Source organism: Myxocyprinus asiaticus, chromosome 21, assembly GCF_019703515.2.
Source record: "Myxocyprinus asiaticus isolate MX2 ecotype Aquarium Trade chromosome 21, UBuf_Myxa_2, whole genome shotgun sequence".
In the NCBI taxonomy this organism is placed as follows: Eukaryota; Metazoa; Chordata; class Actinopteri; order Cypriniformes; family Catostomidae; genus Myxocyprinus; species Myxocyprinus asiaticus.
In genome coordinates, this window is record NC_059364.1 from 37,275,448 (window position 1) to 37,347,536 (window position 72,089).

General features: G+C 38.8%; 2 protein-coding genes across 2 annotated transcripts; both read left to right on the forward strand.

Moving 5' to 3' along the window:
• The first annotated feature begins 15,413 nt into the window (after window positions 1-15,413).
• On the forward strand, window positions 15,414-23,679 carry LOC127412177 (potassium voltage-gated channel subfamily G member 3-like). The gene is made up of 2 exons (XM_051648330.1): window positions 15,414-16,270; window positions 20,069-23,679. Exons 1-2 carry the CDS (start codon window positions 15,621-15,623, stop codon window positions 20,712-20,714), a joined length of 1,296 nt encoding a protein of 431 aa, XP_051504290.1. The 5' UTR covers window positions 15,414-15,620; the 3' UTR covers window positions 20,715-23,679.
• A 6,508-nt stretch (window positions 23,680-30,187) lies between these two features.
• On the forward strand, window positions 30,188-40,029 carry LOC127412185 (cytochrome c oxidase subunit 7A-related protein, mitochondrial-like). The gene is made up of 3 exons (XM_051648343.1): window positions 30,188-30,355; window positions 33,376-33,510; window positions 38,857-40,029. The coding sequence occupies exons 1-3, from the start codon at window positions 30,284-30,286 to the stop codon at window positions 38,998-39,000; spliced, it is 351 nt and encodes a 116-aa protein (XP_051504303.1). The 5' UTR covers window positions 30,188-30,283; the 3' UTR covers window positions 39,001-40,029.
• The last annotated feature ends 32,060 nt before the right edge of the window (window positions 40,030-72,089 follow it).

Consider the following 72,089-nt stretch of genomic DNA (forward strand, 5'->3'; position numbering starts at 1 on the left):
GTCTACCGCCGCAAACCAATCTTGATGCCGGACGCTCGCCAGAATGTGTTTTTTGTGTCCACATCTTGAACAGGAGTCTGTGTAAAGCCGGTTCAGTACTCGCAGGTCCAAGATTGGCCGCAACCCACCACCTTTTTTCAGTACAATGAAGGGCTGTAAAACCCCTTCTTCATCTCGGCCAGAGGGACAGGTTCTATTGCGCCCTTCCGTAGGAAGGTAGCGATCTCCGTGCAAGGTAGCAGCGTTTTCGTCCTTCACCAAGGTGAAGTGGACACCGCTGAACCTGGGTGGACGCCTGGCGAACTGAATCGCGTAGCCGAGTCGGACAGGCCGGACCAGCCATCGCGACGGATTGGAAAGCGCAAGCCATGCATCAAAGTTCCGCGCAAGGGGGACCAAAGGGAGAACGTCGTCAAACGTACCGGCAGGTGGGGCCTCGTGGCGGGGCAGAGCTCGAGGTGCCACACCATGTTGTGGCCGTGCTGAGTCTAGGGACATCGAAGCACTTACCTGGCTCCTTGTGACCACCCCCGGAACAGCCTGGGACGGGGGAGGAAGAGGCCTGTCCTCGTGACCCGTGGAGACTGTCACATCGGGGGCAGATTTGTGCCACAGCTGGGTGCTCAGGGGCGGGAGACCGCCGCTGGAGTGCCAAACCTGCCAAATAGAGTGGTGGACGGTGGTCGTGATGACAGCCGTGCACACCGGATACATGACCCAGGGAATGAGGAAACTGCTCTTGCTGAACTCTTGAGTACTGCAGCCACTTGGGTGTGCAGCGCAATTAAATGCAAATGTAACAAAAAGATGGAGAGGTCTGCTTACCATCTCCAGAGCAGTGGGTTTCATCATTCCTGGGTCGCCCGTCTCAAGGGTGCTTTGAAGCCTTTCACGGTTTCTGGGCGTCTGCGAGACAGGTGGAGTCTGCTTCCTGCGGTGGGCTCCATGCCGGGGCCAGGCTGAAGTGGTGGGCTGCGGCGGAACTGGTGCAGTCACCACAGGGGGACACCCTTGGCGACGAGCAGATGGGGTGCGGGATCTAGAGACGTGCCGGGGCAGGATATGCTGGATAGCCTCCGTCTACTGTTCCACCGTAGAGTACTGCTGGGCAAAGTCCTTGACGTGTCGCCGAATAGGCCAGCCTGGGAGATGGGGGCAACAAGAAATCGTGTCCTGTCGGCCTCACCCATCTCGATCAGGTTGAGCCAAAGGTGGCACTCCTGGACCACTAATATGGACATCGTCTGTCGCCGAGCGCAGCTCCTGCATCAATACCGGGGCAGAAGTACCCTCGTGCAGTTCCTTTAGCACCTTGGCGGACTTGCAGGAGAGCCATGGCATGCAGGCACCATCCAGCGGCACCGTAGGCCTTGGCTGTCAGAGACGATGTAAACCTACAGGCCTTGGAAGGGGGCTTTGGGCACCCGCGCCAGGTGGCGGCGCTCTGCGGGCATAGGTGCACCGCGAGCACCTTTATCCACCGGGGGATTGCCGAATAGCCCTTGGCTGCCCCACCATCGAGGGTAGTGAGGGCGGGGAAGCTGAAAAGATCGGGACCAGGTAGTAAAAAATGCCTCCCACGACCTTGTCAGCTCTTCATGCACTTCTGGGAAGAAAGGAACGGGGGCAGGGCGTGGCTTTGAACCAATCATCGAGCCACGAGGGTTAAGGGAAGAGCGGAGGGTTCCACTCTAGCCGACGCTCGCAGCTGCCCGGGAAAGCATGTCCTCATCTCCGCGTCAGCCTGTGACTGGGCAATCGTCCCCGAAGGGAGGAGCCCAGCTGAGGCTTCCGGGTCCGACTGGATGAGCCCGCTCTCCGATGCTGTGCTCAAGAGCTCATCACTTTCGTGGGCTCCGAATAAGAGGTCGAACTCACCGTGAGACGAGCCGGTAGGCTCATCCAGAAGCCCGATCGGGACAGACGAGCGTGCTGGGGAATGGGAGGTCCGCGGGGGGATACCCGGCGGAGGCGGTCCCATTGGGGTCCCCAAATCGCCCCCAGTGCTAGCCGCGCTGGCCTCATACCCGTGGGTAAAAGGACCGAGGCGGGGAGCCTCTGGGGTGGCTTGCTTTCTTACGAAGTCGAGCCACGACCGCATTGTTGCCATGGACATGTCCTTGCAATGAGTACATGACCATCCACGAATGCTATCTCCGCGTGAGCAGTGCCCAGACATGAAAGACAGTGATCGTGACCGCCAGAAGGCGAGAGATAATGAGCGCAACCAGGCATAACACACAATCGGAAAGGCATCTTTAAAAAGACGTTCCGTGTGTGCCGCTCTTTTAGAGAAATATACTCTTTTAGAGAAATATACTCTTTTATTTCTGCCGAAGCACCCTGGGGCTTTCTCTGCAGTGCACCAGTGCAGAAGGGGGAGAAGCCGCTGAAATGCGCCGTCAGATGCAGCAGAGGTGAATGAACAGTCGTGGGAATTCAGCTCAATGAGCATGACCATTCGGCTCCGAAGAGAAAATCTGAATGAGTGGTTGCATACCAGCTCCTTTTATACCCATATGTCCAGGGGAGTGGCATGCAAATACCACTCGCCAATTTTCATTGGCCTTTTATCAAAGACCAGAGGTGTCTCAGGCTCAGAGTGACCCCTAGTGTCACTACATTAACACAACGTCGCGTGAGTGACAGATAGGGAATCGCTCATTTCCTCTCAGCCCTGATATATAGTAATTGCTCATTTGTATGAAAGTACAGCCAGTCACTTGGCCAAACACTCTAGGCTAATTCATTATTGAATATACTCATTGTATCTTAAATCTAACTTTGCATGCAAATCCCTGTCTTGTTCTTATTTTTGAATTGCCCCATGCAACTTATTGTCGGTTTTTTGAAACAAAGTAGCACACTGATGACCCATTATTTTCTATTCATGCCTGATTCTCCATAGAAAGCAATTTTATGGTACCGGCCTGCTCCATTGACACCGAGTGCCCAATGCAATGATGTCAGTGCAAAACCCATTGTTATTTAGCAACATCCATATCTATGGTTTTCAAAAATGAACACTTGCCAACTCCCAAATGTGAGTAAAAATTGGCTTTGTCAAATATATATTACAGTTACTGGACACACAAACTGTCTACTAAAGAAAACATCTGTCGCAACTCACACTTCTCAACTCACTAATAACTTTTACCATTAGAAATGTATCTAGGATGCCCAAAGTATTTATTCTCTCGAAATACATGTGGTGACATGTTTATGGAATATTTCTCACATTAATCCACCAAACCAGAAATATGATAAACAAAATAATAATGTGTCTTGATGTTTTTGTGACAGGTACAGTTTCATTGGAGACTGGTTCTTCTCATGCTGTGAGTAATAGTGTGAGGGATACACCTGCACTATTTGTAAGAAATATGCAAGGAAAAACAGATAAGTATTTCAATAACACTTAACAATAAGGTTCTTTGTTAACATTAGTTAATACATCAGTGTTCATGAATTAACAATGGTCAATGATTTTAACAGCATTTATGAATTTTGTTTTATGCTAATTTATCAAAATAATTGTGTTAATTGGATGTGCATGTTAGTTCATATTGCATTAATGTTAACATATACAACTTTTAAAATGTTTTACCATTTGTAGAAATTAACAAATAAGATTAATAAAGGCTTTAAAAGTTTTGTTCATTGTTAGTTCTTGTTAACTTTTGTGTTATAGGAATAGTTCACCAAATATAACAGTTATTTCATAATTTACTCATATGCCATCTCAAATTCATATGACTTTCTTCTGAGGAAAGCAAATAAAGATATTTTGAATGACTGGTGAGTTTCACATTTCACACATCATTGGCAGTTGTGAAAAAAACAAAATAATAATAATAATCATTTTGGACCATGTCCATATCCCTGTAAAATGCACTTTTCATCCCCTTGTTTCTGCCTTAATTATTATAGAAATGAACAAAAGCTCTGCACACTCAGCAGAGTATTGTCAAAATGTCAGGAAGGACCAAAACTGTCCTTTGGGGTGGCACATTTAAGCTGTGCTCAAACAGACTATGAACAAGGAAATAACTCACATGTTGAGCTAAATGTCATGTGCTGCTCAGTTCTGTGGTTGGAGATTTACAGTACTAGTCCAACACATAATTGAAGAATGGGAAATATCAGTTATCAAGAATCCATTGTTCATAACTTATTTTAGAAGAAGATATTGATAGTTATTTTGGTTATACATGGCCTCTATGGGATTTGCTACATTAAAGCAAGTTCTGCTATCCAAATGTTCAGAGCAAAGAGATGTAAAAAGTACAGAAAATTGAAATTGCAAAACTTTACTTGAAAGAATAGCCGAAACATACTTTAGTAAAAATAAATAAAATAAAAATAAAATAAAATAAAAAAATTCTGAGACTCTCAGCCTAAGAAATTGCTGGAAAATCACAAAAACTTGATTCAAAATTATTATTATTATTAATATTTTTTAACATTATATATCTCAGGGTGTAAATAATGTAGCTCCAAACGACGGCTTTTGTTTTGTTCCCAATCATGTCACTTGTAAATGAGTAAAATTGTGTGTTGATACAACAAAGAAATCAAAAGTTATAGCATTACAAAAACATCTCCAAGTACTGCCCAAACAAATTAAACATAGTAATTGTACATCAGAACTAATTACACATGCAAACACAATAATGACTAAAAGTTTACATTACATGCAGACATGATTTTAGTAATGAGATTTCACAGAATGAGTTTCATTCTGTGCCTTTTGAGTCATTATTGAGTCTATGCCATGTACTTGGCCCCATCTCCTGGTGGCCATATGTAAATATGGAGGACTATCACAACTGGTTGGAGCAATCTGAACCCAATCCGATTGGTTCCATGACGCTACAACAAGTAAAACAAAAAGGCTGGATGTATTCTACTCTTTCCAACAACATATGACACATGGCTATTTGATGAGTCTGATGTTTTTACCGATTACATTAATATGTACAGTGCAACATTTTTCATATATTATAAAAACAGAACACTTCTGATTTGTCTGCAAATTTCACAGCACTTGTTCAGTTTTGGTCATGATGCCTACATGCATTGTAAAGTAGACCTTCTAAGCTTTAAAACAAAACCTATTTTTTGTTGTTCAAGAATGTAGTTAATAGCATTTTGATCTGAGCTTAAGGAGTTTACTAATGAAATCAAGAGACCGTGTATTTTCCCATTAAAGTACATCGATGCCCAAAGTCCCACCTATGTAAAGCTCTATACGCGACACCAGATGTTAAACTGAAACTAACATCAAACCAACAAAATCAACAAGTGAATTCATGGAAGCACAATTTGATTAGTGTGTTTATTATGGAGTTAAAGCTATACGAGTAAAGTCATACAGGTTTAGATAATTGCAATAATCCATTATTAGAGAAAAAGTTGTTTGATCACATCTGATGCAAAGAGGTACTGACATAGTGTAACTCTCAACACAGCTATTCAAAGGAAAAGGGAAATTATCCTCTTTGAATGCCTACAGGGAGAACAGACTATTTAAAAAGTACATCCAAAAATCCACACACCAAGAAAGATACCAGTTACATTAAATGAAAAACTCAATGCACAACAAAAATGAATGAAAGATGAAAGTGGTCTTAAATACTGAAAAGCCTAGACCCAGTGAACCGAGCCCTTTGTGATAGTTTAAAAATCAAACATGAATTTATCATGACCTCTGTGATCTGAACAAAGCAGTGAGGAGAGAACATGAACAACTTCACATTTGCGGGAAAAAAATAACATGACCCTACTGAAAACAAAGTCTATTTTGCTAGTGAGCAGCATGCAAGATCAGTATGATCAAACTAGCACTAACCAACATAAACTATGCTGGACCAACATGGAAATTCAGGCTGGTCTGAGATGGATTTTCCATAAGGGACATCAAAGGAAAATGTTTATTTATTTATTTATTTATTTTTATTTTACTTTAAAATTCTTCTAGCATTGATGAAGCCAGTTTCAGTCTTTGTACATATCACTGTCCCTTTGGACAATACAGATTTCAAAATGAGTATCAAAATAATTTCTAATCACCACCAGAAGTATTCAATAATGGTGAAGCAGCTATTCAATGCATTGAGGTTGTCTGGGTTATGCCTAAAGAGCAGCATGACCTGAGATGGGCATTTCAGAGAGCTAGTGCAAATAATTTTGGAGCGAATCTAAAGAAATGCAAAATAGTCCTTGAGGAAATAAAATACCCAGGCCAAATGGCTTGAAACCTGACAAGAGCAAAATTGAGGCAATAAAAAAATAGCCACAATTACCTGCAAAAAAAGATGTAGAGAGATTGGTAAGATTTCTAGAGATGGTCTTAGTCCTCGCAAGGTTAATTCCAAACTTGTCACAACCAGTTCTTAAAGTGATTCTTTGAAATGAACACTTTGGAAGACCAAACTGGCTAAAATGAGTTGCATTTTCCAACACTAATTTAAGACAGCAGGTGGACAAGTTTTAAAAAGCCTTAAAGGTTTATTGAGGAGTAGCTTCATAAACTGTTTCACATCTGAAACTCCTCTCTAATGACTGTGTAATAGTTCAGTGCATAACAGAAAGGATAATTCAAATCGACGAGTGTCTTAAGTGACCATATGCTATGAAATTAATGTATTTGACTATAGATTTAAAGTCTGCAACCACTCAAAATAAGCTTCTGTGTCATTATATTTAATACCACCACTGAAACAACACACTCTTATAAGGTGGAACGTGGTTGAGTTACTGGAAAAGATTTGCCTGTGTATTGTGCTAATCTGCTGGCTTTCCAAAAGAATATCCCATAGTCAGCACTCTTTTAGTTGAGCCAGCACCTGGCTTTCTTACTTTTGGCTTGTGGGCCAAAATGATGGAAGAGGCATTTAAACTAAAGTACAATAGATAGGAGGATAGGAAGAGTACACCAAAGTACTAGGAAAGAAATAAAGAGCCTTAGAGGACAAAACTGCAAAGCACATTTTCAATCAAGAGAAATCATGATGGCAGGCCAAAATGAGCAAAACACATCAAGATGAGAGTGAGAACATAGCTTTGAGGTTGAGTGATGTTATAGGAGAGTCTGGTTTTGGGTTGGTTACTCAGAGCATCCCAGTAACCTTTTTTCAGTTATGAAAACTCTTGGAAAGATTTAGCATGTTAATGTGGGTATGAGATATTGATAGGATATTGGTCTTGGTGGACTAGATCTGCTACGCTGCTGCTGTTGCAGAGCAAATACGGAGACTGGCTTCTGCTTGAAATTAAACAGATATACTGAGTTAAACATGTGGACATGCTGCTGCTGCACAATTTGAATGCTGCAACAAGCATGTATGATATGCTGCTGCACAATTAGACATAGAGTAAATACAATCCCCAAATACAGAAGGGAAGCTGCACAAATGCATAACATAAAACACAAAAACCAACCACAAAAGACTTGTGTACTGCTGCTGCTCCGAAGAGCCATGTGCACTGGATATATGCTAGCTAGGTGTGGCTTGGCCTGCTTGGCCAAACGGCATTACCCCAGTGAAATAAATCTCTATGTGTGCCAGGGCCTGCTTGGCCGAATGGCTTAAATGGCTAGTGACCTGACTCATAATGTGTACCTAGACCTATAACACCCAGAGCTTATTTAACTAGTGATTTAGGCAAAGAGAGAGTATGCAAGTTGATTGGCTACCCGATTACACGTCAAAGGACCTATCATCTGACACCATGTGAGCCGGTTGACTTGACAAATCACATGTTAGCGAGCTGATTGGTAAACAGATAACAAGTTCATAGAATCTATAAGCTTGTGCCAGTCAGAGTTTCATGCCTGATCCTCCATGTCATATTTTTTTGTTTTCTCTCTTTTAACCATCCATTTGTCATCTACGACCAGATTCCAGTTTGAACAAGGGTTGTTTATCATCCTAATGCCCCTTTAAACCTACAAGGGGCCAATGCCAGGAACCAGGCCATCATGATTTAACTTATATAATCATATTCCTCAGTTGACATTTTGGCAGTTCAGAGGAGAATTTCAGAATTTACATTTCACTGGTTAAAGAGCTGATTAAAGTCCCTAGTAAAATAATGTAAAAAAAAAAAAAGTGAGGTAACTTGAAAAAAGGTATTTGTGTAATCTAAATTACCTTCTTTTATTCCATTCAACAATTGTTATTTAATCTGACTAAATGTACCTGAAAAATTTGATTACACCAACGAAATACTTTTTTATAGACAAAAAGACTTTAAACAGATCCTGGTACATTAAGCCCTATATTTAATTGACTATCAAGTAGAAACACATCCTTGAGGTAACAATTGCAGGTTAGTACTTTTTCAGTGATATTCTATGGAAAAGTGGGATGCCTTTACAAAGAAGCAAATTCTGATTTCTACATACAACATGAAATACTTCACTACAATGAACAACTGAATATTGCTGATTTGTAAGTACTGGCATGTGTGAGTAGACATTTAAAAAAAAAAAAAAAAAAAAAAAAGGCAGAGGCTATGTGCACTAAGTGCAAATAGTGATAGATGCTATGTGTAAATAGCACCTGCCACACAGCGCGGCTATTTGCACTCCAATAGTCTGGTGGAAAAAAAGAAGACAAACTTTGCACCTAGTGTTACTGTAGTGCTGTGGGGTGTAACAATGGTGTGAATGAGCTTTTTCATGTGGACGACCCAGTTTCGATTCTGCTTTATGTCCAACTTTTTCCCCATCCTGTTTCTTGTCTCAACTCTTAGTATTTCCTTTAATACTACTTATAATAAATCTCAAATAAATATAAAGGTTGATTTTCATGCAGTAACAGTAACATGGTGTTAATGTAACCATGTTTAATTTTGTGGTTACTATGATTTTACTACAAAATACCATGGGGATACTTAGGGAAGGTTAGGGTTGGTGCAGGGTCTCTGTGGGACATGCTGCAGTGTTGCTCTATATCATATGTTAGTTTTAAATTAGGGGTGTAAATAGTATCTGCCACTATTTCCACTGGGGTGCAAATACCAACTAACACTATTTGCACTTTGCACTACTGCAAAGAAGATGCTTTTGGTTGCTATTTACACCTAGTGAAAATAGTCACTGCGTTGAAAAAAAAAAAAAAAACGACATTTGACAGATCCTGTTACATTAAACCCTCTATTTAATTGACTGCATTTGAGCATAGCAATAGTCTTAGGAGTATTACAAGATGATTTACTACAAATAATTGTGCAAGGTACAGTATCACATTTGCAAATATGTTGGACACACCTTCCAAAAGGAGGATTTTGCATGTTGTAATTGACCATATATAACCATGCAGCTCACTTACAGCATCTATGACTCACTTGTCATTTACAGTAGACTTTGTATGATCATACCATCTCATTATCAATCATATGATTTCAATTTATACAATCATATATTATCACCATACATAAAATCCCTGCTATTCAGCAAAGTCAGAATCAGAATGCCCATGTAAGACTCTATTGAAACATTTAAGAACAATTGTGGACTGGAAGGCGATATCAGGTGAATTAATACATTTACAAAGAAAAAATACATAACTATTTAAAAAAAAAAAAGCAATCACATCACGAATGTATACTACAATAAAATGTCAATTGCATACTGCAAATGCATGGTTCAACACCAAAGCAAAATGCAGCGAGCTCTGAGGGAGAGTTGTGCACGAGAGAGACGTGGAAGAGAACTGCCAGTTAAAAACACTGTTTAAAACATTGTATTAAATTGTTAGTATTTATATTATGTTTATTTTGTATGAATATGACGACAATATATTACATTAAGTTATGATTTTGTGTCCTCAATATAATTTTGAATTCATGATAAATTATTTAATCACATTTGCCTTTCAGTCGTATTTATTTTATGACTTTTAGGCATGATAAATCACTTTATCATCCATTTGCATTGACTCAATTAAGTGCAAGTAATGATGGAAATAAAGATGTAGAGTGATGTGGAGAGCAATATATAGATCAAAACAGATTAAAATAAGTAGAATTTTCACAGCAAAAGGGCATGAGTTATTTTTTTTTTAGCAAAATCACCCAAACTGAAGTCAGCCAGGTCAGTTTGACTCTTGACCACCTCTCCGCCAGCATAGAGATGAGTTGACCCAGCTTTGTATAACATTATCTTATTATCTATCGGAGACGTAGCGCACGTGGAGACTTCATGCTATTCTCCGTGGCATCCATGCACAACTCACCATGTGCCCCACCGAGAGTGAGAACCACATTATAGCGACCACAAGGAGATTAACCCAACGTGACACTACCACCCTAGCAACCGTGCCAATTGGTTGCTTAGGAAGCCTGACTGGAGTCACTCAGCATGCCCTGGATTTGAACTTGTGACTCCAGGTGTGGTAGTCAGCGTCTTTACTTGCTGAGCTACCCAGGCCCCCACACTGTCTTTCTCTTAATTATTTCCGGAACATGCTTGTGTTGAGACGTAGCTCATTAATGTGAGACAGCACCGAGATGCGGACCCACCAGGCACGATGAGGAGGTAATTAGAGGCATGACGAATCCTCATGGATTTCCATTATGAGCCTAATTATCGTTCAGGGCACCAGTCTGACTGACCACACGCCACCACTCCAGCACCACATCTGCCTCTGTGGAGATCGACGCTGAGCTATCTTGCAAGAGACTACCTTTTAACCCCACAATAATATGAATGTTCAATCCGTCTAGGATATTCAAAGATGTGATCATGCATCAAAGTTGAGAACTAACATGCACTAAACACAAAGTATCAGAGTCAACTTTTAACTGTTTGTTGAGATGCATTGGTAGGGTTCCCACATAAGCGGACTGTGTTGTCAAGGTCATTATGCACATTTTATACATCAGCATCAAGTATTCAAGAGAGCTGTGTAATAAAGTTTCATAGTACATTGAATCCATTATTTTTGCAAAGCTGGATTCTCATAGCTAAAAGTCTTAAGATTATGTGGAGTTGTGAGCATTTTTTACACAGCATAAAACTATCAGGTCGTTCACCACTGCAGGATATGTCATTGCAATCTGTGCTTTTTTCTCAATTACAAAAGATACTTTTGTGAATGTGTTAAATTTCAAAACACAGTATGAATAGTTATGAAGTACTTTTATCATGAAAAGTAGTAATGTATATGAGAATGAATGAGGCTAGAATATTAATTATGAATAGTTTAATACATGCCGAGATTGGTATTGATAAGGTCATACATTGATATAATGTTTGCACTTCCTGTGTCATGGGTGTTATCTGCGTAGGCACTGATAAGGGTGTAATTTTAAAAGACTTTGCCAATGTATTGAGTTGTGGGTTTTTCTTCTTTCTTCTTCTTCTTCTTCTTTTTCTTCTTCTTGCTTGCTTTTGAAATTTTTGCAGACTAGAAAATTTCCTCATTGGGAAAATATGCCTTGTACAATGCTTAGTGAATACAGCCAGCATTATGTGTTATATGCAACAATTCCCTGTGCATTTGCCCCTCTTTGCCCTGTGGTGGCAGTGTGTGGCAGTTTTGGTTGATAAAAATGATAATTGGTTATCAGCTTGTTTTGCAGTTGGATAAAAGTCACCTCTGGGTTCACACAGCAGCAGAATATGGCTGTCAGTCCTGTTTGGAGTGCTACATATGGTTTTGTTCATACACAGTTCAGTTAATTTTAAGAGAGACAACCAACAATATACTATATTTGAGGTGACTCCCTTAAAATGTAATTGATAGTGAGTTTGGTTGATTTGTTCATTATGAATGGTAATAATTTTTTTGCGTCATTGTTATACAGGTATGGCATGAAGCGTGCACTTTGCAAGTTATTTTTTGCTGTCAGTCACTAATGGTCTGTCTCCATCTCTCAGGTTATGAGGAAATAGTGGTTTTGTGAGGCTGGATGGCAAGACAAAACCCAACCTAGTCTCATAGAATGAACATTACTTTAACAAATGTTTTGCAAACTGAGTTCTACGTGCCGCTTTCTACATTTTGCTGCAGTTTCCTGTTGAAATTAACAACTGTGTGTTTTATTCACTTTCACACAAAACACTGGTACTCTGGCTGTTTATGACTTTATAAACACTTATTTTTGCTCTCACACCCTGCTATGTTATTATTTCAAAACACTTTTACTCTAATGCATCATTTGAAAAACTAACAATTTTAATGCTTGTATTACAGACCCAACTACATTTACACACTAATTCCAACATGATTAGCTTCTGCTGTACAACTCATAGAGTTTTTGATTGTGGACTCACAGACCGAGCCTCAATCCCAGCCAAGCATGGTCGAAGGTGAAAGTGAAGCGAAACTGCCATAGAAGCACCATGAAATGACATGATTGCTTCAGTAAATGTTCTTTTCATATCGAATTTGCTTTTAAAACACTAACGGTTAGGTTTAGATGTTGGTTACTGGTAAGGGTGTCTGTTTTGTTCACCTCTCATTTATCTTTTTTTAACACTATCGGTTTGGTTCAGGTTCAAGTTTTAGGTTAGGGAAGTGTGTTTTACTCATTGAAACATACATCTAATATTAACCCTAAAAATCTTGTCTGATTAAAACATAATTTCATTCACTTTTGATGCCCTCTGCTGGACATTTCACTCGGACATTGCAGCCAAACGTGTAATGAAGCACATACTTTTGGTTTGCAAAAATGTTGCCATTGTCTCATAAATTTCAAGAGATCAGGTTGACAAAACCCCTGTTAAGTGTTTGGGTGGAGGAGGAAAAAAACTAGGCAGAACCAAGTTTCTGGCTGTATATCTAAAAGGATGAAAGCAGCAAGAGATTCCTGAAATAGTTTTGAATAAATGTGAAATCTTAAAGAAGCAATAAAAAGTCTCAGTATTTACAATTCTTACTGTATCTGTCACTATGGTTACAAGTATTACTCAAGGCTATTGCGAATTAAGGTGTTGCTTTTTGACTCTCCTTCTGACTTGCATATTTTGCTCCAATGAGCTGCTTGGAACATAAACATATGGTGTTATGATAAAAATAAAACAATGTTATGGCATTGTTGTTGTTTTTCCTTCACCCAAGAGCAGGCATTGTTTTTATAATGTTTAATTCTGAGGTCCTTTTTAAGCACAAGAGAAAAGTTTAAAAGCCCTACTGCATACCTGTTTTTTAGAGCTCTCTGGCACTATATCACATTTTAATTAAAGTAGATTTATGATCAGGACTTTCTATTTGCCATGGGTAATTAAAGCCCATGGCAGAAGCTGTAATTATCAGTCTTTAATCATCACTTTACAATTTAATCTAGTGCTCTGCACATAGTTCATAATCTTATGTCTGTATCAACATAATGAACTGACTGAGCTGAAATATACCCTATTTTCTGTTCATACACTGGCCTGAAACCTGCTGGAATGAATATCACTCACACTTTGAGCAGGACCAAATCAAAGACTAAAGAGAGGGGCGCCCTCTAGCTGTAATGCTTATTTATTTTTCACTCTACCCCTTACTTATTGTGTAGAATTAATCAATCAATCAATCAATCAGTCAATCAATCAATCATCTGTCTGTCTGTCTGTCACTCCTTTTCTATCTATCTATCTATCTATCTATCTATCTATCTATCTATCTATTTGCCTGTCTTTCTGTCTGTCTGTCCATCTGTCTGTCCATCTGTGTCTGTTTGTCTGTCTATCTATGTCTGTCCATCCATCTACAGGCATGTCTGTCTGTCTATCTATTTATCTCTCTATCTGTCTGCCTGTCCTTCTGTCTATCTATCTGTCTGTCTGTCCATCCATCTACAAGTATGTCTGTCCATCTATGTCTGTCTGTCTTTCTGTCCATCTACAGGCATGTCTGTCTGTCTGTCTGTCTATCTATCTGTCTGTCTATCTGTTTGTCTGTCTGCCTGTCCTTCTGTCCATCTATGTCTGTCTGTCTGTCTGTCCATCTACAGGCATGTCTGTCTGTCTATCTATCTATCTCTCTGTCTGTCTGTCTGTCTGCCTGTCTTTCTGTCCATCTATGTCTGTCTGTCTGTCCATCTACAGGCATGTCTGTCTGTCTGTCTGTCCATCTACAGGCATGTCTGGCTGTCTCTCTGTCTGTCTGTCTGTCCATCTACAGGTATGTCTGTCTGTATCTCTGTCTGTCTGTTTATCTATCTATCTCTCTTTCTGTCTGTTTATCTGTCTATCTCTCTGTCTGTCTGTCTGTCCTTCTGTCCATCCATCTACAGGTCTGTCTGTCTGTCTGTCTGTCTATATATCTGTCTGTCTGTCTGTCTGTCCATCTACAGGCATGTCTATATCTATCTATCTATCTGTCTATCTGTCTGTCTGTCTGTCTGTATGTATGTCTGTCTGTCTATACACTGTAAAAATTAAATATACTTGAGGCACTGTTTAGGGTTCCTCAGATTGCCACTTTAGCAAAACCCTAGAGAGCCTTTGTGTACCCTTTGAAAAGGTTCCAGCAAGAATTTAAAAATTTTCAATGATTTCTCCAGTAACCTTATCATAAAGGAAAGGTTTTGAGGCACTTGAAATATATAAGTTATTAGAGTATACAATAAAATAATAAGTCACATTTAAAACGGCGCCTAGCAATTTTCAAAAGGGTTCCATCATATATAAAACCTATATGACATCAAAAGCAATTGTCGATTGTACTGTAGATTTCACATGGCCCCATTCACTCCCATTGTAAGTGTGTCACTGTAACCCAGATTTTTTTTTTGTTTGTTTGTTTTTTTTTTTTTTAAAGGAGGGACAAGGCAAAAATAAATTTTTGTGTTAAACAACATTATACCACAAATACTTTTGATTGAGTTTAACTTGAATTAAACACAGAATATACATTTAAGGCAAGGGTCAACTATATTATGAAGATAGATTTGAATTTAGAGGTTTAACTGTGTTCGCAGGACATTTCATAAATGTCAGGTTAGGACAAGTTGTATTTTAATGGCATAAATGTAAAAAAAAAATTTGTAATTACAATATATATATATATATATATATATATTTCATTATATATATATTTCATTGTTTGGGGGTTCTAAGACTATGGAGGTGTATCGTTCAACATGAAGCTAAGTTGTGCGGGAGATATGTGATACATTGATAATGCATTTACAGTGGTTAAAAAGCAGACTTTCAAAAACAAGTGCCCCCTGAAATCTGTGGTTAGACAAGAGAACATGATGATAAGAGACTTTAGAGCACCTCTGAAGCAGTGTGTACGCGGGTGGGTGGTTGCGTGCGGGTGCGTGTGCGCGCACGCGTAACATCACTGTTCGCGCCCGGTGGCTTACTTGAAGCTTGGGAGTCTCGCGGAAACCGAAGTACCCTCGTGATCCACTGCTATGCCTCGTGAGTGGAGCGGAACGCGCAGCGTTGCAGCCGCTGCACAGGTACAAGTGCACCGCGCAAGTTTCATCCAAACAGATGATGCCCAGAGAGACGGCATTATCTCCTTCTGCTTTAAACGAAGCGTGGTGGACACTTGAAGGGGCCTGAAACGTGAACTTTGAATCTAATTCCATGCTTGGGAGTGAATTTAAAGCGACCCACTGAAAATGACTTTCTTCTGTACTCTGTGTTTAAAAAGTTGGCAAAAATGAAGTTTGGCAAAAGCGTTTGTATCATTAACGTGGGTGGCACCAAGTATGCTTTTCCAAAGGACGTAATCAAGAATTTCCCTCTGAGGAGAGTAAGTCGTCTCCACAGTTGCGCCTCGGAGAGTGAAGTGCTGGAAGTGTGCGATGATTACGATCGAGAGAGTAACGAGTTCTTCTTTGACAGACATTCGGAAGCGTTCGGTTTCATTATGCTCTATGTGAAGTACGGCAAACTGCGCTTCGTCCCGCATATGTGCGAGCTGTCATTTTATAACGAGATGATTTACTGGGGTTTGGAAAGCTCTCATTTGGAGTTCTGCTGCCAGCGGAGACTCGACGACCGCATGTCCGACACGTACACTCACTTTCCCGAGGAGGACCATAAAACGGACGATGAATTTAGGGCGACGGATGATGCGTCAACCCCGGCGGACACGAAGCGGGACTCCAAGTGGCTGGAACGGATGCGTATGACATTCGAGGAGCCCACCTCCTCTTTAGCCGCACAGATTTTGGCATCCGTGTCGGTCATTTTTGTCATTGTGTCCATGGTAATGCTTTGCGCGAGCACTCTTCCTGACTGGAAAACTGCCGAGAGCAACATAGTGGAAGAGCACAGGTACACAGACTCTTTAGAGCATCCATCCGGGTATTTATGTCTTCTTTCTTGTCTCAACTTACCTTTCATAAACTAACTATTTGATGTGAAATTTCCTCAATAACTTAATACCCTAATAGGGGCCGTTCACACAAGATGCGTTATCGCGCTCTAAAACAGCTGGAAAGAGCACAAGGGCATGGAATAGAACAGTCACCACGTTTTTCAAAGATCAACTATGGGAAAGTAAACCAAAAATGAAATTTTGTCACCATTTTAGCACCTTCATATCGTTCCAAACCTATATTACTTTCATTCTTCCGTTGAACACGAAAAAGGAGAAGTTTAGCAGAATGTCTGAGCTGCTCTATTGCATGCAATGACAGTGGATGGGGACTAGGGGCTGTCTAGCTTCAAAAAAAGACAAAAAGCACCATAAAATTAGTCTGTATGGCTGATGCGGTACATTCCAAGATTTCTGAAGCGATATTAAAGCTTAAAATTAAAGGTATTATTAGTAAAACCTCTTGATGTGTTCACCATTCACTTTTATTGTATGGAAAAGAGTATCTTAGACATTCTGCTTTAAATAACTTGTTTTGTTTTCCACTGAATAAATAAAGTCATAGGCGTTAGAACCATGAGGGTGAGTAAAGGACAGAATTAAAAATTTTGGGCTGAACTATTCCAACATTTTAAAAACGCAACAGAACGCAACATTCCTCTGTGAACAGCACCTTTAGGGGACATTTACACTTTCTTCTGTATGTGATATTTTAAATTTGTGTATTCAAAGTGTAGGGCAGTAATGGACTACATACGATTTGGATTACGTAATCAGATTACAAAAATGATAACTAATCTTTACTAAAGTGAAATGAAAGAAGTGCAGACTGGTTCTTAATAGATTTAAAATTAGATTTTCATCAAAACATGCTAAATGTAATCCAAAACGTAATCTAAAAGATTATGTTACAGATTACAATTTTACTGTAGTTGTGTAATTTGTAATCAGTTCCGGGTTACATTTCAGAAGTAACTTACCCAACACTGCGCGCCATACGGGCTTCTTTGGCTGCTGTGTTTTTCAGCGTTTGCACCGTGAGTAGTGCGTTTTAAGATGCAGGGCCAAGTAACAATGTTTTTATTTTTTATTTTATTTTAATATATTCAATGGATTAAAGGCAAATTCAACTGTTTTAATGTAAGAAAGCATCCTGTGTGAAGCCCCCCCCCCCCCCCCCAAATCAGATATGAAAAGCAATGCATTCACCGAAGTATGAAATACATGCCTGCAGCCACACTTGTCTACGGTCTACTGTATCATGTGTACAGTGTCATGTAATGTCACATTTCTTAAATGTTTGTCTTTTATCTTTCAGCATGAAAACAAGTCATAAAATTTAATAAGAATAGTCAACAAATAGCCTACTCGAGCATGTCGAAGTTAAGGGCTCCTCAGTTTTCCCTGATTGTGAGAATATGTAATACACATCACATATATGAAAATGATCTGAGTGTGCATCACTAAAAGCTGAACTCAATTTGGAAAGTGCACAATTCAGAGTAATCAGGTAGAGCTGCCTCTGTCCAAGGTGCTGAATGATTGTTGAGAGCCAGCTGTTTACGTCTGTTGATTGTACATTGGAACGGATCGTCTTACGATAAATGTATCGAAATTAAACAAAAATAAAAACATTTACATTACATTTTTTTTTTTTTTTTTTTTTTTTTTTTACAAGTTCTAAACAACAAAACTGTTCTGCTTGATGAAAATAATTACTTTTTTGCTAAAGAAAGATTTTTCCATTTGGACTCCAGTAAGGCTAATTTGAACAGTCTTCCAAAGTGAACAAATTAAAGAAGAAATACAAATAATTTTTTTTTTTTCATTAAAATAATAAGGAAAAATAGAAAGTGGGTCTAAGACTTGTGCCAGCAGTCATTTTCACACCTCATGAACTACAATAAACTATGTTAGCAGATACCACTGACCACTGAAATTCTATTTTATTAGTACAATTTTCTTGTATTTAATGTCCCTTTTTAACCTGTTTGTCTGTTCTGTTATCATAACTGCCACATGGACTGTTCTGAAGGTACTGGTACCTGAGGAGCAAACTCCCATAGTGTGTTTGTGTGTAATGATATAACATGCTATGTCTATGTTGCCGAAAGATCAGGTTTGTTTTTCATGCAAAACCACTGCCATCATTATGAGTGATTATGTCTTTGGAGAGAAATTTAAAACAAAAACAGTCTCCATTCTTCCTCTGCTATACCCTTATTCCAGCTCAGAGTTTATTTCTGTCAGAAAAGCAATGTCTGAGTCAAAAGCGCAGAAAATATTGTCGCATATAAACTAGATTTCCACTTCAGTTGATGTTAATACATTGTACGCATCTATTTGGGGATTTGAAACAGAGGAACAGAAGTAGGCGACACCAGTCATTTTGGTGTAACAGATGTTGACAGCATCTGAATTTGTTTAAAATGAAAACAAACAAACAAACAAAAAACATCAGTGTTATAGATTTATATGCAATTTGTCAAGTGTTGTGAAACAAATTTCTCTCAGAGAAACAAAAAGGAATAAAGAAACATTATTATCTGTTATCAGATCTTTGCTTCAACAGTCCTTTTTGGTTTACTCAGCTCACCAATTCACTGGAAAAAAATGGTCAGATAACCTAAAACAATATGCTTGATATAATAACATATAAACAACATCTGGTTTTATTAAAATCAAAATCAAATATCATTTAACATGAGTAAATCAACTTGACTATATTAGGTTACACAAGCTAAATTTATTTTTAAGGGTTAAATCAAGTAAAAATCTGATCTGTAAGGTAACAATTGCACGTTACCACTTTCTACAGTATAATCCCATATCAATCCTATCATATTTGGAATTATATTGATGCCGTTAAAAAAAGAAAAGAAAAAGGAAGACAAAGTGACTGGACTCTAAACTGGAATGAATTGCTTATGTCTTTTTTTATTTAATTTTTTTGCCAACCCTCTAAGACCCAGCAACCCTTTAAACACAATTTCAAAACAGAAAGACAGTAATCATTGACAAATCTCTTCAGTTTACCACAGTTCTGAAACCAAATGTTATTAATATTAGCTCTTTTTCATTTGACTAATGATTACTGGCATTCAGCCAATGTGCTTCAGTCCATTTTCCTGACTGTCCTACGTCTTCATTAGACTCTAACTGGAGTACAGACGTTAACAAACGTCGCCATTAAGAAAGTGTTGCCAGGCCTTACAGGATTTCAAGTGGTTGCATGGTTTAAGTACATCACAAATGCTTCAACATTTCACATGGAAAAATATAACTTCCCTGTGCAATAACATCAAGTGAATATTTAGTAAATGGTTATTTACACTATAAAACAGTTGAAAAAGCTGAACATAATTTTGCTAGTGCAATTTCATGAATTCATCTTTAATTCTAAGCCATTGTTAATGTTCCTCTTTGATCATAGTCCCACGTTCTGTATTCAGCTCATTCCTACTGTGAGTGTTAGCTTTTGATTGACCTTACTATTTGTTGCCTCAGCTATTCAAAGGGTCTTTGTGTGTGAGTATCTAACACATGAAAGCACTCAGCATCTTAGCAAACTACACAATAAATCTCAGTAAAAGCTTTAAAATGGCTTTGAATTATCACAAAGTGATGGAAACACTTAAGCACCTTGAAATAGACTAGTTAAATGCTTATTTGGGTAATGAGACCACTCTCTTTGATATGGATCAACATGTTGCTTTTCAAATTAGTCTTCTTTCTCTCTCAGACTCTCTTTGTTTTCTTTCCCCCATCGATGTGCACCTGTCCAGGATCATTGAGGCGGTGTGCATCGGCTGGTTCACGGCAGAGTGCATCGTGCGCTTCATTGTTTCCAGAGACAAGTGCGAGTTTGTTCGACGTCCACTAAACATCATAGACCTTCTGGCCATTACACCCTATTACATCTCAGTGACCATGACAGTTCTCACGGGAGAAAACTCTCAGCTGCAAAGGGCTGGCGTGACGTTACGTGTGTTGCGCATGATGCGAATATTTTGGGTCATCAAGCTAGCACGGCATTTCCTGGGCCTCCAGACTTTGGGGCTGACGTTGAGGCGCTGTTACCGTGAAATGGTCATGCTTTTGGTCTTCATTTGTGTGGCCATGGCCATATTTGGGGCATTGGCGCAACTTCTGGAGCATGGTCTGGATCTGCAGTCTGGGAACGATGGATATGCTAGCATTCCTGCCGCCTGCTGGTGGGTTATTATCTCCATGACGACTGTCGGCTATGGAGACATGTACCCCATCACTGTGCCGGGACGTGTGCTTGGTGGCCTGTGCGTTGTTAGTGGTATAGTGCTGCTGGCTCTTCCAATCACATTCATTTACCACAGCTTTGTGCAGTGCTACCATGAACTCAAGTTCCGTTCTGCTCGCTGCACCAGAAGCCTCTCCGCTGAGTTCCTCAACTGACTCCCTCCCAAGGTTTGGCTTACACCAATAATGTGACTCAGTCGAATCTCTACTTTCTGGTAGAGAAACCAAACCCAACATTTTTGTATGGTGACATCTCCTGGGGCAGTTCCATCTGACACTTTTATCTTCAGAACAGGCTCCCTCGACAATGCTGAGTTTCAGTGGTGTATCTGTTACTCAAGGGGCTGGATGGTGGCCAGATGTACTTGACAGGTACACACTGCTGGAGGACAGCTTACTAATGTCAATCAGAGGCCTTGAAAAGACTCCACTCCGTGGCTCAGCAACCTCGCACTTTCAGATATTCGCATTACCCTGTACATTTGGCATCCTGCCTGAAGGATTTAGCTTCTGAATGCTGCTTAGACAGCCTACAGGGTTGGCAAGCACATAGGAGAGAAATAATTAAATCGTCTTGTCACCCAGGAACCTCTCTTTGATGATGCTTTCATTTATAAAAGGCAATGAAGTTTTAAAGCTGTACCAATTTTTTCCCCCTGCATTTAAAATATCGAAGGCAACAGAGCCTCACTTTTTAGACAGCTATAATCAATCAGATCAAAAAGAAAGATGACTGACAATAGATTAATAAAACATGGATTTCAATCCATCTTTTCCAGTTACGAGTACACTTTCCAGGCTAAATTGTCACGTAGAGCTCAATTTGGTGTGACAGCAAGCTTCCAGAGATAGTAGGAGAGAACAAGCCAAATACAGTGAGGTAAAGGAAAAGAGAGAATTGTAGGGATGGAGTGAGAGGTGTGTGGGCAGCGTACTTAGAGTGGAACATAACGGGCCACGGAGAGAGAGTGCTGTCATGGAGAGTTGGGTGTTTTGGATGGCACCACGCAGAGCATGTAGAGTTTTTCCAGAATCTGCTACCTGTGAATGTTCTCTACTGCCTTGCCTTTTTAGATTGGGGAAAGAGAAGCCTTGAGGCTTGTGCATATCATCTGGGTTTCACATAAAACTTTCTGGAAGTCCATGAAAAGCTCTGGAGATCCTTAGGGACACAACCACCTCAAGGCCTTCTCTCCTCTCTTGGAGTCACCCATGCCACCCACTTCTCCCCGACTCACTGCTGTCTCTATGTTGTTGTGGCTCTCATGTTCATTATTGCTCTTAGACAGACACCAGACAAATCTGTACTTTTGTCTTTACACATTTCTCCAAAGTTTGTGGGAATGAAAGTCATGAGAGGGCATCTGCTGGGGGAAATGCACAAAAATGGGTTATTTGATGCTAAATATGAACACTGTTGAGCTACTATTTCAACTTTGATAAGAAAAACAAATCTTTAAATTCAAAATGAAATCAAAATTGAAACTATATACCTTTTTTTAATGCATATTTCCTGTTTTACTTTCAAACCATTGAAAGGTTTAACTTTCCATTGCTTATATAATAGTTATTCTAATGTCCATGCATTCACCTCATATTGAATCCACGATATATCTCATGACAAGTTGTAATAATAGTACGAGATGGGGAAATAGTAAGAAATTGAGTTTGCTTGTATAAAAACATCACTTTTACTCCCATAGAGAACAATAACGAACCAACGAATGATGTCATAAGGAAGTTTAACTCCTTACCCAAACCTTGAACCGAACAATGATTTTAACTGGAAAATAAGTTTTATTTTACATGGGGGGAAATAAAACATTGGGACGACGGAAGTGTATTACAGGTTATTGACATACATCAGTCATTTGCATTGCATAAATAAATATTAAATGGGTAACACAACTTTACAGATGTTTTCTTTCTTAAAATAAGGCGTTGGATAGGAGGCTAGCTAAAATTTGATGCATGTATTGTATCGATTTTGTTGATTGGTCGGGTCTCTATGGGAATAAAAGATGTACCTTTTCATACGAGCCAAGTCGTACGGTATCTTACGATTTCACCATCTTGTATGAATTTTTTACTTGTTGTCATGAGATTATGTTGCAAAATAATTACTATGGTATGAGAGTTATATTCATTTTAGGCAAGAATTTCATTATGCCAGTTTTGTACTGGCATTTTTATTTTATTTATTTATTTGTAATTAATTTCCCAATTTTTTTTCAGTTAGGGCTTTTCTTCAAGTGCAATAAAGTAGCTCATTTGATCACTTTTGTCAGGTTGTTGCCTTTATCTTTACTTTCTTCTCTATATGGAAATTTTCATTTATTAGATATTTAATTGCATATATCCAAGTGTGTTTCAGGATATGACCACTGTTCAATACAGCTGAAATTGTAAAATATTTACTATATGATATTAATTTCTCAGTGGGACAGAGGGCAAAACCCATCAATGATACAATATTCAGTATGATTTGTAAGGATGTGTTTTATATGGTGTTTACAAAATGTTCTATTACTGTCCAGTGGAAATATTTAAATGGTTCTTTTTCACAGAGAGAAAAAATGCTGGACAACAGATTGACAGAAATCCAGTTAAATATTTTTGTTGTGTAACAAAGTCAATATTCTGTTATTTGTACAAACTTGCATTTTTACAAAATTCCTAACCTGAGAGACCAAACTAACTTAAAATGTAACTCTTCCTAGAGTTTTCAAGCTACACCCTCACACACATACAATTTCCCAGTAACAGACTGTAATTCTGACTGTATTTTTTCCTAATTTCATTGTTTTTTTTTTCATTACAAACTATATTATCAGCTAACAGTTTGAGTGAAAAATTTGTGCAAAACCCGATGATTATGATATAATCATGATCCTGCATATGAAAGGATTTAATGAAAGAACCTGTCCTTTTGTACAAAATGAGTTAACACAGTTTCACAAATTTGCTTATTTGATTACTGATCTCGAAATTGTGTGGAATCTTAAATATTTCTTATATTATGTCATACATTTTTTTAAATCACGCAGAGGAGTAATTACTAGCATGCAAGCAACATCGAGAGAGGAGTAGTTTATTTTATTTACAGTATATGAAGTTTGCACCTGCATTCCAATCTACATCTTGATGTAATCCTTCCTCATGATCACACAGTGTGTTTTCATCAGCTGAATTGGAGACTAAACACTATTAAAGTGTGACGAGACTCACGTTGCACATGCAAGCCATTTGCGCAACTCGAGCCAATCAACTATTTAGCACTTTTCAGTGAATTGCATCTGCAAAATCCTAAAACTTTTTTCCAGCTTTAATTTATATTTTGAATAGACTTGAAAAGATTTTTGAATCCCACGATGTGGGTTTATGTTTTCTCTTTCAATCGTTTAATATAATTTTGAGTGTGACGATGGTTTAAGGATGGTGTACCTGTATGCAGAGTTGGAAATCTCAAGGATTAATAATGGTGTTTTCCTTATTACATCACGTGTTGTTCTGAAAGCAAAAAGAAACAAATGAAACACAGAATGTAGGCTGTCATCCGTGCAGCCTGACCGAAGCAAAGCGGGCGCATTTACTCGCGCTGCACGAGTCTGTTGGGTATACTGCGGTCACATTTTAACTTTTTGTTTAGCCTCCCATTCAGCTGATGAAAACACGCTGCGTGATCATGAGGAAGGATTACATCAAGATGTAGATTGGAATGCAGGTGCAGAATTTATATAAATAAAATAGTCTACTCCTCTCTCGCAGTTGCTGGCATGCCAGTGGTTACCCCAAGTGGTAGCGATTCTAGGGGCCCACAGCAAATTTTAACTGCATTTTTTTATGTGAATGGGGCATCTTGCTACAGCCCTGGTCTAGAGGAAAGACAAACTTTCCTTTTATTAATATTGCACATCAGCTCTAAACAAAGACAATGGGGAAAAAAAAGTGCAGTCACTTTGTCGAACCCTCCTAGACACACTAGAGTGTAAGATAAACCAAGAGTCACAATCTTTTCCGTTTTCATAATAATTCCTTCTGTGCAAGGTGACTGTCTTCTCTGTAATTACCACATTCTCACTAATCATCATATTTATTCATATTATTTACAGTAGTTTATTCATACACTGCCTGGCCAAAAAAAAAAATAATTGCCATTTGGATTTAAATAAGCAGATACTTAAGAGCCTATGATTGGATCATTATTGCAGTGAATAATATGTTTCAGCTGGCAACAATTCTTTTAACCCTAACTGATGCAGTGTGTAGCTTCTCATTTCATAAACAACCATGTCAGAAGACGTATCCTGTGGTCGTGGAAAAGATGTTACTGTGTTTCAGAAGGGGCAAAATATTGGCCTGCATCAAGCAAAGAAAACAACTAATTGACATTGCTGAAATTACTGGAATTGGGTTAAGAACTGTCCAACGCATTATTAAAGCCTGGAAGGATAGTGGTGAACCATCGGCTTCATGGAAGAAATGTGGTCTGAAAAAAGTCTTGAATGATTGTGATTGGAGATCACTAAAATGCTTGAAGTCACATCGTAAAAAATCGACAGTAGAACTCACAGCTATGTTTAATAGTGAAAGTAAGAGCATTTCCACATAAAGCATAAAGATTGGACTGTGGAGCAGTGGAAAAATGTAATGTGGTCTGATGAGTCCAGATTTACCATATTCCAAAGCGATGGGTGCGTCAGGTTAAGAAGGCAAACCTTAAGAAGGGATTGCTTCAATTGGTCAGGTCTAGGCTCAGCAACATTATACGGCAATAAAATAAAGTCAGCTGACTACCTGAATATTCTGAATGACCAGGTTATCCCATCAATGGATTTTTTCTTCACTGACAGCACAGGCATATTCCAAGATGGCAATGCTAAGATTCATCGGGCTCAAATTGTGAAAGAGCGGTTCAGGGAGCATGTGGAATCATTTTCACACAGAGTCCTGACCTTAACCCCATTGAAAGTCTTTGGGATGTGCTGGAGGAGACTTTATGGAGTGTTTCGACTCTCCCGTCATCAATACAAGATCTTGGTTAAAAATTAATGCAACTCTGGACAGAATTAAATGTTGTGGCATTGCATAAGTTTGTCGAAACAATGCCACGATGAATGTGCCATAATCAAAGCAAAAGGTGGTCCAATGAAATATTCGAGTTTGCAACTTTTTTTTTTTTTTGGCCAGGCAGTGTATAAACCAGCAACCACTGACTACAGCACATTCCTTTTTGAATGTATTAAGTTTGTGTGGTTGGAAATAGATGTGTACCATTTTGGATTAAAGGAAGCAAAATGTGTCAGAAAAAAAAAAATGTGCTAAGACTTCCTTTCTTATTAATTAAACCTCTTGAAGCGATCATGCCGGGAGTGTTCTCGAGTGAGGTTTCAGATCACTTCAGAATGTTAAGATGGAACAGACTCCCTTGACACACACATACAATCACACAACAACATCTATCAATTAATGCAAAAGTGAAAATAAGCTAAATTCCTGAAATTAACACTCAGGATGACTAAAGGTCATGAAAACTAATGGCAATGAACATGAGGATACTGACATCTTTTAAACCAATAGGTCTCATTTGAGAGGCCAATTTGTCAAAGGAACTTGATGTATTTCGCATTGTGAGGCTGCAGGGGACTTGTTATATTATTGTATGGTGCACACTAGTTGTTGAAAATTCTCATCTGGCACTTTTACATGAAATGTGGTAACCACTGTGTTAGCAAAAACACTCACCGTGGACATGAATATGTTTACTATAATATTTTTAATCTTGTTTTATTGATCAATTTACATTTATATAATTAGTATTTGACATAACCCATTCTGACATAACCCATTTAAGCCTATTTTTGTCTCGTTTTATCAAAGAGTTTTAACAAAAATGTTGTGCATTATGATCATATTTATAAACATTGTGTATACAGTATGATATGACAGCTTGGGCTTATCACACATGGCTTGAGCTTTTTGTAGGGATGTTTTAAACCCAATGTTTAGCGTAGAGAGGAGTGCTGAAAAAGTTTTCAAAATCCTGCTGTAAAATGTAACTAAAACAGTTAACTATTTTTTTCCTTTTTTTTCTGCAATGAATAGTATGTTGTTAGCTTTCAATGTCTTTTTAAAATAGAAAGTCTATTTTGAATAAAGTAGAATATGCCTCTGTACTAGCTTAAGCAGGTCTTGACTAAATTCCTGAAAACCGGACATAAATAAATTCAATATAAATAAATGTTTTGTGGGTTGTGTGTGTTTTTTAGTCATCATAATTCAATTTTAAAGTAAGCTCGATATGCTTACATATAATTTTTCTTAAAAATGTTGAATGGAAAAAAGTTTGGATGTTGGCGCTTACGGTATATAAATAAAAAGTTGAGAGGTAACATTTAAAAGGTAAAATAAATACCCAGCAAAATACACACACATTTTTTTTTTAACAAGGTATAGAAACTGCACTTTCTTTAACCTTCCTGTTGTGTTCAGAATCTGCATACACCTTTTGCATTCGTGGGTCAATTTTGACCCGGTGGAATTTAAGCTTATAAATCACCCATAACCCAATGGTTTTCATCTAAAACTATATTATAAGTCATCACTAGGTTCTTAACTGTTAATACATGTAAAAGAATGGCTATTTGTGGCATGTTAAATGACAAATATTAAAGTTATTAATTGTGCCATTTTTTTTAAATAATACAATTTAGATAAAATGTAAATATCTTTGACATTTCAAACTATACATTAACTACAGAAAAACCAGTGTGATACATGTGAAAGACATCTTTTTTATCAAAATTTCTGTGAAATTTTATCTAAATATAACATAATATACAATTTATATTACATCTAATATGAGAATTACTTCATAACTAAAAGTTATGAAACCAACGTATTCTTTTTCAACTAAACCATCAAAAAAAACTGTACAACTCAATTATACAATATTAATAATTCTTTACTATGATTTTAAGCTAAATCTATTCTATTTACTTGCATGAACTGCCGAATGTTGATGTGTGAGTAACTGAGTATGCTGCAAGCTGGTTCGGCATCAGATGGTTGCAGAGTAAAATGTGGACAATTTCCTCTTTCAAGCCATATTTAGACTAATGTGTGCATGAACTTTTGCTTTCGTTACAACTCCTTTAGACAGTAGTGACTTTGATTTAGTTTATTTGTTATGTTTGTTACATCTGACATGTCTGTTTTGTGCAGGAATGTGTGTGTGTGTGTGTGTGTGTGTGTGTTTGTGTGTGTGTGCAGTCCCAGTGAGAGACAAAAAAGTGTGAGAGAGTATGGGAAAGAGGCATAATGTAAGTGAAAATCTAATTCATAGTTGTACAAAAAAATCTACATTATATCATGTGTAAAGCCACAATTGATGTCTGGGTCACAACTGACCCATGAACGCAAAAGATATATATAAAATAAAAAAAAAGTCTAAATGGTTACCTATTTTAAAGGTGCAATATGTAACAATTTTCGTATAATAATCGCCCTTCTTTTTTTTTTTTTTTTTTTTTTTTTTTGCCAATGAGTGAACGGCATGTAACACAACTTAAAAAATGAGCTCTTCCCGGACTTCCTAGGTTGCCTATTAAAGCCTGTAGACTGATTTTCATGAGAAGGGAGCGGGTCACTTTTGCCGGGAAAATCCAAAGGATGTGATGTTTTTGCACGCTCCCGAGAGCCTTGCCTCAGTGCTTCTCTTCCGCTATTCAACAGCAACAACAAACTGCAACACTAGGTAACATTACCTTAGAGATGGAATCCAGCAAACGTCCGGCTCCAAACACAACACCGACTCCTACACAAACTCAGAGTAAGAAAAAAAACAAAAAACATTTATCTACTGAATCCCATCTGGCTAAGCGGAAACGTGATCGTGGTCGAGCAAAAACTAGAGTGGACATCGGCAGGGCATTTGATTCCTGGTGGGACCGTCGTTCGGTTTTGGGGATCAAAACTGACCCTGAATTGGCGTTCTTCTTATTGGACAGGTAAGCTTACATAACTGCAAAGCATGTGAAATATAGTGACATAAGGATTGATCTGTGTAATTTTAGCTAACTTGATCTTGCCTGCACAGTAACTGTCATAAACAATGTTAATCTGTAATTATTCAGCAAGGTAAACTACAATAACACATGAAATGCATGCTAGACAATGTTCAAGATAATGCAGAAAGCTCCATTCATTAGTGTAACGTAACTTGGTTATACAGAAAATATATACAATCTGTTATTATAAAACAATAGCACATCGATATATCAAAATGTCAGTTGTGATGGAATCACATCAATACTGAATTTTGTCAACATATTTATAATGTACAGTCTATTTTATAAACAGCTACTCTCATCATCCACCAAATTTAGTTAACAGCTATTGATAAATCTGGCTAGCTTGCTAACACCGACATAGGCTATCGTATAAATGCAGTCAATGTATCATGCAAAGAAAAGTGATTACTTCAATCTACAGTCTCGAATAGTCAGACCTATATCCACACTTTGTTTTAGCCCTGTTCCAGCACTGGAGAGTCAAATATAATATACAGTCTCAAAGTTTGTAGTAAAACAATCATAACTGTGTAATTTTAATTATGCTACCTCATCTGTCAGCATGATGCCGGTGAATCACGTTCAGTCTCTTTGTACGTTACATCATTGTTTTAGTCGATGCTCGCGTCCCTATGGAGTATGTGCACGAGTGCGAGCACGAGCAACAGGTAAGCTAGCTGCAGTTCACTTAATGGCCACAGGTATCATTAATAACAAGAATTTCTGAATCTTACATACTGCACCTATAAACAATTTTAGTTAAAAATCTGAGAAAAGTATTATGTGTATTTTGATAGTCTTGACAAAGTCCCAAAGTTTGGCTACCATACTAAAAACTATGTGGTATTTAAAAATTAATATCTACCACTCCAGGGTCAAAAATGACCCGACCCAAAAATGACCCCAATAGGAAGAATGGTGGAGTAGGCGATTCCTGAGAAAGACTGTTGATATTTGAACTCAGCAGCCAAACAGACACAACCCTCCTTCAGTGCTCCTTCAGAAACTCTGCCGCCCAAATTCATGCACGCGCAATAGTGTTGTGTGGAAAGGTCCGATCCACTTTGTTTATTTTCCCATTTACAGAGCCATGGCTGTGTACAAACACCAGATTTTCAGCACACACAGAACAGACAGCTAGTGGACCGTGAAGAGATATTCGCGAAATTTGACAAAATTTGATTAAAATGACTTACTCCAACTTTAATGCTCCATATTTACACTACAAATATTTTGGGAGTGTCAAGTTAATGTTTGCATTGTTGTTTAAGCATGTACTGTTTGGTTTTTAGGCCTCTAACTTGAATAAATCCAAAGGAAATTAGAATTGTATAACCTTATTTGACAAATTCTGTATTCACCAGAGCAATACAGACTTTTAGTCTAAAGTATATTTTATTGCATTTGAAAACGAAATCAAGCAGTAAAACTTTCTTACTAACTAATTATTATATCTTGCGTGTTTCTTTTCTTCAGTTAGTTTACATATAGGAGCACAGCTGAACGGTAGAGTTGACATTTTCAATCAGGCAAGAACCGGTGTACTACGTCTACGTCATTTGCGCCGGCAGAGGTCCTCTCATACCCTTCACAGTGAGAAGGTGGTGGACGTGATCTGTGTGTCCGCTGTAACTCACAGTGCTGTCATCAAACATGTACTATAAAGTAAGCGGAGTTACCGGGAAATTAACGGGAGCCACCGCAGCGTCCGCTTATAGCCCTCAGGTAGTGAATTATTCCTTTGTTTTTAATATGAGAAGCTAGATGTCACGGGTGACCTTCACAGGAAGCGTTGCTCGTCCAGCTCACTGTCATTGCGCTAATCTGTCTGTTTATTGTGCTGATAAACATTCTTAAATGCTCTTTATTTTTTTTTTTTTACTATCAGGATTAAAATTATACAGTCGACGCATGTCGTAACGTTAAGTGAGAAAAGAATGACACTGGAGCTCTTGTGGATAAGGAAGCCAATACGGCCTGGGCAGGATTTTATAGTTCCTCACCTCATAATTGCATTGTTGACTGCCTGCTAGCCAGTGTTGTTTATCATTATCAACTCAGTTAAACCAATTAAAATAAGATGAATAAGATACAGACTCCAATCATATCAGTGGCCTTGAAAATGCTATTTTATTCTACATGGAGCTGGTCTCGCACTCTTGGCCACATCATAATATTAATAGTAGTAATGTTTACTTAATATAGTGCTTTTGCTGTGCTCCAGGCAATTTACGAATCTTAACAGTACATCTAAACAAAATTAGCATATCACACAACAAAAACAGTAGTTATTATGCACAACAAAAACTGCATATTAAAGGAAACAATCAATGGAGCCTGACTCAACTCCATAGTTCAGTGTGATGATCGATCAGCATGTGTACAATCCACCAGTTCAAACAGAATGAGTCTGAGAACAAAACAAAGAAAAAAAACCTAGAACAAACTAACACATTTTCAAAGATTTTTGTAGTTGAGTACTCTAACTCACAAAAAAAGTAAATTTTAACTAGTAAATTAAAATGTACGTTAAAAATAACAAGTATGACACGTACTTGAAATATTTTGTTTTATTCACAAACGTTACCAAGAACAGTTTCAAAATGAGAATTGCAATAAACTATTCTTTTCTTTTGGGGGGAAAAATGAAATGAACAATATACATTTAATAAAAATGGATATTTGCACTCAACCAGAGCATAGAAACCAGTGCTGACAGCATTAGGGTAACGCACATCTCTTGAGTCTACATAAAAGTATATCTATTTTTTTTTTATCATTTCACATGTTGTTATTGTAAAAAAAAAAAAAAATGGTAAAAGTTTGCTTTTCATAAAATGCACTCTGCCCTTGTTCAAAGATTTAACGCACATACACACATACTGGACTGATCAGCTTCCAAGTTTCTTGTACCGCTTCAGTTTCTTTCCCACCATAAAAGCAGTTCCTCATCCGTTGGTTTGTTTGATTCCAATATACACTGGCGGCCAAAAAATTCGAGTAATGTACAGATTTTGCTGTTTCGGAAGGAAATTGGTACTTTATTCACCAAAGTGTCATTCAACTGATCACAAAGTATAGTCAGGACATTACTGATGTAAAAAACAGCACCATCACTATTTGAAAAAATCAAATCTAGACAGGCCCCATTTCCAGCAGCCATCACTCCAACACCTTATCCTTGAGTAATCATGCTAAATTGCTAATTTGGTTCTAGAAAATCACTTGCCATTATATCAAACACAATTGAAAACTATTTGGTTTGTTAAATGAAGCTTATCATTGTCTTTGTCTTTGTTTTTAAGTTGCCACAGTATGCAATAGACTGGCATGTCTTAAGGTCAATATTAGGTCAAAAATGGCAAAAAAGAAACTCATCAGTCAATCATTGTTTTGAGGAATGAAGACTATACAATGCTTGAAACTGCCAAAAAACTGAAGGACAGAAAGAGATGTGGATGGCCAGATGTACAACTAAACAAGAGGATAAGTACATCAGAGTCTCTAGTTTGAGAAATAGACGCCTCACATGCCCTCAGCTGACAGCTTCATTGAATTCTACCCGCTCAACACCAGTTTCATGTACAACAGTAAAGAGAAGACTCAGGGGTGCAGACCTTATGGGAGAAATTGCAAAGAAAAAGCCACTTTTGAAACAGAAAATCAAAAAGAAAAGGTTAGAGTGGGCAAAGAAACACAGACACTGGACAACAGATAATTGGAAAAGAGAGTTATGGATCTTAACCCCATTGAGCTTTTGTGGGATCAGCTAGACTGTAAGGTGCGTGAGATGTGCCCGACAAGACAGCTACATCTATGGCAAGTGCTACAGGAAGTGTGGGGTGAAATGTCACCTGAGTATCTGGACAAACTGACAGCTAGAATGCCAAGGATCTGCAAAGCTGTCATTGCTGCACGTGGAGGATTTTTTGATGAGAAATCTTTGAAGTAGTTTAAGAAGTTCTGAACATTTTTTTCAAATTGTAATAGTAATTTTTCACGTTATGAACATCCTGACTATACATGGTGATCAGTTGAATGCCACTTTGGTGAATAAAAGTACCAATTTCTTTCCATAAGAGCAAAATCTGTACATTATTCCGAACTTGTGGCCGCCGTATTTATCAATAGAGTAGAATTCAATAAGAATCTAAATATTACAAATTTTGCTAGTGCTACACTAGGCTTTGCTTTCCAAAGCACAGAAGCCATCATATTTTCTTCTCTCATCCAACACCTCAACAACACATTCACAGCGCCCCCCAGTGAACTCAACTGTTTCTGCGAGATTTGGTGAGAGTTTCAAAGACAAAGTACAGTATTCAGTGCAGCTCACGGCAGGCAAATGCTTATAGAAAAATACATTTGTGATATTCGTGTAGTGTTTTAATAGTTGACTCGCAGAGTGAGTATTCGATTAATCGATTACTCTGGTACATCCCTAATGCATCTATGTGTGTCAGTCTAAAGTTCAAGACCACCGGGACCAATAAGAGCCAGCCAAGCGCACACACAAAAAAAAGAGCTCTGTGCACCTTTAAAGCTTTTCCATTTCCTAACATCTTGCTTTAGGATAATGTTAAGCAGGATTGTGGCCATGAAATGACATTTCTGCCCTCAGTCCTTCACCGTGACTTTACCTATTCAGTATCCATCTTTGATGCACGTGTGACTGTGGTGAAGTGGTAAATTGCCTGAAACAGAATGCCTCTGAAGCTCTCATGTCATTGTTTCTGTTCTGACAGGGGCTGAAGCCCACGGTGCCCTCTCAACCTCCTCCCATGGTTTTTGCCTCACCAACTAAGGTGGTTTCAGAGGCAGGGCCAGCAGTTCACTACATGGGAATAAACAAAGTCCCTGAGCTGCAGAAGATCTTCCAGGTATTACACACTAACTTAGGGTTGCACGATTGTGACATACTAATTGTTGTTTATTTTCCTTGATATTGTAATCACATTCTTTAATGTTGATGCTTATGTTCAGCTTCATGCCATATACTTGACATAGGCTACACATCAGTAACAAGCTAAGAATTTTTAAGCTGAATTGCTTTATTGCTGTTTTATACATTAGTAAATCAACTTCACATTGGTTTATTTGGTATCATGACAAAAATAAACTGTTTATTAAATTTTTGAATAAATTGTACACAGAAATTAAGCAACAAGACGATATTGGAACTCTGAATTGTGCAGCCCTACAAACTTATTAGGGCTGGGCGATATAGCTAAAACAATTACCTCTATATCAGGGGTTGACATCCACTGGCACGCAATCAGTGGTTAGAGATAAGAGTATGTATTTTATTTTTATGAAGTCCCTCGTACCTGCATGTGGCATGCCAATCTACCTCTTGCTGTAATCCTTTGTCATAATCACGCTGTGTGTTTGTTTAGTTGTGAACACAAGCTTAGAAGCTAAACACAAAGCTAAAAAGTGACAACGCGACATTCGGGAATCACGAATTGTTTGCACACGCTAAGCTCCTCTGTTGTTGACATGTGTTGTTGTTGTTAACTTGTTGTTTGTTTAAACATTGGCCCCTAACACTTACTTAGTTTACTAATTTTACATCATGACTTGTACTGCACATAAATAACTAACATTGGCATTATATTCATGTTGTTTAGCCAGAGGGGAACTGGCCCCCACAGTGAGCCTGGTTTCCCCAAAGGTTATTTTTCTCCATTAACCAACATCTTAATGAGTTTTATGTTTCTTGACACAGTCACCTTTAGCTTGCTCACTGGGGGTCTAAATACAAATCAAATTTGCTTTTATCTTATTTTATTTTAAATCACAATTTACAATCAAATTTTATTTAACTGCACTATTATGAGTCGAAAGACATTACTATATTAGAGCTTCTTTTTCTGGTAAAGCATAATTTTCGGTAAAGCTGCTTTGAAATTGTGTTTTGTGAAAAGCACTATACAAATAAAAATGACTTGACTAGCGCAGCTTTTGCAGAATATTCACGCTTCACGAGCCGCTGATATCGCCTCACTGCGCTTCACTGTCATGCAGGTAAACGTGTCTGCTTTGAGTCGGTCATATCGAGTGACTGTCAGCCTATATTTTCTTGTTTTATTTGTTCCTTTTTCTTTTTGCAACACATGATAAATGAGAAAATACTGTTGAGATGTTCATCTAAGCATTCCTGACTGTGAAGTTCAAACTACATAATTAAGGGAAAAGGGCAAACACATAAAAACACACATAGTTGGATTTAAAAGTCTGAGTCTTGTTCAAAATCCTCAATTAAACCTGGAAATAAACTGGAAATTTAGCTCCTTTTATACTAACACCTTGTCCTAACCAGACGTGACGCAACACCGTGACACACAATAAAAGGTATCTTTTCCATGTTAATCGGAGCTTTTGTCCTAGCACACGACGGGGGACAGCAACAGGGCTTTTTATTTTTGGAATGGTTTCTATTTCTGTAACAACGCGCCAGGCAGCGCAGTCAACAAATGGGTCTAAAATTATTCTTATTACAGTGTATTAAAGCCGGCATCTCCTGGTTCACAACAATTTGATTTTGGTTGAGGGTGTCACATGCCTACCGAATGTTGTGCTTGAGGTCCTGTTCTCTTCAGTGAGAGCTCTGTCACACACACACACCGGTTTAGAATGGTAGAGTGGTGACATACCAGCTCATTCTGACTTTCAGCTTCCCTGTCACGTGGAGGTTTGCAAAATAACAACAGGAGTACCGTGTGAACATAAACAATCGTTACAGACTAAATAAGGATGCGATTTATAGCATAACTTTGTATGTTTGTGGTTGTGTATTTATCCACTCGGGAATTGTTGTTGCTGGAATCTTATTGCGTCTCCTCTGGTTAGGATGAGGTGGAAATGTCAATATGGGGAGTAGGGCTGAAACGATTAGTCGACATTATCGACAACGTCGACAATAAAAAAAAATTGTCGACAAAAATTTTCGTTGTTGAATAGTCGTTTGATCCCATTTAAGGTAACATGAGAACACATTAAACTCTAATGATGGCGCACGAGAGCAGCACTGCAGCTTGCGCCTGACTGAGGAAAGGAAGAATTACACAGCTCACAGTCCAAATTCACTCTAAACTTTCCAAACAGCTTCAGGTGATCACGAAGTATGAGGGAATTATACAAAAATACTAAAGTAAATACAGAAGCACTCTTGTTGTGGAATGTGTGGAGCTAGAGCTGCCGCTCTGCTGGAGCAAAACTTGCGTGTCGAGCGTCTTTAAAGGAAACACGCCGGCGTTCCAACTTAATTGCAATTATATTTAATGCGTTATAGCTTTAATAAAGTTCAAATAATATGGAAGCAGATCATGAAATTAACTACAAACTCTGAAACTGGCATTTCTCTGTGTGGTCAGCGCCTCTTCTATGATTTGCGTGAAGCGTCCTGATCTAAAGGGGAGAGATTGAAACTGCACCCGGCTGATGCACACTCTGTCGCGGGAACGCTCATCCCTCGAGCGCGAACGCTTGCTGCAGCTAGATTATAACGTGATGGCTCGCGACTTATTGAATCATAATATATGTCGCTGTGCATTTCTTATCGTGAAGAAAATTGGCAATACACAGCTTTATTAATACGAGAGAGTTTGTTTTTTTGTGAGTTAAAGATGGATTGAAGTGAACAGAAAGGTGAGAGAGGTAGTCTTCTCCCCATTATACACTACAACAAAATATGTTTTTGTTTTGGCTTGTTTTCCAATATACATATCTAAAACTCCTTTAAAACAATGTACATTTACTTTAGCAGCTATACTGCAGAAGAATAAAGTTGTTATCTGAGAATGTTGAATATAATATTGAAAATACAAATATTTTAAATATCTAAAAATCCTTTAAAAAAAGATGCATTCACCTGAGAAGCAGCATATAAGATATTTAGACTTGCTTTTAGAGAATAGATCTTGAATAAAAGTGTATTTTGTCTTTACTGCAATTGTAGAAGTATAACCAAGTGAAAAAATACACTTATATACAAAATACACTTATATTTAAGATACATTCTCTTTAAGCAAATCTAAATATCTTATATGTTGCTTCTAAAATAAATGTATATTATTTTAAAGATTTTGAGACAAAAACACTTGATAATAGGATTTTTGCAGTGAATTTCTTTACTGAATTAAACATATTTTTTTCCCCTTTAATTCAGTGAATGCCTTTTAGAGGTATTTTTAAAAGATGTTTTTGTTCTCTTTATTGTTAGTAAGCACGTTTAATACGGGGCACAAGCTGAATAATCGGTTAAGCGCTAATGATTAATCGCTGCAATAATCGCAGAATAGTCTAGTAATTGCTCTAATAATCATTAGATTAATCGATTATCAAAATAATCGTTAGTTGCAGCCCTAATGGGGAGGGTTGTTCGGCGCATTGATTTAACAAGTAAAATTAAAAATGGCATTTCATTTCAAAAAGATTGCAGACCCTTGCTGTGTATTTGTCAGCCAAAAATATATTTGATATATACTGTATCTTGATAACTGTTTTGTCTGAAATGGCTTAAAAGGGTGTTTTTTGGTTGTTTGTCTGTTTTTTTATCGGGAAGCCTTATTTTAACTAGAGGTGGGTAAAAATTTAGATTTTCTGATGCATCGCGATCTTTTGAATGATTTTGATATCGATTCTTAAATCCTAAGATTGATTCAAGTAAAGCACATGCACGTGCGACTATATTTTGCATTATCAGGCCACTGAAGCTGTGTCCGGCGCTTGATATGCTTTAAACACATTTGTGTGGTGCAGTGGAAGCCTTGTTTTCATGTAAGTGTGGCGCAAGACATAAAAGAAGCTTGTGCAAGTGATGCGCTCTGCTTTATTCTAGTGTAATTCTGGAGCGTGCTTCAACCGGGCTTCCCTCGCTGTCAGCACACCAGAGATGGGATAGCAGCTTCCCTTGATGATCACAAGGCTTACCTTGATATAATGCCACAGACTTCTAAACTTAAGACCCATTTGAATTTCTAGTTTTAAGCATTATAGAGGAAGTCAAACCTCTCAAACAGCTGGACAGCCCTGACATTCTATTCAGCTCTGACGAGGAAAAAAGACAACACTGCATGTGCCAAAATAGAGATTTTTTTAAAATTACACATCACCATTGCATACATTTATCATGATTTTACAGTAGTGACAGTAACTATGGTATTTTGACATGTTATAGTTTTAAATAATTTATAATACATTTTAACTGTGGCAGGTGTTTAGTTATTTATTTTTATTTATTTTTATTTACATTGACCTACCACAGTAATGATTACTTAGTCTAAATCATTATGAGCTTGATGAAAGAAAAATTATATTTATGGACTGGAAAACAACAATTTTTACTAGCTATGTCCCAACTCAGGAAAGTGCTCTAGAATATAATAACTAGTCCTATAGAAATAAGGTGTTAATTAAATTTAGTTTTAATTCACATATTATCTTAAAGTAAAGATTCAGTGTCGAGTTCAAAAGGTTCCAAATGCTAAAATGATGCACAAATTATGCATGTAAGCAATAAACATGCAACTATATATATATATATATATATATATATATATATATATATATATATACACATATATTAGTCAATATAATATCTCATTTTATATTGACATCATATTTATTGATGGAATACATGGAATTTGTGCATTTTTAAAAGACCAAAATGATGGAAAACTAATGACGAAATAATTTTTTTACATTTATTATTTCATAATGTACAAAGTTAGAAGGCCCCCTGTATAATTTACAGCATTAGCTAAGAGAGAATTTATTTAATCTGTCAGCAAAATGGACATTGTAACCGAAATATTCCCAAATGAATCGATATCATATGTAATCTAAATGTTATCAGAATCGAATTTTAACCAAACGGCCATTGTTGCAAAGTCATTTTTAACTGTTTTTAATGCCCAAACACACTACAAATCTAGTTTAAAATAATTTGTAAAAGGAAAAAATTCCATACACTTTTTTTTTAATTTGTTTTATGTTTTTTTACAAAATTATCACAAGAATGAAGAATCATTTTTATTTATATGCTCCAATACTTTCACTGTTCTGATCATCAGTTAATTTGACAGATTAACTCAAGAATGTTCTGATATTGAATCTGTTATACAATGTACTTGAAATGAGAATGTTACAAATTGATTTCCCCTTGAAAGTAAAAGGCAAAAATTCTGCTTTGCTTTCTTACTAAATTATGTGATCTGTTACAGAAAGCTGATGGAGCACCGGTTCACCTAAAGCGTGGAGTCATGGACAAAATGCTGTATAGGACCACAATGGGCTTGACGATCGGTGGCACCCTCTACTGTTTAATGGCCCTGTACGTCGCTGCCCAGCCCCGGAAACCGCAGTGACCTGCTCTTTCTGTGCCCTGCATAATTAAATACATTAAAATCATCATGAGAAGGACTGATGACATGGACTATTGTCATTCTGCCCTCAACGACAGTCACAGAATCGCATTATTACTCCAATGCTTATTTATAACTGCGATATTTTGTGTAACCAATCCCCACTGAGTATAAAAGTACATCTATTCTAACTGTCATTTTACCAGTCCGAAAACCAAACTTTCTGATGAGTTTGCTGGGTATGATGGGGTCGTTATTACATGTATACAATCAAGAGTGTTGTTTTGGATTTCAAATCATTACTTTACCCTCTCAAAGGGACATCTAACTGGTTCCTCCTATACGCCAGTTTCTCAGTCTTATGGGCAGTAATTTACCTTGATGGTCTAATTTGTAACACCTTGGGGGAAATAAATAGTTGAACTCTCATGAATTGAACTCTCATGGACCAGCAATCCACAGCAGGTTTTGGTCTTGCCTTTCATCCTATTTTCATACTCATCGTGACTTTATCACACACTGCTCAGATATACTGACCTATTTGAATCCCCTCATATCTGTTGACTAATGACAGTGAATAGCCTATTTGTCTGTAAAAGAAGTCCTTGTAGTTTGTATTTAGGAGAATAAATATATTTTGTTTGTAAAAAGTGAAAAAACAGTCTCTCTTCTGTGTTGACCTGTTACAGTCCTTATGGTAGATGTTGTTTTCGTGTTTTTCTGCATCTGAGCCGAGAGCAAACAACATCCTTGTAGTCTTGGATTCAATGTCGCCATACAGGAAATGAGTCTGATGGGACTGTGCGTATTAGTGGTAATAAAAACATAAAAGCATTTCAACAGTCTGAAGCATAATTCATTGATATTAGATTAGGTCCCTGGATATAAGATTATCAGTCACATTTAGATGCATGTTTGTGTCATGGGAGTGGAGAATTAACATTATATTGATGCTTGACATTTGATAGTGTCATGTCTTATGACGCAGTACTTGCATAATGCCTACAATAGATTTGTGTTTGTGGAATTGAATTTGGTCTTGGACTCTTCTTCATCATAGTGCTTGCAAGGGAGCACTATAATGATTTATTCAGTTCAGTCTAAACCATCAACTCTTAGTATTAAACATCTGCAATTAATTCTGTCCAAACCGCTTAACATACAGACTTTAGATTACATTTATGCATTTGGCAGATGCTTTGATCTAAAGTGACAGTACATTCAATGTATATTTTATCAGTTGATGCTTTGCCTGGGAATCAAACACATGAGTTTGGTGTTGCTGTGTTTGCAGTAAATGCTGAACAATGTTTCGGACAAAATGTTTGAAAAGCTTTTACACTGCACAGTGACTGTGTTGATTCTTGTAGTCGACAGTGAACAAGATGCATGCTGTGTCATGACAACAGCAAAGCGCCTCTGATGCGACATTACATTTACGCAAAACCTAAACAACTTAATCTTTATATGAGTTGTTCACTCAAAAATGAAATTCTGTCATTGTTTTCTCACCTTAATATCACTCTAAACCCATGTGTCTTTCTTCCGTAAACAGTGATTTCGCTCTGTGAAGCTTGAAAAAGGACAAAACCACAGCAAAAGTAATCGATATGACTCATGCACTATATTCCAAATCTTATGAAGCCATGTGATCACTGTGTGAAAGACATCTAAATTTGAGCCGTTATTCACCATATCATATCATTAATAAAGCATTTATATGAATATTCTGGGTTCAATACAAGTTGCTCAATTGACAGCATTTGTGGCATAATGTTGATTAGAACAAAAAATATTTTTGATTCGTCCCTCCTTTAAAAAAAAAAAAAGTGCACAAATCACTGTTACAGTGAGGCACTTACAATGAAAGTGAATGGGGCCAATCGGTAAATGTTAAAATACTTCAACAGTATATTTGCAAGATGTATAAAATTATATCCAATTTGACAACTTCATAGCCATGATGATGTAGCATCGTAAAATCTGTACTCCCGGTAAATGATGATTTAACCCTCCTATTGCGTTTGGGTCATTTTTGACCTGGTAGTGGTAGATAATTTTTAAATACCACAGAGTTTTTAGTACAGGAACCAAACGTTGTGACTTTGTCAAGACTATCAAAACAGTTGTTTAAGAGCTATAACCATGCATTTGTGGGGCAACTGTGACCCGGGCATCAATTGTGGCTTTCCACATGATATAATGTAGATTTTTTTCTTTTAAACTCCACTTGCATTTAGCCTCTTTCCCATACTCTCTCACACTTTTTTGTCTCTCACAAACATGCACAAACACATACACATACAGTCACACACAGACACACACATTCCTGTACAAAACAGACATGTCAGATGTAACAAACATAACAAATAAACTAAAAGACACTACTGTCTAAAGGGGGTGTGACAAAAGCAAAAGTTCATGCACACATTAGTCTAAATATGGCTTGAAAGAGGAAACTGTACACATTTTACTCTGCAACCATCTGATGACGAACCAACTTACAGCATACTCACTCACACATCAACATTCGGCAGTTCATGCAAGTATAGATTTACAGAACAGATTTTGCTTAAAAACATTGTAAAGAATTATTAATGTTGTATACTTGAGTTGTACAGTTGTTTTGATGAAGTTTAGTTGAAAAAGAATACGTTGGTTTCATAACTTTTGACCAAGTTGTATTGAGCAGTAATGAGTAATTGGAAATTCATAAAAATTACTAGTCATTCTCATATTAGATGTTAATATAAATTGTATATTGTGAAAGATTTAGATAAAATTTCACAGAAATTATGATTAAAAAACACTGGTTTTGCTCTAGATAATGTATAGTTTGAAATGTCAAAGATTTCTACATTTTATTTTCTATACAAAATGGCATATAACGGTCATATTTTTCAGTTAACATGGCAAAAATATCAATCATTTTACATGTATGAACAGTTAAGAACTTATTAATGACTTACAATATATTTTAGATGAAAACCATCAGGTTATGGATGATTTATAAGCTTGAATTCCACCAGGTCAAAATTGACCCACGAAAGTAAAAGGTGTGTGCAGATTCTGAATGCAATAGGAGGGTTACAACTTTAGGGTTGTCTTTACATTTTTGGCTGAACTACTCCTTTAGCCCTAATTTTTCTGCATTGCAAGCACTGGTATTTCCTTCAACAAATGCAAGTCTAGTTAAGTCCCCCATCCATGTTGAAATTCAAATTTAAGTTTTAAACTTCTAACAACTTTGCATTCAAATTAAGCATTTATAAGAGAGCAAATTAAAGGCTAACTGTCCTTTTTAAATTGTATGTTTAACCCTTTTTATACATTGCTGCCACCTGCAGTGATTGAGTCTTCTGGGTAATAACACAGCTAAGCCAGCTTTGATGGGCCCATATCTCCAGATACTTATTACTGGAAAACAGAGCACACTGCCCTGGTCACACAGTCCTTTGTTGCCAAAGATCGAGAGTCTGGAACTTCTAGACAACAGTGTTATTTATGCCATCTTATCTCTGTTTGTTATTGACCCATACAGCATAATTGCATATTTGTTAATGCCTATGAGACGTGATCATTTATTTGCCTAATGATTGCTGCTGCAGTGATTCTAATTCAGTAGCAACAGGCTGGGTATGATAACTAGCCTGCAAAGCCCTTACAAAAGACAACCCTGACCTCACCTAGAATGGAAAGGTAACAGCAGTGAAAACAACTCACACTAATTGAAAAAGCTTTCTGCTGAGGTCAAGTAATGAAGTAGGGGGTCATTCATCCAAAAAAGGTTGGGAACCACTGTTTTAGAGGCAGAGCAACTTATTGCGTTTTGATTATTTAAGAAACAATTTTTTTTTTCTTTGAAATAATATGCACAATTGATTTGTGCACAATAAGACCAGGGACATGCAAAGTAAATATAGTCTATTTTGATTTCACATTGTATTTAAGTATAAACATTGGAAACACGAAAAAAATATTGTATTATTCAAAGTGTCCACATAAAACAGTGTTTACAGTCCATTTAACTTCCATAATGTGACATGCAAATGTAGGACAGACTTTGATTTTTTTTTTTTTTTAATCAATCTTGAATTGATTGGATTGTGAATAGTTGTCTTGTAGGACAGGTAATTGGAGGTTGAAAAAGTAGGAGGGATTGTTGACGTCACCAAAAAAGGAACATAAGAGGTTGTTTCAGGGACGGAGCAAATAATTTTTTCAACAAACTTTTTATTTTCCTTTGGAATAATGTGCACAATAAGACCAGGAACATGCAAAGTAAACAGGGTAATTTTTGATGTTATGTTGTATTTAGGTATAAATATTATATATATATATATATATATATATATATATATATATATATATATATATATATATATATAAATACAAAATAAAAAAATAACAGGGTCCATATTTATCAAGTTAAATGTGAGTAAAAATTGCTGTTACAAATATTTTCCCTAAGAAGTTTAACTAGGAAAAAGCCTTTTTTTAATGTCATAACTCCAGAATTCATGTGGGACACTTTGAATTAAGCCACCAAAAAAAAAAAAAAAAAAAAAAAAGAAAGAAAAAGTGAGGAACATAATCATGATGGGTCTCAACCATTTCTGACTGATGATGTTTCACTTACACCATGTCCTAACCAGATTTGACACCACAACACATGATAATTTGCATGGTTTTTGTCCTAACCAGACACAGCTGTTACAATCACTTGATTGCTTAAATTTTTTTCCAACTTTGTTGTGTTGCTCACCACACCCACATCTTGTCATCTGTGGTTGCTGTTGCTCTGCTTTCATTGAAAATGAATGGTCTCCTGTGCCTTTTTGGCTGCGAGACGCTGGGGGTGTGAACAGGGCTCTGTGGCATTGCACTGGGTAGCCCCACCTGCTGTGAACTCACATTGGCTTAAAATCCTTCCCTTAACAGTACATTAAAGCCAGTGTCTCACTAGCCAGTTTCAAATGACTTGATTTATGCTGATCCTCTGTCTTGTGGAGGTTGCTGAAATAACAACAAGAGCACCGTGTGAACATAAACAATTGTAGACTAAATTAGATGTGATTCACTGAGTAACTTTAACCTGTGAATGTGTGCAATTGTGTATTTATCCCTTTGAAATTGCCTTAGAAGTGTATTTACATATGCAGCTTCATTGAGCAAAGGATTTAAGCTCAGTAAACAGACTGTTCCATCTGACTGTACTGATTTCAGATTTTATTAGTCATTTAAGTGTAGGAGATCCCCACGTTACATAGCCCCGTGGCGTTCAGTGTGGACACCAATTGCTTGTCGCTGGAATCTTATTTATTTTTTTTCATTTTAGACCATAATATCTGAATTACTTTTTAATTAAGTAACACATTGCTTTTGTTCACCTCTCCTTTCCCCGTATTAAGATAAATCAGGAGTAAAAGTGTGCAAACTTTAGGGAGGAGTGCAAGATGGGCATCGTAGTTCTAGAGAGTGTGAGGCTTGATTACCAGAGATGCACAATGAAGTTGTAGTATGTGTGTGCATGATGGGTATTGTTGTTCTAGAGAGTATGAGTTATGCTTCTCAGGGATGGACAGAGCACAACAAGTCTTTTAGCCCATCCTGAGATTTATGTTTTAAAAACTGCAAAATATTGCTGGTAATGTAAATCTGAATGCTTCAGTGGAATCCAGTTGTACTCATCATTTGCAGTGGTTGATTTGCTGCACACTGGAGCTTACATGAGCCGTCGTAATCTTTGCCATTGTCATGACAATCACAGCAGAGAGTTAAGAAATGTGTCCTCAAAAGGCAACATTTTGTCAAAAATTTTATATTTGGATAAGTGAAACTTTGATTCTCGCGATTGATTCATGTACGCTGCATTTCAAAGTGTGTAAACACACATTTCGTGGTATAATATAGCACATGTATAAGCCGGGAGAAGTCTTCTGTTGGCCACGGCATGATATACAGTTACGTACAATGTGGAATGATTGCTGACTGTTTGTGCATCCGAATTGCTTTGTTTTAAAGCTGCCCATAACTACTGCTCTAGGATCAGTTTTCATCCAGTCTGCTCCATGTTAAAGCATTTAACATTTGAGTGAAATGCAATTGATTCATATGTAAATACACGCTGCATTAAAAAAATATATATATTCAGTAACCGTGTTTAAGCAGAGGGATTATAAAACTAGCCTTCCACTGGCCACGGCATGATACACAGGGTGAAATACTCACTCAATTCACTGACTTATTCAGTCAAACTGCTCCATGTTAGAGCTCCCTGTAACTTGGAGAATGGGATGAGAAAAGCTGACTCTGGATCAGCGGCTGTGAGCAACGTTCTACATGGTTTGTGTTTGCAGACAAACTTCTTAATTTCTTAAAATATTCTACGTTTTTGTATTATAATAAACAAGTAATGTGATTCGTGAAACATACCGCTTTTAAGACATTTTGGTAGCATTAAAAACGATTCTGCCCCTGTGAAAATCAAGAGTTCATGGCAAATTTGCTGCAAACTTGCCACAAATTCACGACTGATAATTCTTACATGCAAATGAACTTTGTTGCACACTTGCGGCAAATTGTCCATTGTTGCCAAAGGTTTGCCGGAGGTTCACCACTACCGGCGAAGAGCTGCAAACTTCTGGCAAACATTTGCGGCAAATCAAAAGCTCATTTGCATGTGAAAATAATGAGCAAGTTTGCAGCTAGTTTAGATTTTTTGTAAGGAAAGTTGTATCATCATGTGCATTTGAAGTAGCAAAACAAGTGCAAAACAAGCTTGCACTGAGATGACTGATTATTCAACAGACTTATTTCTTGAACATTTTAGGCTGGCATTCCCCACTGAATTTTATCCTGACTTCTGAAAAACATCTCAAGTTGACTCTGGCATTGTCGATGGGCACCGCATATGATGAAAGATATGATGCAGGTTTAGATGTTGAACTTTGTTGCATTGGGTAAGACAGTATTTATTTTTCATTATTCATGTTGGCTGCCATGTCGATGGAAAAACGAATCATGCATATTCCTGTTATTGAGTCTTTATTATAAATATGACGTTAAGACCTACTGATTGTAGACTTTCTCAATATCTGTTTGCTTAGTATGTTGTTTAGTTTTACAGTAGCTAGCATGACCTGTAATGTCTCTTGTATGCAATGCATGGCTTATTTGTATGGAATGCAGAGTATAGCAGAAGAGAGAGTGACGGTGAGAAAAAAGTAACGGAAAAATAATGCAAAAGTAATGTAACGTTTTACTTTCCATAAAAAGTATCTTTTTAATTAATTTTGTAACTTTGTAAGGAGTAACACAATATTCTAACGAGTTACTTTTAAAAGTAACGTTACCCAACATTGCTGGCTAGTAATATTGCAAGTGACCAAATTGTTAATGCTGGAAAACGTCCTGGTTACTTGCGTAACCTCCGTTCCCTGATGGAGGGAATGAGATGTTGTGTCGATGTAGTGACACTAGGGGTCACTCTTGGGAGCCCGAAACACCTCTGGTCTTTGATAAAAGGCCAATGAAAATTGGCGAGTGGTATTTGCATGCCACTCCCCCGGACATACGGGTATAAAAGGAGCTGGTACGCAACCCATTCAGGTTTTATGCTGAGGAGCCGAGACAAGGTCCGGCCATTTCAGCAGGTAGTTCAGCATTGTGGCAGGAGGGACACAGCATCTCATTCCCTCCATCAGGGAATGGAGGTTACGCAAGTAACCAGGACGTTACCTATCTGTCGCTTACTCGACGTTGTGTCGATGTAGTGACACTAGGGGTCCCTATACAAAACGGCGCAACTGGCTGAACTGTGTTACATGAACTGGCGGTGTGTGACGGGTAGACGACTGTGTGCCTCGTAGCCAGCACACCAGGACGACACGTTACCTCCCCCAACATAGTTATGAGTGTCGAATGGCCCTTTGGGGACAAGTCGACTACCCAAAAGACAGAGACAGGCTAACCCAGTCGTGGCCTCTTTTTCCCTTCTTTTTTTCCACTCCCTAAAAAACAAGGGGGATTTTCCGACTGGGCCGCCAGGTCTAGTTAGGGGTGTCCCTCCCAAGGGGAGGACACCGCGGAGACCACACCTCACCCAAAGAGAGGGGGGATATTTAAGTGGAAAAATACGTCACATGGTCTTGCCGACCATGTGGAGAGTCTCATGGTAGATCCTACCCAACGGGGGAGGAGTTACTACAAACATGGAGAATGTGACAGAGGGGGCTCTGCCCAAGGAAGACACAGTTTGCCAACAGGGAAACGAATTAGCGGAAGATATACATCGCATGTGGTTACCTTACAGGGAACCGCCACATGCAGAACACATACCCCAGAACAGGGCTCTTAGTTAGCACGTGTACTGGGCCAGCAGCGAGTCTCTACGAAAACTCGATTGCCACAGGGCTTGGAGGAAGTCAACCAGGGAACATAGTTTGTGAACACTACTGGGAATTAATGGTGCACGTCTTCAGCTCAGAGGAGGTGAAAGGCACTATGTGCAAGCGATACACCCGGCCGGCTATCCCGGGCTTATCCACTTGTATTGTGTGCCACTACCTGGGATGAAACCGGTTCCACCCAGAGATTGTAGAAACTGGCAAAGTGTTGGGTGTTGCCCAGCCCGCTGCTCTGCAAATGTCTGTTAGAGAGGCACCCCTGTCCAGGGCCTAGGAGGCCACTACACCCCTGGTAGAATGGGCTCGTAGCCCTACCGGGGACGGCATGTCCTGGGCGTGATATGCCATAGCTATGGTGTCAATGAGCCAGTGGGCGATCCTCTGCTTGGAGACAGCGCTTCCTTCCGCTGTGCACCAAAGCAGACAAAGAGCTGCTCAGAGATCCCCCCTCGTCCAGGCGCCAGACATGGAGATTCGCAGGTGCCAGATGGTGCCCCATCCCTGAGAAAGAAGGTCCTTCCTCAGGGGAATTCGCTGGGGGGGCTGTCACGAGGAGCGTGAGGTCCGAGAACCACGTGAGGGAGGGCCCGTAGGGTGCTACCAGGACGACCTGCTCCTCATCCTCCCTGAACTTGCACAGAGTCTGTGCAAGTAGGCTCACTGGGGGAAACACATATTTGCGTAGGCCAGGAGGCCAGCTGTGTGCCAGCGCGTCTATGCCGAGGGGTGCCTTGGTCAGGGCGTACCAGAGCGGGCAGTGGGAGGATTCTTGGGAGGCAAACAGGTCTACCTGTGTCTGTCCGAATCGACTCTAAATCAGCTGGACCACCTGAGGGTGGAGTCTCCACTCTCCCCTGAGGATAACCTGTCATGACAGCGCGTCTGCTGTAGTGTTGAGGTCGCCCAGGATGTGAGTGGCTCACAGCAACTTGAAGTGCTGCCGACTCCAGAGGAGGAGATGGCAGGTGAGTTGTGACATACAATGAAAGCACAGACCGCCTTGGTGGTTGACACATGCTACCATTGCCGTGTTGTCTGTCCGAACTAACACGCAGGGTGAGCAGAATTGCCAACAACTTGAGGCAGTTGATGTGCCAATGCAGCTGCGGGCTCGTCCATAAGCCGGCGACTGCGTTCCCGCTGCAAACAGCACCCCAGCCCGTTTTAGAGGCGTCTGTCATGACCACGACGTGCCTGGAGACCTGCTCTAGGGGAACACCTGCCCGTAGAAACGAGAGGTCGGTCCAAGAACTTAAAATGTTGCACAAGACGTTAAATCCCAATACAAAATTCATTAAGTGGGTTTTTTTCCTGCTATTTTCTACACATTGCTAATAGCTGCTGCTAAGACACTTGGAAAAGAGCGAGGACAGTGCTAGGAGAGTGTGCTCGGTGTCTGCACGGTCTTGTGTGTGCACGTGACTGTGCCTTGGCGCATCCAGTATATTATGCATTTGCGCGTCTTTGCGAGATAAATATGCTCGCGCTCGCTCCTCGGTTAGAAGACTTCGTTCACTCCGTGTAATTTTTGTGCTCTCTCGCTTGTTGTTTGCTTGCACTAATGTTATAAATGCAGCACTGGCCCGATTGGGCAAGTGACAGTTCTAGCAACTGGCCCGAATCTTTCTCACACTGGCCCCGGGCCATCAGACAGTCCTTACTGTCGAGCCCTGTGTAGTAAAAACCATGTTAATAATACAGGACAAACAAAACTATGGTAATTTAATAATTCTGCCAAAAAAATAAAATAATAATAATAAATATAGCTGCGAGCAGCAATTAACGGGGTTCAAGTGGTTTAAGGCCTTTAAGCACATGCGTAAAAAGGTATTATGTTGTATTTAGCAAGCATGTAACCACCTAGATCATAGATGGAATAGACCATTTACAGCCAATACAGGATATTTACTAAGGAAAAACATGGTTTTTAAAGATATTTAAAGCTCATAGCACCACCTATGATCTGATCTCCATAAAAGTATGCATGCTTGTTTAGAATCATATGTCGCATGTGCTCACCTAATTTAGTGAAGTTCTGAGTTTTTGTTTAGGAATTATGGGCTTATTTGTACACTTGACCATGCCCATTTTTAAATGACACTGTTATAGCTACCAAAGGGAAAAGGGTATCCAATTTCTTTCAAATTTCTCACAGACCTCTAGGGCCAGGAGTCGAACAGGCCCACTGAGTTTTGTGTCGATCGGCCTCCGTTAACCTTGTCTAATAGGTGCTCAAACTTCATTGGCCAATGGCGGCCATATTTTTTTAGATACGCCAATGTACTCATAGACAGTCATGGCACCTTGGACAAAGACACTGACAAAGACATTTTCAACTCAGTTAGACTAACAGTTGCATAGTTAGAGCTGTTTTTATGTTTTTTTCTTGTTACAGCGCCACCAAGTGGCCAAACTTTGCGTTTTTTTTTTTACCGTGACCTCAGATTGAGCTCAAACACATGTGTACCATGAGTCAAATAGCTAAGCGCTTGAACCCCTAATAATTTCTACTATACTTTTACTATAGTAACACCATGGTTAATTGGCTAGGTGCACAAGATGGTGCCGGTGGGCTTTCACCACGTGAGTGTGTGCATAATTACGTCCGGTCGTATGAACGCTAATTGAAACTGAGTGAGATCACACAGTGATCACGGTGTAAGTAGCTATTGTTGCTATGAGAAGATACTTCCAATGGAGACTTGTAAACACACTCAAGATGGTCTCAACCAAGTCTTTAACAAGTAAAGAAAGAGAGGAGAGTGGTTTATCAGCAACAGGAGATTACATCCTCTTTATAGTGTTGAGTGTCTCAACCAGCAGCGAGGAACTGACCAACGGTATGAAGTCAACAGTTTTTTTATCCCCTTTTCTCCCAAACTGAATGCGAAACTCCCACTACTTAGTAGGTCATCGTGGTGGTGCGGTTACTCACCTCAATCTGGGTGATGGAGGACAAGTCTCAGTTGCCTCCGCTTCTAAGACAGTCAATCCGCGCATCTTATCACGTGGCTCATTGTGCATGACACTGTGGAGACTCACAGCACGGGAGGCTCATGCTACTCTGCATGATCCACACACAACTTACCACACGCCCCACTGATAGCGAGAACCCCTAATCGCGACCACGAGGAGGTTACCCCATGTGACTCTACCCTTCCTAGCAACCGGGCAAATTTGGTTAGACCTGGTTCGAGAAGTAAACAGTCTTAAAATTGTGGGTAACACTTTACAATAAGGTTCTATACGTCAACATGAAACAACTTTTACAGCATGTATTAATCATGATTGATGTTCATTTCTATCTTTACATTAACACGAGGCAATATATTATGAATGGTAATTAACAATGAACAATAGTATATTTAAATGAAACATTTACCTAGATTAATGCTGTAAAACTGTTTTCATTGTTAGTTCATTATACCAAATGCATTCACCATTGTTTATTAATTGAACCTTATTGTAAAGTGTTACCAAAAACTGACTAAAGTTGCATATGTGTGTAATCAGAAGGTGTTAACAGAAACATGGTTGTTGTCATGCAGATGACATTCTCTGACATTATTTACCCTGCTGTTGTATATCCAACTTAAAATTGTATATCTTACCAAATCTGTATCCAAGCCTAGCATTGTTTATTCATGTTCACAGAAACTTAGATGAGCTACTGCTTTTTCTGATATTTATTATAATTTCTTTCCTTCATAATCATTGATGCAACTTTACGTGTTGAAATGTTAAGAGAAATTTGTTGTGTTATGCATTTGACTGGCTTACATAAAGAGCTGTTCCTGAATGTTTTGTGTACAGTATGTGTGGGTAAAGGGGGAGACTGTGTGCAGAAAGGATTCACCGCTGTTTCAAGTGTGTTACACCTAACAATTACAGAGTGTACAGCATGGTTGTCGCCAACAGTAGCCTTAAATAAACACACTTTTTATGAGATCGGCCTCCTGTATCTTCATTGGGATGCTACTATACATTGTAAATTCGCTTTCTGTAAACACCTCATATAAAATGTCATTTTCAGCAGTTTCTAGACCGGCACCAAGCGAAAGCGAAAGTTGCTATGCACACACTCTCTAAACCAGAAATCAAATGTGGCGTCTTGTGCAACTAACCCTTTTGTGGTACACGTACCATGGTTTTAAACAAATATCATGGTCAAAATGTGGTTTCTATTGTAAAACCATGGTATATGTTGTGGTTACTTTGTTTTTACTGCAAATACCACAGTTGAACTCTGGTTTCTATAGTAAAACCACAGTCAAATTTTGTAAGGGAGGGATGAAGCTAGTTCGAGAGAATGCAAAACTTATTGTGAGAAAATGCAATCTATTGCCTGGGAACGCAAAACGTTTTGTGAGGGAACAGAAAACGATTTCAGAAATTTAATCATCTCTCTGTCCTCTAAGGAGGGCTTCATAAACATAAAAGGCTCAGCAATCCGATTTTCCAAAACATTTGAGTAGTAATTTACTGCTTTTCACTTTAGATGGAATAACATTTGGAACTAACACGCCGATTTCCTGTGTAATAATGTTGATGTGACACAATGACCTGCAATAAATAATTCTAAAATAACTAAAAAGACTAAATAATTCCTTTGCATTCTGACAAAAGTATATGTAGAGTGTTTAATTTATGCAAATAATTCCATTAATATATATATATATATATATATATATATATATATATATATATATATATATATATATATATATACAAATTCTCAACTCACCTATTTTATGTTATGTTTATCAATAGTTTTAACATTCAATATTTCAATATGCTCTCCCATTCTCTTCTGAAAATTAGGGTCACTGAGAAGAAACTTTGACATTCCAATGCCTTATTAACTTCAATTTTGTGATATGTCTGCATAATCCTTATTTGCATAAAATAAAATAAACAGCAGATGTTGTGACTGGCCAACTCATGAAAGGCTGATTAGAGATCTAAAGAGGGATGTGAGGGGGAGGAGGACACTTCTCTGACAGTGACGAGAGGAGACAAACAGTAAAAAGAACAGCCTAAGATAGTTTATACAGTATATTGAAGCTTTATATATCAGCATTAAAAAACATAATTAATTGGTGGTTTGGGTGCAGCAACCTTCAAGTGCACTTTTAATTGGGTCGGAGAAATCATATGAAAACATTCTATGATGAAAGTAGGCTCGTTTGAGATGTCAAGCACCTCACCTTGAAAGTACACTAGAGTAAGTGGTTGCAGTCACGAGAGGAACCTGAAAAGAGCTGTAAAGTAGGACAATTCCTAGAAAATCTTGTGTAGTGGAACAGCAATGCAAGCAGAGGGGATATCGGGTTCTTGTTCTTTGTTGCTAAAAAAGCGGATAAAATTGAAAAATTGAATACCATGCATTAATAAATAGGTTCAGTTTGGCTTCTTCCATATTTGTTTCCGGCCTGAATGCGTGAGATGTTATAATAATGAATGCCCAACCCATACGTAGGAGTGCAGGTGTACTTGAAGCCAGCAATACATTAGCATGACATCACAGAAAGTTGGATAGAATTTCTATATCCTATCTTGCATGCACCTGGCAGTGATCACTGGTAATTGGTTCTGCACAGAACTTCCTCTTGATTGAACTGGGCTGGTTGTGATGTCATCACAACAATATTCCACAGTAAATATGGCCAATTTATTAAATAATAATAATAATAATATGGCCAATTTAAAGCAGACCAGCTTCCAAGATTGTCAAAATCACAGTGACTGACTAGTTATTTATCAACATACACAGTTAGAAGATTGCTGAAGTAATCTAACTAAAGAGATTCAAATCTGCTTCCGTGCTAAAACAGAGAGAGAATGTCTACACACTTTATATTCATTATATTCACAGTTCACACATACCTTTGATGAGGCAGCCATCTTTGGTTTCGGATACTACTGGAAAACTGTATTGGTTCAACTTCGTTTGAAGTTTGTCTAACAGCTTTATTGTTTGTGTCTGCATTCAACAACATTACACAAGCACAATATGCCCTGTGTTTTACACCTTTTTAAAGCAGTATATTGCATTCAACACTGTGACTTGAAGAGGTAAGGGTTAAAGTTATTTCCTCATCCCCAATTATAGGACAGAAAGCAATATTTGTTCACTATCCTACTTTTTCTGATTCTGCTAACTTTATATTATATCAGTCTTGTCTTACTGTGAATTCAGTCAAATTTCCCTCTTGAAAGAAGAATAACACAAAACCCACATAGGTTTTAAAAACTGTGATTTTACTTGATAAGCTTGATAAAATTGTGCAAACAGTTTAGCTTGATAACATTGTGCAAACAGTATATGGTCATTCTACAACTATCATATAAGTCATATCATGCAAGTTATAACTACTTACATAAACATCTGGACTTGTGTATACTGGTGTCATGCCAAATTTGGACTCCCTATATCCTTATGTTTAGGGGTAGGTGTAGGAATGGGCTTTAGCGTTAGGGAACAATGATGGTTAGGGTTAGGGGTGGACTTTAGGGATAAGGGCCAATCAGGTAGCAGGGAGTCAGAATTTGGCAGGGAGTCAAATTTTGGCACAACACCAGAACATATGGTTCAACACGCGTCTACAAAAACACAGAATGGCAGTGACAGCCAGCGTGCCCTCTTCCACTTTCATTCATTTCTTGCTTGTTTTATTCAGTTTCAGGGGCGTTTATAGATCAGTGGTTATGGACCAATCAGACATCTGCATATTTTAACTTTTCTTAGTGCAAAGGGCAAAATGGCACATTTGTACATTTAAATGAATATCAGATGCTAAAACTACATTGACTTATAGTCCTTACCAGTAATATACTTTAACGTCCGTTGTTGTTTATGCTTGAGGACTTGCTATCAGCTGTTGTCACTGCATAATTAACGAGGTACATCTGTGCAGGTTTTGGGGTCTGTTTGGGGGTGTTTTTAATTAACATTTAAAATTATTGAGGGTTATAGTTACATTTTAAGTTTCGTTTAATGTTATGTAATTTTATGTATAACATGTTGAGTTAGTTGTGATACTGTTTGACATAAGTACAGTTTATATAAAGCTTTTTGAAGCTGAGAATCAAGTGAATCAATTAATTCAGTAAATGATTTGGTAAATGTTTGTTTCAAAGCACTTATTCCACCACACACTAGCGACACCTGCTGGTGAAATCACTTAACTTGACAAGTGTGATGTACGCTTAAAAGCATGTTTCAAAGCTTTATGAAGCGTATTTCTAAAGCACTTATAACTTGTTAAAGTTTGCTGATGCCAGACCTTGTCATTATTTTTTATAAAGATAGGAAAGCAATGACTTAAAGCAGCTAGTAGTTGTTCCTTATCAGTCAATTCCCATGCTATACTGCTATTAATGCATGTGCCAGAAGTGCGCATATTTTTATGTCAGCCGAAATTCCGTTGAGGTGTAGGTGCCTGCCTTCCCTCAAACAACATACTTACAGTATTGGCCAACACAGTACTCTCCATGGTTCTGAAGGTGACTCTTGTGCTCCACGGGGGACTGATCTGGGTTGGGGACACCACACAGCTTTCAGAAATGCCCTAATTGGCCAGATCCCTTTGTGCAGACCAAGTTAAAAGAAGCCATAGTTGTTTTTATTTAAATGTTTTCATTTGAAGAGAATTGATTGACCTCCACTTGCGTTTTACACCCCTGAAGCCACCAGCCCCTCTGCATCTTTTTCCATGTTTCCTCTTAACCACTCTTCAGTTTAAATTAATAATTCCCCCTAAAATGAAAACTATTGATCATTTACTCACCCTCAGGTTGTTCCAAATGTATGTGACTTGCTTGCAGGGATCACAAAAAGAGACAGATTGCAGCCGCATTCACCATTCACTTTCATTGTATGGAAAAAAGATGCAATGAAAAAGTGAATGGTGTCTGAGGCTTACAGTCTGCCTAACATCTCCTTTTGTGTTGCACGGAAGAAAGAAAGTCATACAGGTTTGGAAAAACATGAGGGGGAGTAAATAAAGAGAGAATTTTCCTTTTTGGGTGAACTTTCCCTTTAAGGTTCATCTCCTCCTCAGACATCAGGTCTATTAAAATATCAGATACTGTGGTTGGGCTTGCATCCATGTTGTTGTAGCTCGGGAATGTGTGATGCCGAGAACATGTTAAGCCTGGTTCATTAGGATTACACTGTATATATATGTGTGCTTCCTGTCTGTTCTTCTGCCTGTAGGTTATGTTCCTGGAGCAGGGTTGTGTGGTTATCATTAATCCTATTGATTCTTATTCTGAGCCTCAAGTGCAGTTTTCAGGTGATCACATAAATATTTTCATGTGATCACATTAAAAATATATTTTCATATTTTCATGCCCCCATGTGTGCATGCAAGTGATTAACGTATTCACATGTGAAATGTATGTGTTTTCTGTAAGAGGTAGTGACAATAATTTTTCTAATTACCAAAACAACAGGTAAATGCAACTGGAGTTTTCATTAAAAACAGCATGAAACCGCACAGGCAGGTAAATTTAGTCACAAGAATTGTAGTTAAAATTCACTATTTTATAGATATTTATGAACACCTAACACCACTATTACATCTAAACCTAACTAATAATATAACAACAATATAAAAGACATAACAAGCAGATACAAGTACAGTCACAATAATTTATTCCAAAAATGACCTAAAAAAATAAAAAAAAAAAAAAAAAATAAAACACTATAAAAGTATTACAAATAACTCATGCTCCTTTCAAAGTCCTCCAAAGTTATACGATAGCTACATGTGAGGAACAGAGAGAAACTGAATTTTTAACCCATTTAATCACAATTTTTTTCCATCTATGTGGGCACACGTATTTTACTCCTTGGATAGCCCAATTAAACAAACTATATGCCTTTTCCATTTTTTTTTAGAAAACTAAGTGATGACATTTATTTTTGATCAGAACTGTAACTATACAGTCCCCCTCGTGCCACCAAAACAGCGGCAACCTGCATCTCAGAATAGCATTCCGAGATGATATTCTTCTCACCACAATTGTACAGAGCAGTTATCTGAGTTATCGTAGACTTTGTAAGCTCGAACTAGTCTGGCCATTCTCTGTTGACCTCTCTCATCAGCAAGGGATTTCCATCCAAAGAACTGCTGCTGACTGGATGATTTTTGGTTTTGGCACCATTCGGAGTAAATTCTAGTAACTGTTGTGTGTGAAAATCCCAGGAGATCAGCAGTTACAAAAATACTCAGACCAGCCCGTCTGGCACCAACAATCATCCATACAATTATCTAATCAGCCAATTGTGTGTCAGCAGGGCAGTGCATAAAATCATGCAGATAAGGGTCATATATATATATATATGCACACACACACACACACACTACCAGTCAAAAGTTTAGGGTCACTTACTCATTCTTTATTATTATTATTTTTCACATTTAAGGATAATAGTAGTCATCAAAACTATGGAAGAACAGAAATGGAACAATAGGAATTGTGTTGTGACTAACAAAATCCAAAATAAGTCAAAACTGTGTTATATTTTAGCATCTTCAAAGTAGTCACCCTTTGCCTAGAATTTGCAGAAATGTACTCTTGACATTTTCTCAACCAACTTCTTGAGGTATCACTCTGGGATGCTTTTTAAACAGTATTGTTTCCATCAATACTGGGCACTTATTGGCTGCTTTTCTTAATTATTTGGTCCATGTCATCCATTTCAAAAACTTTTTTTTATTTTTATAAAATTTTAATTTTGTAATTAAATAAATTAATATGTTGGCACAATTATATTTTTGTCTACAAAAATAATTTCAAACATTTAAGCATACGCCTTCAGATCATATCTCTAACACCTGTCTCTCATTATAGTGATGGCGCAGACATTCTCTGTTGACCTCTCTCATCAACAAAGCATTTCCATCTGCAGAACTGCCGCTCACTGGATGTTTTCTTTTTTTGGCACCATCCTGAGTAAATTCTAGAGACTGTTGTGCATGAAAATCCCAGGAGATCAGCAGTTACAGAAATACTCAAACCAGCCCGCCTGGCACCAACAATCATGCCACGGTTGAAATCACTGAGATCACATTTTTCCCCATTCTGATGGTTGATGTGAACATTAACTGAAAGCTCCTGACCTGACCTGCATGATTTTATATATTTCATTGGTGCCACACGATTGGCTCATTAGATAATCGCATGAATAAGTAGGTGTACAGGTCTGGTGTACCTAAAGTGCTCAGTGAGTGTATATATACAGTATTTACCAACAAGCAACGGTGGGAGAAAAGCAAATGATTAACAAAAAATAACTACATATTTCTATTCACTTAAATTTTGTTTCATTTATTGCAACAATATTTTGAAATCTGCAATTTTATAATATGATTAAAATAGTTGCCTGTTTAAAAATAAGGCTCTCTATTTTCCCACTGCTAACAATTGAGACTGCTTACACATTTACTTGTCCTGTGAGCATGATTTATTTGAGCCAGAGCAATCTTATTAATACATCAATTATATACCTTTAAACATTATACTGTATGTAGAAAATATGGTAATTGTAAGTGAGTGCTTCCTTTTTTGGAGCTTTGAAATGGACATCATCTCTCAGAGGGACACAGTGAAATGAAATGGCTCTGTTCATGTTACTATTTACACCACTTACGTAAAATTGTTCACAAGACAGAATACACATTCATTTATAATTAACAACTCTGTGTAAAAAAACATCAACAACACTCTCTTGAAATTTCAAACATAATTTCTGTCACATCTGTAACTGGTGATCATTAAATAAAGACTTAAATTTAGATCTGTTTTGGAACATCCTTGGAAGATCTTCCTTTGTGTTCTACGGCGATCATAATAAAAAATGTAAATAAGAAAATGATTACAGGATTTTCAATTCATTTTATTTTAATATGTAGCCTTGGGAAGCCCTGCACTACATTGTTTGTCATTGAAAATCCTGTTTCAAGTGAAAATAGTTAAATGGTTTGTGAATGGTGTTTCATGCTGTCTTAAATGACACTTTATTTCATTTTTAAGTATTTCATACTTACTGTACAGTCTGATATAGTCAGTGTGGTACTGTAAGGATGCAATTACTTCTAAAAAGAGAGTCCTACTTTTTCCATTTCTTTGACCAAGTGAATTTGTGACCCCCAACAGAAATACAGTCTGAATGTTCTGAGATTTCTTTTGTGATTGTGTATGCATTAATGTTCCAAAGTCTGTTCATATGTTGTTTATTCCAGAATAGTGGGTATGTATAAGAAAACAATGTATGTGCAAATGTACATGGCCTGATCTAAATACAGATGGGAACCCATCACATTGAAAATAATAGATTGAAAATAAGACCAGAGCTCTAAGGTCTTTTCCTGTCTGCAGAGCTTGGAATGACCTCTTCACTCTTCTCTTTACTTGACTGACACCAATGAGCTTTCCCAGCTTCATAACACTCACACACAACTGAGGCATTACCAAAACCTCATCTCCCTGAAGCTCCACTTGTGTTCAGATAGCTCAAATGAGGGCTTTGATGCCCGACTGTTGAATGAGGTTGAGAGAAGAGGGAATAAAGAAAAAAGTACAGGGTGTGTTGAAAGTAATAAAAGATGCGTCTGACGAGAGACTAATAATCTTACTGGGTTGCAGCGGTTTAAATAAGCTGTCCTTGCTTTGTGGAAATGTTGACATACCTTTGCGCCACTTTTGTGTGTGGTATTTCAGCACAAAAACCTTTCTTATTCACTAACCACCCACAATTCAGTAAACCAGTCCATTGCGAATAAAGACAGAGTGAATAACAACTTGAATTTCGGTCTGTTCATCATACAAAGTGATTATATCCCTTCACAAGACTTGGAATATGCTGCATTGGTTGGCTCATTTAGCATCGCAATGAAGACACATGAGAACATCAAAGACGGTTTAGCAGGAATGGAATGGCACAAAATCCACTTATATGGACAAACTCCATGTCCAGAAGCAGTAACGTGTCATAGGAATGATGAAACTTTAGATGCTGCTGAACAAATTTGCAGCAAATTTTTCGCTCATTATTTTTCCACATGCAAATGAGCTTTTGATTCGCCACAAATGTTTGCCAGAAGTTTGCTGCTCTTCACCGGTAGTGCCCTCTTGTGCACCCTGATAATCAGTTTGAGGCCCCTGGATCTCTTAATGCATTTTATTTTAAAAGCACATTTAAAATGAAATCATAAATCCATTTGATTAGAAATAGATTGTAGCCTAATGTTATAAATTGAAGTCCCCCTTCAAAAGTCAGGTTGCATAAGATTGTTTGGCCTGGTCTTTGTTCTTGAAATGAAATTAGGGCAGTGTGACCTGGTCTGGCCTCTGCTTCTGTAAACAACATTTATTCTCTATAAGAGGCCATGATGTCCTTGAAAGCCTGAATTTTAACCATTAGAGTGTCCTTCAAATCACTGTGCAACTGGGCTATTTGAGTTTCTTCAAGATTTGATAAAAGCACTATGAAAATTCACACAAAATCCATGTACACTTGTGCCAGCACATGTGTATATGCATAACTGTATAGAGGGGGATGTGAGTGTCTTCAAACTTATTAACAATTTTCAGCAAAGTGTGTCCTTGGGTGGCAATATATGACAAATTTTAAAGAAAAAGTGATTTCACAATGAAACCACACTGGCTGATTTTTATTCTCTCCTCCGCTGGTAAGTAGGACAGCATTTGGGCCATGTCATGACTGCCCACAATCAATGAATACTGTTAAGAAGAACTCTCCAAAGTAGTCAAATACTTTGCCTTAAAAGATTTACAAATATGCTGCTTTAAAAAGAAGGTTAACCATTTGACATGCATTTTTATTTAGAATTTTGTTTCCATACCACAGGATACACTCTTAACTAAAGGAGAAGTTAAGATAATACTATATTACTATAGTACAATATTTTATATTAGTATAACTATACTATTATATTGTATTATTGTATTATAATATATTATATATGCTGCTATACTAAATAGCTTTTTTCTGGCTTAAAATTAACACTCTGCAGGGAAAAGTGTTTATAGTATATAAACTGAAATCACTCAACTTCTTCATCTTGCCTTGTTCACGTGAACTCCATTGTCTTCAGTCCTGTTGGTAGTTACTCAATTGCTTTGCTACTTATTTTCATAACTTTTCTCAACTTTGTCGCATCTCTGGACATGCCCATATTATGTCACCAAAACATTGTAAATTGCCAGCTCTCACTGAAAATGATTGAGGTCAGATCACTTTGTTGATGCAAGATGCTGGCAGTGTAAATGCCCCTTTAGTACTAGTAGTTTTGGTAGTTGTGGGGGGTATTAGCAGCAACAGTAGTAGCAGTCGTAGCGGTTCTGTTTATATGCAATTATGGCCAGACAATTTTTTACTTTTTTAACTACTACGTAGGCCCGCCTTTTGAGTGCAAACTTTCAGTGCCCTCCAATTAATGTCATTATGCTTGTGGTAGTCCATTATGCTTATAGCTTAGCATTCAGCTAAAATCATAAAGTACTAATATGGAATCAAATCAAAAGTAATTTCCAGAGAGAATGTGATAATGGTATTGACATTGAGTATTGGACAGGTTTGGAGGGGTGTCAGCGGCTTGCAACATCCCTTCAATATCTATAAAAAAGCCCTGATCATCAACGTTAGTTGATATTAGCCAAAATCAATCTTTGCCCCTGAATTTCAGCTAAAACATTAACAACTCTTCCTAATTTATCTTTACTTTGTTTGAGACATATGAATTGTAGATGCTTACTTATCAGTATAATGACTCCCCTGCTCTTACTTGAGCCAGCACAAAAGAAAACATGTCCACCCCATATCTTCCCAAATTTGTCAGCTTCCTGCGGGGAAAGATGCTTTCTTGAAGAAACACTACATCATATTTCTTATGTTTAAGAAAAGAAATAACCTTCCTTCTTTTTACGGGGTGCCCCAACCCATTCACATTCCATGTGGAGAGAGCCAATCCACTCATATTAACATCTGACATTTTAACATATTAGAAAAAATAGATTGTGTGTCAAAAACAAAATGATAAAGACCACATTTCAACATTAGTGCAACAGTCAAACCCCGAACTTCCCCCAGAACCAAAAAACAAAAAAAAAACAAAAAAAAAACAAAACAGAAAAATGAAAAACGTGCGCTTTAACCCCACGCACGACAACAGTCCGTGTATGCCTACGAGAGTCCCCGCAACAACTTTGCCGTCGGATTGCTCAAGTCCGGTGCTTCTGTACAAATTTTGTGAGACAGAATAACACAACAGAAAGTAATCTATAAAACAAACTCCATCCAATAGGCAGAATAAACACAAAGAACATGTAGATTCATTCACAAAACTGTCTCGAAGGTGTGTTCCTCCACAAAAAAAACTCCAGCCTCTAGCGGAACCAGCACACACATACACACACACACACACACACAAAAGCCGTTCAGTTTCCTCGGACAGTCAAACAAATGTTCAATGAGCCTGCTGTTTCATAAGTGCAGCAGATGACCTAATCCTTCCAAAGTCTTGCAAAAAATACTCCACAAAACAAACTCCAGCCAATAGGAGGCATACACACAAAGAACGAGCAGATTCATCCACAACTGTCCTGAAGGGTGTTATTCCACTAAACAAGCTCCAGCCGCTAGGCAGAACCAACAGAAAAAGAAACAAAGGCTCCCAGCTTCCTCGGACAGTCAAGCGTATGTACAGCGAGTCAAGCTCACTTGGGGGGCAACGTGATAAACACCAAATGGTTTACTCACCCCATTGTCTCTACGAAAGACAATGCTTGATGTGGGCATGTAAATATTTTGTGGCCATCCTTAGTATATATTCTCAGTTTGGCCAGAAACATCAGAGCAAAAGCGATCCTCTGTCGATGCAAGAGTTTCTTGAAGGAGTGTTACTACACAAAACAAACTCCAGCCGCTAGGTGGAACCAACACGAAAAGAAACAAAATGGCGCCCAACTTCCTCAGACAGTCAAGTGTATGTACAGCGAGTCAAGCTTACTTGGGGGGCAACGTGATAAACACCAAATGGCTTACTCACCCCATTGTCTCTATGAAAGACAATGCTTGTTGTGGGCATGTAAATATTTTGCGGCCATCCTTAGTATCTATTCTCAGTTTGGCCGGAAACATCAGAGCAAAAGCGATCTTCCGTTGATGTAAGAGTTTCTTGCATTCCTTGAATCGATCACGTTTCTCTCAAGTTGAATTCACAAAGTCTGGGAACAAGAAAATGCTGTGGTTTTTCCAAGAGAGCTTTCCTTTGCTCCTTGCCACGCGTGACATGAGATCTTTATCGGATGATCCCAGAAATTTGGCCAGAATTGATCGGGGCCTGTCTCCCTCAGCGGTTCTGTGAGCTGGGACTCTGTGAGCTCGCTCGATTTCCATCTTATGGCCTGTTATGTTGAGCAGACTCGGGAAGAGCTCGTCTAGGAATTTCACCATATCTCGGCCTTCCTCATGCTCAGGAATTCCAATAATTCGGATGTTGTTTCGCCAATTACGTTTCTCCAAATCCTCCAGTTTTTCCAAAACGCACTCCGAATCTGCCTTGGTTGCTAGCGGATTAGCAGCTAATTCCCTCTCTGATGACTCTAGATAATTGACCCATCTCTCGACGTCCCCAATTCATGTAACCAACTCAGATAATTTCGCCTCCATTTTTAATTATTTAAATATAATTATTTAATCATTGTATATTGCATATTTTTTGTATTTTAGGGCCTTTGTTGTCAAATATGTGATTAATTGCAATTTACTCGATTAATTAATTGGCATGTCATGTTGGTCATACCTTAATTCAAAAGTTTAATCGATTGACAGCCCTAGCAATAAGAATAAAGCCCTGACACATGCTTTCTGAAGTTAAAAAAGGGCAATTTATTTGTTCAACAGCATCTAAAGTTTCATCATTCCTATGACACATTACTGCTTCTGGACATGGAGTTTGTCCATATAAGTGGATTTTGTGCCCTTCCATTCCTGCTAAACCGTCTTTGATGTATGCAATCTTATAAAACAGAACCATTCTCGGTCATGCTCATAGCGCGTTTGACCTTTTATAAGAGCGAGTCATCGCCTATCTTCAGCCTGGCACACAGCTTCCAGACTAAGTGAGAAAAAGAGCCAATGTTCCCTGCCGCCTCTCTCATTATAACAACACAGCACTGGGAATTAATAACACATACTACTGAACCAGGAAACCCCCGGTGAACTGTGCTGCTGGCAGGCCAGATGTTTGAGATGGGCTTAAATTGTTTTGTGTGGGAAGATGAGTAGGAGGAACACTGTACAGAAGCTTCCTTGGTTTTGGTTTAGATCTGTATTTGTATGTTTGTTTACTCACAATGGTGATTTTTGTACTCATCCTGGATGTCTCAACTGAGTGAAAAATGTGAGATTACATCCATAACATGCCAACGCGAATATGTCACACGAGAGACCGCATGAACTCCGCCCTCTTGTGAATGCGCATACGGCTGCAGACCGGAAGCGATGGTTTATAGTTAAAAAGTACGTAAATATTATTTATAAATATTGTTTTTTTAAAGCAATCGTTTCACTTTAGAAGACATTAATTTAACCAGTGGAGCCGTATGAATGACATTTATGCTGACTGTCTGTGATTTTTGGATCTTCAGATCACAATCCACTTGCATTTTAGGACCTGCTGAGCTAAGATATTTTTCTATTTTTCTTCAAATGTGTTCTGCTTAAGAAAGAAAGTCATACACATCTTGGATGGCATGAGGGTGACTAAATGATGAGACAATTTTAATTTTTCTGTGAATTATCCCTTTTAGCTAAACTGAAAGAAAGTAGCAAGTTACACTACAAGCTACATGCCAAAAGTAGCTTACTACATTTAAACTACTATTTGTTTTTCAACCACACGCACGGAGCATATTGTCATAGACAAAGCATTTAAAAGACTTATTCATATGTTGTTTATCAAAGCCATGGTATAGTATAGTAAAGTGTAATACCATATACAGTATGGTGCAACATAAAATGAACAGTATGTTCATGAAACAATCATGTACATTCATATTTATACATGCTACCTATTCAAACCGACAAGTTCAATATGCAAAATCATGATTTATTTTTCCATATTTATACTACTATCTGTACAAATGCATACAGTATCTCTGCACATACTTTCCTTTGCCCATTCCTGTATATAATGACTCTACGTAAATATACTGTTATGTACTAGGTAGGGCTGCACAATTAATCGATAAACTAATCGCAATAACGATTACGGCTGCCACGATTATGTAATCGTGAAAACTGACGATTACAGCGTTCAGTTTAATTCTGCTCGTGTTGCATCAATGGATTCTATTTACAACGTGTTTTTGCAGCGGTTGAGTATTCTAACCAATAACTAACATGTCCGTTGAGCAATGAAACCACAATGGTGAATCAGAGCTGCTTAAATTAGTCCTCCATCGTATCAGTAATGACAGCTGATCCTAATGCAGAAGTTTTAAACCGTTTGAATGCCCAGATGCTTGCTTAATGTTTTACCTCTGTTCGTGGTGGCACACGGAAATTAATACTGAAGAAACATCACCTGACACTTGAAAAGAAGCTGTAGAACAAGATTTGGATTCATTGCATATTGCACCATTCGCTTTGAATGTAGATGTTAAATACACTGCAAATGAGCAACACGACAAAACTAAAACGCTCCCGTTCTAATCAAGGCATAGACACGGTGTAAATAATTGATTTATTTTGCTGATTAGACAGCTTTGTTTTTAATGAGAGCATTCGCGAGAGTGTAGAACTTTGTGAGGAGTGTCATTGAGCTCGCGTCGAAATGCAGGTCTCAAACAGTGTAAACCTGCAGTGAGTGACAGCGGTCATTGTAATTGGAGAGTTTGTCATGTTGCTCGATTTCTGTGTACAATTTATTAAAAATGTAATAACAGTTTTGTTTTGTCATGTTAATAAGTAGGCCAATGTGAATTTGATTTGTACAAAATAGCAATAAAGTAATTCAGCTTAACTGTTCTATGTTTGTTTTGAAGGTGTAGCCAACATAAAGAATATGGCATAAATAGTATATTTCAGGAATCACCGTTTTGTTATCATGTCTGCTCTAATAAGACCCATTTGCCATGCAGCTTGTATTAGTAGATTTAACATTTTCACGAATCGCACAAACTCCGATCGCAAATGACTGTTTTTCATTTCCAAAGTGTACCCACTGAAGCCAAAAATTATCTAACGATGATCTTACATGAACAAGATCACCATTGAAGATCTAATGGGATGAATGGTCCCGTCTCGCCACTAAAGGGCTCACTGAACGCAGTAAGTAACTTGGTCAATTTAAATTGGCTGTTAATAAGTTTGAATATTGAATATGTCATATTATTTACTGTACGTGGACTAATAATTTAAGCAGTAATTTAGCAATAATTTAATTTATTCTATACCATAGATATCCATTTAAAATCATTTCCCTGCCTGTCACTCACTCGACATTGTGTCGATGTAGTGACAATAGGGGTTCAATCTTGAGAGCCCCAATCACCTTTGCTTAAAATAGAAAAGGCCAATGAAAATTGGCGAGTGGAATTTGCATGTCACTCTCCGACCCGGACATACGGGTATAAAAGGAGATGGCATGCATCACTCGGTGGCGTGCATTTTCTTCGGAGCCGAATGCATGTGTGTTCGTCCTCTCACTCTTTGCTACGCTATTGGATTCTTACGCCGCATATCAGTGGTCACCCTCACACGGTTGAGTGCTGTGTTTCCCCTGGGCGCTTCGGTAGCCTGAGTCTGCAGGTGCTAAAAGAGTATATTAGAAAGAGTATATTTTCTTCTAAAAGAGCTCGCGCAAACGCTTGGCGTCTTTTTAAAGATGTCCTTCCACATTTGCGCTACTGGATGTGGTTGTTATCTCTCCCCTCCGGATACCCATGAAATCTGCCTCGAGTGTCTGGGGCACCAGCACTGCGAGGTGGTTTTCGTGGAAGGGTTATGTTCTCATTGCGAGAACATGCTCATGAGAACGTTGCGGTTGCGGTGCCTTTCTTCCCGGAAGAGCACGAAGAGCTAAAGAAGTCGTGGAAGGCACCTTTTACTGCCTGTACACGCTTCACGGGTTCGTCCACTCTGACTACCCTTGATGGTGGAGCGGCTAAGGGATATATCGAGCTTCCCCAGGTAGAGCGCGCTGTAGCTGTGCATTTATGCCTGCAGGGCGCAGCCACCTGGTGCGACCGACCAAGGCTCCCTTCCAAGGCCCGTAAGTTCTCTTCCTCTTTTATGACGAAGGCTTACAAGGCCGCGGGTCAGGCCGCTTCCGCCATGCATGCCATTGCCATCCTGCAGGTCCACCAGGCCAAGGTGCTAAAAGACCTGCATGATGGTAGGACCGACCCAGGGCTGATGCAGGAACTGCGCACTGTGACCGAGCGCGCCCTGGAGCGGACGATGTCCACGCTTGTGGTCCAAGAGCGGCACATGTGGCTCAACCTTGTGGAGATGCGTGACGCAGAGAAAGTCCGCTTTCTTGATGCGCCCATCTCCCAAGGGGGGCTTTTTGGTGACACCATCGAGGATTTCGCCCATCAGTTCTCGACAGTGAAAAAGCAGACCGAGGCAATTAAACACATCCTGCCATGGCATGATCTGGCTGCATTCAGGCCACCGAGGTCCCGCACCCCATCTGCTTCTCGCCAGAGCCATTCCCCTGCGGTGCCAGCCCTGGCTCCTGTTCCATCGGAGCCCGCAAGCCAGCCTCAGAGAAAAAGATCCTCCTGCGGGAAGTCAGCTCCACCTGCCCATCAGTCGGCCCCCAAGAACCCCAGATGGGCTTCGAGGCAGTCCTGACATGGCCCGCCCAGGGATGAGGTGACCGCTCCTGACCGGTCTGGCCCGGGACATCTCTCCAGCCCCACCATCGCCCCTGGGCCAGTGTGTGGTGAGTATGACATCGCCGAGTGCCCTCTGGGTCTCGGCACCCACATGGTCAAATAGCAGTTTCCTCATTCCCTGGGCCAGAGCACTCGCAACGGCCGGGCGCTGGAAGTCTTTCCGGTCAATCAGGCAAATGCAAGTACTTCCCGTTCCACCATTCTCCATTGAGAAACAGCCGGCGAACAGGTAAGTGTGCTGGTCTCTGGGGCCGCTCACCCACCCCAGTCACCAGCTACCATTGCGGGCTTGTGGAGCAGCACGTCCCCCCTGGGCTGTCTTCCAGGTGGGGCGCCTGCTCTGCCTTGCCACAAACCACCCTGCCCGGGCATGGTAAGTCCAGTCGTCCCCCTGGTACCACTGTCACAGGGGTTAGAGCTCTCAAGCCCCTCATGGCTTCAGTGGCGTCCTCTCCACTATGGTGCAGGGCGAGGGTGTCTCCGTCCTTCGGGCGGAAGTTGCCACACTTCTGGTGAAGGGAGCAATAGAGCCCGTCCCTGTAGCCAAGTTGTACAAGGGCTTCTACAGCCCTTATTTTAACCTACGCATAGATCCGGGTTCGACACGAGTGTTACGCGGTAACAGCAGGTAGACCGGGTGGCCGGTTTGGTGTACCGATTGCATTGCGCCTTTCCCCTTTTTCAAAGGTGATAATGTGCGCTTTTTGTCCACAACAGTTCCCCAGACGATGAACTCGGCAGAGGAGTAACGCCACCAGGCCCAGTACTCCTGGTATTCCCCTTTTCAGGTGAGCCCGTGTGCTTGGGCTCAGTGCTCCATGCATGGTGATTCCCCTTTGGTAATCCTGTATGATGAGTTTCCACTATTCGGTTTCCCCCTTGTGTTGCCCCTCGTCAGAGCTTTCTCTGTCTCAGCCACTGTGCTGCATACCCTCTCTATAGATAGGCTGCTCCTGTGGTATCATTCCATATGTGTACTTCCCCGTTGGTAAGTCTATGTGAGGTATGCTCCACATGTTAACCTCCCTCCAGCAGGATGTGGTCTCCATAGTGCTCTCCTTCCTGGAGAGGGAAGAGCACTTCCCAGCACCATTCTAGAAAGTGCTTGGCGGGAGATTGATTAACAGCAAATTAATAAAGGCACCGCCAGTAGCCTACTTGGGTAAGTGCCTTCTCCCCCCTTAACGGGACTACGGAGATGCCTTACCTAACTCGCGGGAAGGTCACGACATGGCTGAGCGCTCACTGCGAGGCATGCAGCAGCTTGTCCGTGTCCACTCTTCCGTGCCTCGTGACATGGTGCAGCGCCTGCAGCATTTCCTATAGGAACCCCTAGTGTCACTATATCGACACAATATCGAGTGAGTGACAGACAGGGAACGTCTTGGTTACTGATGTAACCTCTGTTCCCTGATGGAGGGAACAAGACGTTGTGTCCCTCCTGCTGCGGTGCTGAACCGGCCGCTGACATGGCCGGGACTCTCTATCGGCTCCTCAGCATAAATCTGAATGAGTGATGCAAGCCATCTCCTTTTATACCCGTATGTCCGGGGCGGAGAGTGGCATGCAAATTCCACTTGCCAATTTTCATTAGCCTTTTCTATTTTAAGCAAAGGTGATTGGGGCTCTCAAGATCAAACCCCTAGTGTCACTACATCGACACAATGTCTCGTTCCCTCCATCAGGGAACAGAGGTTACATCAGTAACCAAAATTTTTTTTTTGGCCTAACATTAACAAACATTATTACAATATTTAATGCTTAAAAGATGTTTAAAAGAAACTGGAGCGCAACTCATATCCACTATTGAAATCTGCTACTCTGAAGAACCGCATGGTTGCTTGCTTGCTTTGTGACATCACGGTAATTTAATATTTTAATCAACATTAATAATTGTGATTACAATATCAGGGGCAATAATCGACAATTATGATTTTTACTCTAATCGTGCAGCCCAAGTACTAGGCACATCTGTTATCCTGTAATTCTCAGTCTAGCTGTTGTATTTCTGTATTTACTGGAAGTATTTTTTATGAGTACTGGAATCTTCTGTTCAGAGGCCAAATTCCTAGGTGCTGACCTAATGACACTCTGATTTCTGATAATATCAGATGAAAATACCATGGTACTTTGATTTACGATTACCATATTTATTTATGATTCTGTATTTACATGGTGCTGCAAACTACTTCAAAGAATGCCATGGTACTAATATGGTACTTTGATATATAATTACCATCTTCATATAGCATTGTATTAACATGGTGCTTAAAGGTATAATTTTTAAATGTCCAAAGAAACGTGGTAATGCCATGGTACTTTTTTGATGTGTTTTCAAAACACTAAGTGTTTTGATACTCATTTGTTTGGATAATATCTTTACTGCTGTAAGCTGTTCACAATCAAGATCTTGTTCATCACTGGAAACTATAGGACACATTTGCAGGTTTGATTTCCATTGATTGTAGATAAATATCCACTGCAGTTGACTGAATTGTGAACCGATTCAGACCATTTTTCTATCACGTGTGATCAATTTGCTCTAAAGAACCGACTTAAGAGTGATTAATTTGTGAATCTGACATTTTTTGTAAAATGCAGCATTGTAACTTTTGTCAATGCTACCTCGCTACCTAATCAATAAAATCAGAATCAGATTCAGAATCAGAATGAGCTTTATTGCCAAGTATGCTTACACATACAAGGAATTTGTCTTGGTGACAGAAGCTTCCAGTGCACAAACAATACAATAACAAGACAGAGATAATAATAAAAAAACAGATTAAAAATAAAAAGTGAATAGAAAATATAAGTATATATAGAAATACACAATAAAACAAAAATATACACTGGCAGCCAAAAGTTTGGAATAATGTACAGATTTTGCTGTTTCATAAGGAAATTGGTATAAATATAGTCAGGACATCACTGATGTAAAAAACAGCACCAACTTTCTTAATTTTTTTCTTAAGAACATTTTCGTGAATCCAGCCCCGGGCACTACCATCTCACAGGAAGTGGGAGACCCACATTGACTCCATTGTGAAAAAGGCCCAGCAGAGGTTGTACTTCCTTCACCGTGCTAACGGAGCATGACCAGCATGCTGGCTCGCCTCCCACTCCTGCATCTCATAGTGCACTTAAACAACACAGCTCTGCCTCCAACAAAACGTCAGAATAGTCCAAAACTGGGAAAAGATTGTCTGGTATGTGCTGCTGAATGTTCAGCAGTTCGTCCCTGGTAAAACTGATTGGAAAAAAAATTGTAAACACAGGACAAACAAACAAAAACAACAAAAGAACTGGAGAGCTCCACACCGAGGCTGCCATCCGCAGCGCCATCTTGATAAAAGAGCTTTGCTACTGAAAAACTACTTGATTTAAAAACTTGAGAAGCTACCACCTCACTACAGAGAAATGTAGTTAAACTAATAGCTTCGCTACTGTCCATCACTGGCCAGGATATGATCGATCCAAGGGTGCAGGGTTAGCTTGTAGATCATTTGGTTACTTCCGTAACCCCGGTCCTCTGATAACTGAAGTGAGGTATCTCACTAAGGGAATGCCTCAGGCGTGACCGATTGAGGACGCACCAATAGATAACGTCTGTCAGAAAGACAGACCATTCACTGTAGCGAGCAAGGAGTCCTTGTATATAGATCGCTGCAGTCAGCTGATGGAACATTATCAGCATATCTCTTCACCATGCTAGTCTGTAATAAGGGCGGTGAGGAGAGATACCTCACTTCTGTTATTAGAGAACCAGGGTTACAGAAGTAACCTAATGTTCTCTTTCTAACATTCATTCAGTATCTCACTAAGGGATATAGACAACTCCCGTATTGCAGATATGCTGAATGAGACAGATGCAACTAGTGAATAAAACGGCAGCCAATAATACAAGAAAACTTAATCCCTTGTATGGTACCCTGTGTGTAAGAGTTTAGAGCACCTCACACGCTGCTCCTACACCAAGAACTGAATGGGCCAGTAACGGCTCAGTCACATCCAGCCTGTAGTATCTCACAAATGTGTGCAGAGATGCCCAACATGCTGTCGTGCATATATCTTGAACAGAGATACCTCTAAATAAAACCCAGGATGTGGCCATACCCTGAGTGGAGTGGGCTCGTAATCCTGGGGGAGGTTGCAAATTCATGCTTTTGTAACATAATACAATTGTTTCAACAACCCAGTGTGAGAGATGCTAACGAGAAATAGGTTTACCCTTAGGAGAGTCAGCCCACGAGACGGAGAGCTGATTACTCTTCCTTTGTGCTCTCGTCTTCAGCACGTAAGTATGCAGTGCGCGAACGGGGCATAAACAGTGCAGCCGCTCTTCCTCTGGTGATGAAAATGGTGGCGGAAGCCTCCATTGAATCGCTCACTTTAGGAACAAATGCCGGATTAGATTTAAGTGTTACTTTAAACCCACCAGCAGCAAACTGCATACATGGTGAGTGAACTGACAATGCACGCAGCTCGCTCACTCATTTTGTTGTTGTGAGTGCCAATAGTAAAAGCGTTTTGAGAGAAAGAAGCTGTAAGTCAACGCACTCTAGTGGTTCAAAGGCGGGGGGTGAAAGCGCGCCCCTCATAAACCGACATATCAGTGGGTGCTGACATAGAGTCAAGCCCAACATGACATGCTGAAATAGCTGCCAAATAAACCTTTTCATTACAAAAAGCTCTGCCTTTATTCAACAAATCCTGAAGAAAACATAGAACATCAGTCACTGAACA

Bases quoted from the DNA above. Each gene is read 5' to 3' on its own strand.
- LOC127412177 (XM_051648330.1), top strand. From the start codon at position 15,621: ATGAAGTTTGGCAAAAGCGTTTGTATCATTAACGTGGGTGGCACCAAG. The intron at 16,271-20,068 runs GTATTTATGTCT...GCACCTGTCCAG, and splicing joins TCTTTAGAGCATCCATCCGG to GATCATTGAGGCGGTGTGCA.
- LOC127412185 (XM_051648343.1), top strand. From the start codon at position 30,284: ATGTACTATAAAGTAAGCGGAGTTACCGGGAAATTAACGGGAGCCACC. The intron at 30,356-33,375 runs GTAGTGAATTAT...CTGTTCTGACAG, and splicing joins CGTCCGCTTATAGCCCTCAG to GGGCTGAAGCCCACGGTGCC. The intron at 33,511-38,856 runs GTATTACACACT...GATCTGTTACAG, and splicing joins AGCTGCAGAAGATCTTCCAG to AAAGCTGATGGAGCACCGGT.